Source organism: Polypterus senegalus, chromosome 4 (genome assembly GCF_016835505.1).
Source record: "Polypterus senegalus isolate Bchr_013 chromosome 4, ASM1683550v1, whole genome shotgun sequence".
NCBI classification, from domain to species: Eukaryota; Metazoa; Chordata; class Cladistia; order Polypteriformes; family Polypteridae; genus Polypterus; species Polypterus senegalus.
Genome location: NC_053157.1, coordinates 220,054,499 through 220,126,587, shown reverse-complemented (window position 1 = coordinate 220,126,587; position 72,089 = coordinate 220,054,499). Strand labels below are relative to the sequence as shown.

At 37.2% G+C, this 72,089-nt stretch overlaps 1 protein-coding gene across 1 annotated transcript; it reads left to right on the top strand.

The window, feature by feature from the left end:
• The first annotated feature begins 39,561 nt into the window (after positions 1-39,561).
• Positions 39,562-66,813, top strand: rpia (ribose 5-phosphate isomerase A (ribose 5-phosphate epimerase)). Its single transcript, XM_039751984.1, has 9 exons — positions 39,562-39,783; positions 41,143-41,203; positions 41,714-41,769; positions 42,132-42,191; positions 48,831-48,895; positions 50,337-50,405; positions 56,021-56,162; positions 58,100-58,199; positions 63,484-66,813. Exons 1-9 carry the CDS (start codon positions 39,619-39,621, stop codon positions 63,579-63,581), a joined length of 816 nt encoding a protein of 271 aa, XP_039607918.1. The 5' UTR covers positions 39,562-39,618; the 3' UTR covers positions 63,582-66,813.
• The last annotated feature ends 5,276 nt before the right edge of the window (positions 66,814-72,089 follow it).

Here is a 72,089-nt window from a genome sequence, read left to right as displayed (position 1 = left end):
ACAAATTCTGTATTTTTATAATTATTACTTACCCCTAAAAAATGGCTACTGGTTTTATGCTTTGATAAAGAAAATTACACACTAGTAAAAATAATTTGTTTAATAAAAACATACAGGCTGTTTTTGAAATGTTTTATTAATTTTGTATTAAGGTGTTAAAAAGCCACATGGGCAGTGCTGTAGCACTCACATTAAATATGGTTTTGTTTGTAAATGTATGTTCATAAACAAGCACCTCTGACAAGCCTGTAGGTCTCACGTGCTCATGTGGTATAGCGGGGAACCTCAGAGGAATAAAAGTTGAGAACAACGCATTAGAGCAAGGGCGTGATGACTGTGACATTGCACTAAAATGCTAGAGGTGATACACTGGATGTTGAAGCTTAGAAAATCAAGAATGGTCTGAAAACCTGAAGATGCCTTCTTTGTGTAATTCGCTTGCCTGTCTTCTCTGTTTTGTGTAACATCTTTTATGCTGTTTTCATAATTCTGTAATCCTTGTGTATATCATTAAATTGCGTTACTTGCTTTCTTATAAGGACTATTGGTCACTTTGATTTAAGTCTAATAAATGGGAGCCCCCATATTCAGAGAAAGGTCTACATAATGAAGTGGAACCTTTAATTAAATGTATAATTAATTGTAGATATTTAATAAATTAATTGAAATCAATCCATTCCTTTTCACCACATTATTACAGTAAGCTCAATTTACTGTTTCCACACAATTAACTAATTAATCACTGACAGCTAACTACTGTGCCACCATGCTGTAATAAGTGCCAGTGCTTGGTTATTTTGCGCCCTAGGCCAAGATTATTAGTGCCCCAAATGACTGTTCGGTAGCTAATCTGTGTGGCTGTTTCTGCCCCACTTATGATCTGTGTCCTAGGCGAATGTCTAATGCACCTTACTGGTGGCGCTGGCCCTGCCTGTAATATGTAAATATTTTAGATAATAGTAAATGAGCAGCATGGTAGTATAGAGGTTATCACTTGTACATCACAGATCCAACCTCCTAGATTTGAATCCTGTTCCTGGTCTTAGTCTGTGTAGAGTTTCTCCTCTTGTTCACCAGAATTTTACTCTGAGTGTATTCTCACATCCCCAAAGGCATGCTGTTTAGATTAATTTGACAACTGCGCATTGTTCCCAGGGTGGGAGTGTATAAGTGTGTGTGAATAGACCCTCTGGCCTGACATCTGTAGTTGCTTGGATATGACCATTAATTGGATTAAATGAGTATGAGAATGATGTAATAATACTTCTTCTTTTGGCTGCACCCATTAGGAGTTGCCACATCAGATCATCTTTTTCCATCTCTTCCTGTCTCCTGCATCTTGTTCTGTCACACCCCACCCCATTCATGTCCTCTCTCACCACATCCATAATCCTTCAATTAGGCCTCCCTGTTTTTCTCTTATCTGGCAGTTCTATCCTTAGCATCCTTTTCTCAATATACCCAGCATCTCTCCTCTGTACACGTACAAACCAACAAACCTGAGCTGACCCTCTAATGTGCTTGTTCCTAATCTTATCCATCCTCATCACACCCAGTACAAATCTTAGCATCTTTAACTGTACCACCTCCAACTGTCTCCTGCGTTCTGGTCAGTGCCACCGTCTCCAACCCATATAACATTGCTGCTCTCACTACCATCCTGTAGAACGATGTAATAATACTAATTAATAATAAAAACAGTAAAAGAAAACAAGCACAATGTTGAGTTACATTTTTAAAAAATCTTTGATGTTCAGTTCCTCACTGTTTTAGCTGGTATACTATTCACATAGACTGATGCAGTGCATGCTGGGTTTTAAAGGTAGAATCTATAGTGTGTGGGCATTTAGAGAAAGCATGTTTGGGTACCCTAAGTAGAAAGTACCTGGCAAATGTTTAAACTGAGAAAAAACTTGAAATAAACACAATCCTTCATAAGACTCTATGGTGGGGAAATTTAGACAAGAAATAACAGCTTAGGTTCGATTTTTTAGTTTAAAGAAATACTTAATATGCTTTATGGTTACCTCCATTTACATACATACAGCGTAATCTTTGATTCAACAGTCCCACATAGTTATGGATAAAGTGGTTTGAGCACTCTGGCAACAGATGCTTTCATTGATGCTTATTTTATTTTATTTTTCTTCCCTTTTTCAGGCTTTTTACTCAACCCAGCATTGCCAACATTCAAATTAGCCACGTGTGGTTTTGAACATTCTAAGGAGACAAGCAGCTTTTAAAGGTATGTAGGCGCCCTCTGCTGCCCTATATGTGGAACGGACCTGGGAAGAAAAACTAACAGTATTCTGAGATCAGTGGGGTCCGTGAAAAGCATTCAGTGTTCTGTTTTAATTAGGTGCAATATTTTATTTTGGCTATTGATTATGTGTTATAACACATCTTGTTGTGCCATTATAGGAGCCATTAAAAAAAAAAACTCTTACTATTTTAAATATGGTATTTGTCTGTATAGTGAAGCACTTTGTATAGTATTTGAGGCATACGGTAATTATTTTCATTGAAAGTCCACTTCCTTAATGAATGTAATCACTGCAGTTTTTAGATAATGGAATAAAGGATTGATTGAGGTAGTTTTCAAGCAATAAATAAATAGATACTAAATTTAGGCCTGGATAAAAAAGGACTGATTCTTTCCTTGCACCCACTGCTATAGGCATGACCCTGATTTGCATTAAGTGGGTATGAGATTAAGCAGATACACTTGCAACCACCTCAGTATACTTAATCTCCAGTCCAGTTAAAGACTGACTTATTTTTTTTTTTTTAATGGGTTTTGCATACCCAAACTAGACTGGACATCTATTTGTTCGTTCTGTCAACACAGTTTAAATATGTAGGGATAAACATCAGAAATAAATATAAAGATCTTCTTTTTCAACCTAATCTTGATAACTGCATGGAAAAAATCAGACAAGAAGCATTTATCTGTTGCTCTTCTGCCTGATAATCACCATTTTCAACCTTCTCAAAATTACTCAGTATTTAATTTTTGGAAAACACTTGGATAACTGAATATAGATAATATATTTTTCATATTATGAACAATTACACAAGAAATTTAACTTACCAGCAACACCATTTTTTCACTATTTTAAAATTTGTAATTTTGTTAAAAGAATTTTCCCAATTTTCCAGACCTTCTACCCAGTTCTGTACCAAAGGAAAAACTGATCAGTCTTGGGAACTTAACAATATATAAAAACATGGCAAAGAAACTTTCCTTCCGTGATCCTAGGGCGGTAGGAAAAGGACCTTTCAGTTAACATCTCAGAAAAGGAGTGGAGGTCAGTCATACCTCTATATGAGCCAAACACTCAATTATTCAACTTAAAATCTTTCATTGATCACACTTGTCATGTTTAAAATTGTCCAAAATGTCCTCAGTGCAAGATCCAACTTTAAAGTATTGTCATCTAGCTCCAGTATTACTAGGCTACATGTTTGAGGAGTGCATTAAATTGACATAATTTTGGACAAAAATCTTTAATTACTTATCAGACAGCCTTGGTGTCACAAGCACTCATAATCCATTAACAGCTGTGTTTGGTGGATTCACAGAGGGGCTTAAAGTGGAGAAGGACAAATTGAGTGTAATAGCCGATACCATACTACTAGCACATAGACTTACCTTGCTTGACTGGAAGAATCCCGACCCACCTTTTATAAGCCAATGGGGTAGCTGATGTTCTATTTTATTTGGAATTGGAAAAAAATATATAGTACACTGCATAATCAGGCCGGTTTTTTAAATGATTTTTAAGCACAGGGAGAAAATTAACATTTGAAAAATCGGTAATGTAATAAATCAGCAAGAAAAGCAACATTGTAACAATGCACAGAACGAACCAACACACAATTGTCCGTGACTGAAAATTGGCAGATCGCCATCGCGCCTTCTCCTGCCAGATGGAGGGATGGGGTGCACGGCGCGGAGTGTGGAACGGGAGGAGAGGAGAAGGACGTCCATTCAGCTCCCTCCATCATGCTAGTCTGCTGATTTCTCGTTCAGTATGCACTGCCTGCTCATGTGCCTGTGACTGACGTAGACGTTTCATTGCTCTGTGCGGTTTTGGCTGCTTTTCTATATATAATCCACCAAGACACCCGACCACGGTAGTAGCGAGGTGGGAGGGGGGTGTGTACAAAGGGTAGGGACGTAACCAGTGGGAGCGTATGAGTCACACTTAGTGGGAATTCCACAGTTTGCAGCCTGAATGGGGTTCAACGGCTTACCCACGCCTAGACACACGCTCAATCTCATGCATAATTATTTATTGAATACTAAACACGCGGTAGTGCGTCGTAACCGAAAACTCGGTTTTTAAAGACTGATTACTTCATTCTGTTTTAACCTCAGTTGTAAAGGGTTGTTTTAAGTATCCCATGGGATACCCCTCGCAAACCATTTTACACGCTGCATATGGCAATTCATCTCTGCGAGAAACATGCCTCTATGAACAGTCAAGGTGGCTCGGAGGTACATGAGGCCTCCACGACAGACGAATATAAATGACGCAGTTCATTCTGTGTCGTCGCGCTTGAGTTGGTGGGCGTGGCTCTGCAAGTTGTCGTCGTAGTCGTCGAGTTGGTGGGCATGGTTCCTCCCTGCGTGCACCATAGGTGTCTTACTTGTCGGCGGCTTAGTGAATCCACGCCCCTTCCGGCGTGCTTTCCATGGGTGTCTTGCCTTAGTGAATTATATATATAGATCTTACTTTCTTGAAATAAAAAAATGAAAGTGAGATTATAGAGCACAGCATACATTATTAGTATAGTTAAACTAAAAATAGAGGCAACAGAACAATATAGAGTGCTAAAACATGAGCAAAATGTGAAAGGATAACACAGATTCCAATCATTTTAGTTTCAGTGCGTCACCAGGCTACCTATAAATAGTTTATAATGCCCCAGGACTAGAAATGAACAAAATGATTTGCACAAATTTGATTTTGCAAAAAAAATGTACAAAATAAATTGTGTTTCTTTTCCAGCAAAAGGGGTATAATATGGTAAACTATTTAAATTTTTTCAGATATTAATACATTTTTCCTGGATTTTGTGAATCAGAGAATTGTGACGGTGCAGGTTAGCTCCATGCCCCCACTCCTTTTTCAGAGCCTTTTGCCTTTTCTTCTGTCTCCTAAACTCTATTGCTTCTTTTTTTTCTTATTTGTTCATTTGTCTTTTTTTCCCCATCCTCCTCTGTCCCAGGCAGACTACTTTTATACCGGGTCTCATAATTTGGTGCAAGTGTGAGATGCTGCTGCTCCCTCCAAGACACTTACGAGGCACCTGACTGATGCTTGCACTTGCACGTGCCTTCACAATCAGCCAGACACCCCCATCCATCCCCAGAGTGAAGTGTATTCATGCACTCACCCACTCTGGATTAGAGGCTGTACCTCACAAGGTTCAATTATTTATTTAAAAACTCACCTGACGCCACAGATCACTGATCACACACCTCCCTCCACAAGGTCCCAGTTGCATATAAAGGCTCCACCCTTCTTGCAACCCACTACAACTGGTGGCCCAGGTCAATGCTGTGGCCCTACACTGCACTAAAACCATTAAATAATGATAAAAGCATGAAAAGAAACCCCTTCCTAAAAGAAAACCCCAGCCCCCTTTCATAAAAACAGGACATTAAAGCATTTTAGAAGAAAAGAAGCTTAAGACATTAAAAACAATCAGTAAATAAATGTACAGTACATTAAAATGTCCTCCTCAGGCTTAAATCTGTGAGATCTTCCAACAGTCAAGCACCTAATCCACTTGCGGTTTCCTTTTCCAATCTTCAGTCCTCACTGCCACGGGTCATGTCACCCCTGACAGGCAGGTTGGCTCCATGCTCTTACTTCTTTTTTGGGACTATCCTGCTTTTTCTCCCATCTTCTAACCTCCTCTGTCCTATGCAGGCTGCTTTTAAACTTCCTCTTCTAATTGGGTTTGAGTGTGAGATAATTCTGCTCCCTCTGAGGCTCTAATCCTTACTTGCACGTGCCTTCACAATCAGCCAAGCATCCTCATCCATCCTCATCATGCACTGACCCGCGCCTGATTAAGGCCTGCACCTTATGGGGCACAATTATGTATTTAAAATTCACCCGACGCCATGGACCACTCATCACAAGAATCCAATTTTATTATTTTATTTTTTGGTATATTTTGATCTAATTATATTAATTTCTATTAAGGCACCACTGCTACAATGCAATGACCCAGTTTCCAATGTGGGTGGTTTCAGTGTGACATCATCAGTATGACCTTCTATAAGTGGGTGAGACATCTCTTTCTGTATTCAAGATTGAGCATTAGTTCATCAACCAAATTCTCGGTCCATAATTTATAAAGGCTTGGTTCAAATTTAGGATTTTGACTTATTTTAAGTATTGAAAATTGAGTGGCCATGTGAAAGAATGACAGGGAAATCTAAAAAGAAATGGAAGGAAGTGATAGTGAAGTGATTGGGTGTAATAAGGAGCTGGCCAGAAATGTGAGTTGATGAAAACGAAACATACATCTCCGAAGTGGTGATCCCAGATAGGGTAAAAGCCAGAGGGAAAGAAGAAATGTAGAATTATATTGTAGAATGTTTTAATTTTTTCTAGTTTAACTTTGTTGCCTTCTGCCTGCTAATATTTCCTCTCTCTGTTTTCAAATGTTTGCTGCTGCTTTCACAGAGGTCAAGAGATAAAGTAAAAAAGAAAAGGCCTTAGAGTTTAACATAAAGTTTAATGTCACAAGATATTGTCTGTAATGCTTTTAACATTTTAAAGCACATGAATAAACTTGCCTCTCCATACATGGTTAATTAAAAATAGTGTTGTACTAGGAATTAGTCACAGAATCTAAATTATTCCATTAGGTGACCTGGCTAATAAAGTAAGCATGCAGTTTTGGTTATTTGTTCTCACTAGTAGCAGATCCTACTAGCCATTGTGATGTCTTCAATTTTATTTTATTTTTGCCTGATGACATTTGACATAGTGTCTTTGTCAATTTTTTAAAAGATTTATCTAAATCTATTATAATTATGTTTCTCATTGCCTTTCTGTCATCTTAAAATGTGAAGACAATGAGAAAGCATTATTATAACTGTAAAGCCATCTGTTTTCATTTTTGTCCACCCAGCATGATTTCCTTCAGGAGCTGTAAAAGTAAAGGAGAAAAGTGGCAGTTAGAAATTCAAACTATGCAATAATGCAAATTAGGCATGTACTATATATAATGACATAATAATGAAGAATGATATCTGTTTCTTAAAATGGTGTGTCTCCCAACCAGATTCTACTACAGAAATGGAAGCAGTCAGGCTATAGGAGTCTCTTCAGTGCTGGCTTTCCTGCAGGAAAAGTGGAGCTACAGAACCGCAGAATGGTGTATCACAACATGAGAAAAGGTAAAATATATGTAATCCAAAAGGACGCTCAAAACAGGCCAAAAGTCAGTGATAAAATGCAAATAGTGGAATAGCAAAACAGGTCCACAAACAGGAAAGCTGTCAAATCTTTGGAGGTCAGAACAAGAACAACAACATTAGATAAAAAATATTTTTTATCTAAAAAATAAAATCAAGATCAAAAGGCATGAAAATTGAATATATTCCAAAATACACAAGGCAAGCTCTACATAGTGCATGTTAGAAAGGCGAACATACTTTGTTTACTCATTTTTTTAACCTTTTGTGTATACGCAATATATTTTTGCACTTACTGAATTATTGTGACAATGTCATTTTGCGAAGAGCTTCAGTTATTTTTGATGAAATTTTTACATGGCCATGACCTTATTATTTATTAAATACTTTATCATTATCTCCTATAGTATATAAGTTGCCAATATAAGTAGCCTAAGTTAAAGGAAAAGGAGAAACAAACACCATCAGTGAGGTTTGGTGAAACAGGCTCAGTTGGTCAAATTTATTATAAAAACAGTGTCATTGCATTGTACACTAAACATATTAGTGCTTCTTGTTTCATATGCAGATGAAAATGTTATTAGCTTGCGTTTCCTCCAAAAACTCAGTGTTCCCTAAACATTAAAAATTAATCTTTGAATTTTAGGTATAGATAGAGAACCTATTGGATCAGATATGGTAGAGTACAGTCATATGAAAAAGTTTGGGAACCCCTCTTAATTCTTTGGATTTTTATTTATCATTGGCTGAGCTTTCAAAGTATCAACTTCCTTTTAATATCTGACATGCCTTATGGACACAGTAGTATTTCAGCAGTGACATTAAGTTTATTGGATTAACAGAAAATATGCAATATGCATCATAACAAAATTAGACAGGTGCATAAATTTGGGCAACCCAACAGAGATATGACATCAATACTTAGTTGAGCCTCCTTTTGCTCCTTTGAGCCTCTAGACACCTCCTGTAGCTGTCGATGAGTGTTTGGATTCTGGATGGAGGTATTTTTGACCATTCTTACATACAAAATCTCTCCAGTTCAGTTAAATTTGATGGCTGTCGAGCATGGACAGCCTGCTTCAAATCATCCCATAGATATTCAAGTCAGGGGACTGTGATGGCCATTCCAGGACATTGTACTTCTCCCTCTGCATGAATGCCTTTGTAGATTTCGAACTGTGTTTTGGGTCATTGTCTCGCTGGAATATCCAACCCCTGTGTAACTTCAACTTTGTGACTGATGCTTGGACATTATCCTGAAGAATTTGTTGATATTGGGTTGAATTCATCTGATCGTTGACTTTAACAAGGGCCCCAGTCCCTGAACTAGCCACACAGCCCCACAGCATGATGGAACCTCCACCAAATTTGACAGTAGGTAGCAGGTGTTTTTCTTGGAATGTGGAGTTCTTCTTCCGCCATGTAAAGCGCTTTTTGTTCTGACCAAATAACTCAATTTTTGTCTCATCAGTCCAAAGCACTTTGTTTCAAAATGAATCTGGCTTGTCTAAATGAGCATTTGCATAAAACAAGCAACTGTTTGTGGCGTGAGTGCAGAAAGGGCTTCTTTCTCATCACCCTGCCATACAGATGTCCTTTGTGCAAATTGTGCTGAATTGTAGAACGATGTACAGATACACCATCTGCAGCAAGATGTTCTTGCAGGTCTTTGGAGGTGATCTGTGGGTTGTTTGTAACTATTCTCACAATCCTGCCAATATGCCGCTCCTGTATTTTTCTTGGCTTGCCAGACCTGGGTTTAACAGCAACTGTGCCTGTGGCCATCCATTTCCTGATTCCATTCCTTAGAGTTGAAACTGACAGTTTAAACCTCTGAGAGAGCTTTTTGTAGCCTTCCCCTAAACCAGGACACTGAACAATTTGTGTTTTCAGATCTTTTGAGATTTGCTTTGAGGAGCCCATGCTGTCTGTCACTCTTCAGAGGAGAGTCAAAGGGAAGCACAACTTGCAATTGACCACCTTAAATACCTTTTCTCATGATTTGACACTGCCTCGCAGTTAGGAGACCCGGGTTCGCTTCCCGGGTCCTCCCTGCGTGGAGTTTGCATGTTCTCCCTGTGTCTGCGTGGGTTTCCTCCTGGCGCTCCGGTTTCCTCCCACAATCCAAAGACATGCAGGTTAGGTGGATTGGCGATTCTAAATTGGCCCTAGAGTGTGCTTGGTGGGTGGGTGTGTTTGTGTGTGTCCTGCAGTGGGTTGGCACCCTGCCCGGGATTGGTTCCTGCCTTGTGCCCTGTGTTGGCTGGGTTTGGCTCCAGCAGACCCCCGTGACCCTGTGTTCGGATTCAGCAGGTTGGAAAATGGATGGATGGATGGATGAATGGACACACCTTTATATGAAGTTCGAGGCTTAACAAGCTAATACAACCAATTTGGTGTTGCAGGTAATCAGCATTGAGCAGTTAAATGCATTCAAGTGAGCAAAATTACAGGGGGACCCAAATTTTTGCACAGACAGTTTTTTACATTTGATTTAATTTCTTACAACTAAATACAGTACTGCTTCACTGAAAATCTTTGTTCAGAAAACACCCCAGTACTCAGATGTTCCTAGGAAATGAAAGACATACCACTGTTATCTTTTTTGTTGAAAGTAGCGTCAATTATTATGCAGGCTGAGAGGGGTTCCCAAACTCTTTTTCATATGACTGTAAATTACATGAAAAGGTACAGCCTCCAACCATTTCTTGTAATTCATTAGTAGTATTGCATCAAGAATATGCACAGTTCTCAGATGTTTTTAATAAAAGGTTTATGCACTGTCCAACCTACAAAACACGGATATGTATCAGTATATACTAGAAAACCTAGAAAATGGTTTTGCCTATCCAATAGTTTTTGTGAAAAAAGAATGAATCCCTGTTTTATGACTAGGCTTCTGCTACTTTCTTTTCAGGTCAGCTTCCTGGTCCTGGTTAGGGACACAATTGGCACTCCAGCCAACATAAAAAAAAACCTCACACTGTTCCAGTGTGGTGCTAAGGTGTTACCTGTTGCATGGCTGCACTTGGGTGGTTTGTCATGTGGTGGGTGTGCAACACACTTTATCAGTGCGTGCTCTCAACCTCTCTCTCTCTCTTCCTGGTCACAAACCACTACTAAATTTTTATTTTCCATTCAAAATGATGCCACCATCTGAAACCCTCTTTTTATTCTCCCTATGCCAAACATATTTTTAGCATTTAAATATTCTTGTGTGGCCTATATGCATGATTATGTTATTTCACATAGTGTGGTCGCATATTTGGTTCAGTTTAATTCAGATTGTTTGGCTATAGCTCTGTTCACAGAGTTGAGACCCCGGAGTGCTGTAATAAGTTCACAGGTAAATGCAATTCTAAAGTTTATAAATTACTAATTCCATAATACATAAAGGTACAGATTTGTTTAAACACACAGTAAAATAAAGCATTTATAAACTGATTAACATAAATGCAGCCAACAATATCTATCCATCAGCAATATTTTGTTTAACTATGGCCAGTTGACAATGGAGGCTTGGAAAGCAAAACACTTCAGTAAGCAACTTTTTCAGAGAAAGCAAACCTCTGAGGGGTCCAAGATCAGTTATGACAGACAAAGTTAGATAAAGTCACAGTTCTAGAGACCAACTGTCTTCCCATCATCTCCTGGACATTCTACAGTATAAGTACTTTATGTGCTGGGCCATCTAATATGATGACAGAATCTTTCCATACAGGTTCATGGCAGACATTTTTTAGAAAATGTAAGCTGTGTTCTCACAAAGCATCTGCACTCTGTTTCTGAAAGGAAAGACAGAGAACTCTAATGCATCTGTTCTTTATCCTATTGGGGCATGTGCCTTTTTCTGTCCACTACACACACGTCATCTGGGCTGCTCTGATCTAGCCGACTTCCCACCCCCAGCTACCCAAATCTCACTATCATATAAGAAGGTGGGTTCCAACATCTATATATATGTCTGTCTGTCTGTCTGTATGTCTGTCTATCCGTCTGTCTGCTTTTCAGAAGAGAACTACTTAAAAGATGTAGATCAGTTTTTTTTCTAAAATTTGCTTGAACATTCTGGTTGATTTTGCGACCTCTCTCATCACACTAAGTATCATAGTTCACTTGTGGTACCAATTTACTTGCATTAATCCGAGAGGGAGGCTGCCGGCTGAGGGAAGGGGCAGGGGCCACCCTCATCCCTCACACGCCAGCCTTTGTTCGAGTCACTGTACCTCTCGCCATGTGTTAGAGGGTACCTTACCTCCATTTAGCTGTCGGTACCTGTTTGTTCAACAGACATTATCATTTACAGATTGTTAAGGAGTTACGTTTGATGTTTTTGAGAGATAGATCAGAGCTATGTGTGTTTTAGAGTATAGCTCCTGATTGTCAGAGGTATCACGGCCATGTGCTTTTATCCCCACACAGGGGATGCTCTCCTGTTAGAGCTGAACACAATCAGATATAGTGCCAATGTCTATTCATTTTTAAAGCTGGTCCTGTTTCACTACTACATGGACGTAGGCGTGGAGGACAGCTTGTAGTATTATAAACCTGGAGCTTTGTGAATATTCACTATGAATTTGAATTATTTTTAATCATCAATATATATATTTACATATTCAAGAATTTTTTTTAAATTATTATTTATACTCTTAGTTATTGCTATGGTAATGCAGTCATTTTGAAAATCATTCTTTGTGCCTATTGGTGCTTCACTCTTTGAACATTTCTCAATAGTACATAGGTAGACTCTATTTAATTTAAGTATGAGGGACTGTGGTAACATTGTTGTTGATTATTTTCATAAAGGAAAAGACTCTAAATATCAAAAAGTATTCAAAGTAATTATTTAGCTATATCTTCTGGGAATAAATATTTGCCTCCACAACTTTTTAACTTTTTGGTGTTGTCCTATAAGAAAGTTCAGATTAAATAATTATTGAACACTCCACGATTATGATTTTGTGGTTCAAAACTCTGTTACCTGTACAAATGAACAACAAATGAGTGACAAGTTCTAATTATTTATAGACACCTGCTTAATCCAATTTAGTATTTGGTGTAAGAAAAGAATCAACCCATTAAAAAAAATAATAATAATAATAATAATAATAATAATAATACATTTTATTTATAAATATAAAATTTGAGTCATTCAATCATATTTCTGAAAATATAGTAGAATAATTTCTTACTAGTATGAGTAGCAGCAGCAAAGTTGATCCTGCTACCTAATAAACAAGCAAAACAGAGTATTATTTTAGAATGTGTGACCATTTTCACCATGAATTAAACCATCTGCAGTCTTTTTCTCCAACATATCAATAGTCTAAAAAAGTCTAAATGTGCAGAAAAATGTACTCAAAATAGCTAAAATCGTAGAAGTCTGTATTGTGTATCCAGAGCTTTTTAGAATGAACCCAAGTACTGTGTGGCACACAACACCAAAATACCTAATACGATCATAGAAATCCAGTCCCTGAAATGTAGTGCCCTATGTGAGGGAAGACATCACACTTTTTATAACAATGCAGCTTTTCTGGAATGTTTGTAGTTATGTGTTACTTTTGCTCTATTCATCCTCATTTCTTGCTGGGCATTAGATACATTATGGCTTCAAAGAAAGTGAGAGTCTGAGGCTTTCATGGAAAGTTGCTCTGGTGTGCTACCATTCTGTGGTGATATGTAAAACCAAGAACTTTGTGCTTTTACACTTTAACACTCTACAATGCTCAAATCATAATTTCGCCTTTTCAGCTCCTGTTGCCTTAGACTTAAGATAGACTGAATGTCTTTTCACCTTGATATGACTATGCTACAAGGAATTTAGCAGAGGATGAAAGAGTATTAGGGATGATAAGATAAATTATTTAGTCAAATAAACAAGTGGGGTCATAACTGGAAGAATCAAACAAACATATGCCAAGTCAAAATTACTGAACAAATATGAAAGTCGGTTTTCAAGAAGTTAATTTTATAACACTGGAGCTCAGAATAAAACAGAAAAATATCCACAATCATGGACTGCGGTGGGCTGGCGCCCTGCCTGGTGTTTGTTTCCTGCCTTGCGCCCTGTGTTGGCTGAGATTGGCTCCAGCAAAACCTCTGTGACCCTGAAGGTAGGATATAGCGGGTTGGATGATGGATGGATGGACAATCATGGATGCGTTGGTGCACTTCACCAGCTGGTTGAGAAGATGAAATAATGGTAATGGGAGCAGAAAATGGTGTTGCCCGTGGGAAACCAAATTGACATTGTGGCAATTTCAAAACACCATAATACATTAAAACAACAAATTATAATGTGTTATACATCAAAAATGAAGGTAAATTGAATTCTCTTGGAGTCAAAATAATAATAAAAAATTAAAACCACAATAAAGAAAAAAATTATTCAGGCCAAAAAAAATAAAAAACCTTAGTGTTCTGCAATCGGTGTAAGGTGCAGAATGAAAATAGGATCAGTAACCAGGATTTGGAACATAAGTCAAGGACAGGCAATCTCTAAATCAGGAAGTTAAAACATCCATCCATCCATTTTCCAACCCGTTGAATCCGAACACAGGTTCACGGGAGTCTGCTGGAGCCAATCCCAGCCAACACAGGGTGCAAGGCAGGAACCAATCCTGGGCAGGGCGCCAACCCACCGTAGGACACACACACCCACACTAGGGACAATTTGGAATTGCCAGTCCACCTAACCTGCATGTCTTTGGACTGTGGGAGGAAACCGGAGTACACGGAGGAAACCCATGCAGACACGGAGAGAACATGCAAACTCCACGCAGGGAGGACCCGGGAAGCAAACCCGGGTCTCCTAACTGCAAGGCAGCAGCGCTACCTCTGTGCCACCGTGCCGCCCCAAGTTAAAACATACTGTTGTCAAAGCCAAATGGGTAAACAAGAATTAAGTCAAAGTAAAAAGTTGATTGTATTCTGCCACAAAAACACCAAAATAGAAAATCAGAAGGTCTTTTGCCACAAATCTTCAATCTTAATTAAGGCAGAATGGTGGCTGTGAGGTTAAGGATGTGCACTGGTATCTGGAAGATTGCCAGTTCAAAGCCCATTACTGCCACACGAGATACTACACCACTGGGCCCTTCAACAAGACCCTAAACCTGAAAATTGCTCCGGGGCACTGTACAATGAATGATCCTGCAATCTGACCCTCAAAGGTCATGCAAAAAGACAGATTTCCAGTATACTAAACATCTTGGATGAGAAGACAAGTATGACATGGGTTTATATGCAATACCATTGTGTTAAAGTTGCGATTATGACTGACTCCCAGGGACTCTGCGTCTGTTGCTCAAAATGACAACATCCACTAAACAAAATGGCATTGTGGAAGTATAATAATAAATAATGGTAAAACACATTCCTATGCAGGAAATAAAGATAAATCCTAAGTCTCTAAGATCACATACCTAAGAAAGAACTCCAAGAGAAAACAGATAAACAATTATTTACCTTAGAAAAAAATAATAAAAGGAAAACAAAATTACAATACTAATACAAATAATTAGTATACTAATCTTCCCATGGCATGCTTAACCTTATCTGTCCGTCCACACTGCTGAGTGCCGCCTTCCCTGAGATTTCTGGAATTTTATTCATTGTTATCCTTTATGAGTTTTTCATTAGTGCAAAATATGTTGCCATATCTGCTGGCAGTTCCTAGGGATGTAGGCAAAGCTCCTTGTCACATCCACTTTGTATCACAGGAATACTCACTAATGATATTTGTCATATAATTCAAAAAAACTCACTTACCATTGGACTCCGGCACATTGGATACTAAGCAATCTGCAAACAAAAAGAAGGGCTTGTTAGACCTTAACTCTTTATCTTTGATGTAAATTTGAAAAACACAAAATGAAAAAAATGTAAATATATAGAAATGTACAACCTAATAATATCATATGTCAATATTGTAATTTTCTTGGCTTACAGTTTTTTTAATATTTCCTTTGTGCTCCTTAAAAAGCTGTCACAGTGTTTCCCTTCCAACTCCCCCAACACGTTTTTTAAAATAATACCTGCAGCAAGCCAACAATGGTGTAATCTTATTTATGCCCTCTTGAAGACATTGTCTATCACACCTTGACAATCCGATCAATCTTGCAACAATTCCTGACACTTTCTTGAAAACTCTGAGTTTACAGAACATGCACTTCCAAAATGTTCATCACATTTACCATACTCCTTGTAATTTTTTCCCTGCAAACGAACCTTTACCTGACACCCACTATATTTCAATCCAATGCAACTGGCACCTTAGTACACATTTTTCCAAATCAATCAGGATGCCCCCAAGATCTGCGTTCTAAGCTTCTGTTTCCAATTTTCTAGCTGATATTTTTTCTTTCAATATCCCCTTTCACCTTGAAATGCACTGTCTGTAGGACTTCATCTCCATACCTTTTATTCACCCAAAACCTACATTAATCACACTGGTGTTAATAGCTACAAAGACTATATTAGCATCTCATTGGACTTAATCTCCCTCATGCTATAAATGTCTCATTTTCTTTTAACCTTCTCAATCCTGAACTCTCAATGGTCAGAACCAATGTTTCGTTTACATCCAGCATCTCTAAATTTAAAGACCTAATACATACAGTTGAATATAAGATGTCTGTGGTCCTTTACAATGCTTGAGGAATTGATAGACCGCAGGTTACAATCCCTCTCTCCCTTTCCTCTGCAAATCACATAACATTTCTCCAAATTGTTATAAGACCCTGACTTTAGTTTCCTCATAGGATTTATAGGGTTTTTACTGGGTCAGGGGAAGTTAGTGAGCAAGGGTCTTTTTCTCTCTTCTAATTTCTCATTTTAGTTCTTTGTGTTATTAATGTTATGCTTTGTTTTTCAGAACGTCAGAAAAAGAACAACTAATTCCTTTTTGTTTTAGCACTGTTAGTAATGTTGCAGTGTGTTGCTTATCTTTTAGTCTTTTGAAATTAATACATGCACCAATAGACCTTTATGGGACACCACAAATGTGGCAATTTCTCTACTGTAGGTGGGCTGTCACTTTTTTGAGATTACTACAGGGTTCATATACTTCTTTTCCTCTTGGCTCTCAACTATGTCATGCGATGAGCTGTAACATGAATCAGGGCAGACATCAACTGGTCATACCAAGATCGCCTTGGTGACCTGGACTTTGCCAACGACATCACCCTGCTTGAGGAAGATGAAGGACCTGGATAGAGAAGCATGCAAAATCGGCCTCAGTATAAGTGCAGAGAGGTCAAAGATCATGCATGTGTGCTCCACCACCCAAATTCAGGGAATCATAGTCAGTTCAAGGTGGCTGGAGGAAGTGAAGTGGTTCATATAACTTGACAGTGTGATCTCCCAAAATAGAGATGCAGAAGCGGATGTCAAATGCCGCATCGGGAAGGCAGCAGCCAAGATCTGGTCCTTACCATCCATATTGTTGAAGATCAAGCTCCATTTGTTCACCTCCATTGTGGACCCTCCAGCCACCTATGCCAGTGTGACCTGGAAGGCATCAGAGAATATCAACAAGAAGCTTGATGTCTTTCAACCAAGGTTGCCGCTGCTGGATCCTGGGGATCTGATATTTCAACCTCATCACCAACAAAGAGGTGCTTCGAAGGAGTGGCTCATGCAAACTCCATAACATCATCACATGCCAAAGATTCCAACTGGCTGGCCACATTAATCTCATGGAGAACATTCAGATCCTTAGGGTGGCAATGAGATGCACACCTCCTGGAGCCAAACGACCACAAGGATGCGTTTGAATTGAATGGAAAAAAAATTTCGATCAAGACCAGAAGGCACTGAACACCACTTGGGATGATGCCAAAGCACTTGCCCAAGATAGGAACCGCTGGAGAACCAATGCTGCCCGATATGCCACATAGAATGGGAGGATCTAAGTCTAAGTAAGGTGGTTTGTCAAGGAGAAGTACTCTAGGGAACTATCATGAGAGCCAGCCCTAATCTAGCTCCCTTTTTGGAAATAGCAGAGACTTTGTAAGTGGTAAAGTGATCCAGTTGATCTTTGTAAATGGCAAGCACTAAGAGAATACCTACTGTTTGCGTACCTGGCAAAGTTGATGATTAAGAGAGTAAAAAGAGTACTATTATCTATGTGATTTTCAATTTTATGGGGCATCCACTGACTACTTATGACCACCCAGCATTTTAGATTCGAGAGCTGAGTTGAACAAGGGACCACTTGCACCAAAGTAGTGCAGTAAGAAATCTCTCTGTTATAAAAAAAATCCTGGGAGGTAGATTAGGAAGACGAGATGTGATCTTCTTGGATGATAATGTGACATCCTGCAAAAGACACTTTAACACCATGCGAAGGCAATTTGAGGTCCCACGAGAGACACTTTAACATCACGTGAGACAACATTTAAAACAAGTTCACAGACATCTAACCAAGTAGTTGTTGGAATGCAGACAGACATCATGTGCTCCCAGCTCTTAAAACAATGACAAGCGACAAGCAGAACACGCAGCTCACAAGCCAGCAGATGATTCAACCACTTCTCCTTAGCATGCATTCAGCTCCACCCCCCAATTTCACAGCGCGAGGGGCTGAGACGCAAAGTGGCAAAAGGACAGCTGCTGTAGAGGTTTTGAAATGATCGACGCAAAGCACGACAAGCAGAAAATGCAGCTCGCCAGCAGCAACAAGCCAGCAAATTATCCGACTGCAACTCCTTAGCGTGCGTTCAGCCCCCCCTTCACAACGTGAGCGGCAGAGACATGAGGTGGCAAAAGGACAGCTGATGTACAGGCTTTTAAATGATTGACGTGCAGCGCGACAAAAAGAACACACTGCTCACCAGCAGCAGAAAGACAGCAGATGATCCGACGGCATCTCCTTAGTGTGCGTTCAGCCACCCCCCCTTTACAACACGAGCAGCGTTATACATCTTGCGAGAAAGATTTAACCAAGCCCGGGGCCAGAAATAAAGGACAAATATTGTTTTTACAAAAGTAAAAAGTGAAAATAATGCATATGTAAAAATTCCCCCGAAAAAAATAATAAATAAATAATCTCTTTAAATTGTATATCTGGTAAACCAAACCTGGGGGTGGACGAGTGAAGCGAGCAGGGGGCTCCACCCCCTAGTTAAGCAAAAGAATTAGGTAAGATTAGATTGATTGTTGGGTGTTCTTAGGTTGGTGAAACACCTTAGTTTTGCTTTGCTCTTTTCCTTATGTGCTATTGCAATTCCCTTTCGTCATCTTGTTTTTCCATTAGCACTAAAGGATTTATTTTTAAATATATGTGAGGTAATGTCATTGTACATTTTTCAATCACTGATGCCATTTTGGCAATGATGTCCTTCTTCCAAGTTACAAGATGACATCATATTAGATGCTGCTATTTTAAGTGTCATCACTAAAACTCCTGTCAGGTATTCCTCTAGATTTAGTCTCATCTCATATTGAGTATGATTAAATGTAATGAGAGTTTGCCAGCACTTTACTTCTTGACTTTCACAAATATTGGGATGTATCCAGCTTTATTAACCAAAAAACATCAGCAAGGAAGCAACATGTAAGAATATACTCCATATTATGTATTTCTGGACAGCATTTGGTGCAGTGGTTGCCCATTCCTTTTTGCTGTAAATTTTGCTCAAAAGGATATCCTCTCATAATCCAAACAAGTACAAGCTTAGTTATTTGCCAGCTCTCATCTGGTACCTGTATCAGTCAATTAATTTTTATTGTATGCGTTAACATGCAAAAGTTTCTGTTACTGTAAATAGCTAAGATGACCTGATTTCCAAAAGGTAAAAAGTTCAAGATGACAATTTGTTAAGGAAGATTGCTTTTTATTGCTATCTTTTACAATTTCAAGATAAAAAAAAAATCCTCTTTTTATCTTCATCTTTTTACACGTGCAAAAGTTTGCTGACAACACAGGGCAGGAGGAGGAGTATAGGAACCTAATCAAGGACTTTGTTAAATTGTGCGACTCAAACCACCTACAACTGAACACCAGCATAACCAAGGAGCTGGTGGCGGATTTTAGGAGGCCCAGGCCCCTCATGGACCCCGTGATCATCAGTGGTGACTGTGTGTAGAGAGTGCAAACCTATAAATACCAGGGATTGCACCTGGAAGATGAAATGGACTGGACTGCCAATACTGAAACTCTGTGCAAGAGAGGACAGAGCCGACTATACTTCCTTAGAAGGCTGGCATCCTTCAACATCTGCAATAAGATGCTGCAGATGTTCTATCAGACAGTTGTGGTGAGCGCCCTCTTCTACGCGGTGGTGTGCTATAGAGGCAGCATAAAGAAGAGGGATGCCTCACGCCTGGACAAACTGGTGAGGAAGGCAGGCTCTATTGTAGGCACAAATATGGACAGTTTGACATCTGTGGCAGAGTGACAGGCTCCTGTCAATCATGGAGAATCCACTGCATCCACTGAACAGGATCATCTGCAGACAGAGGAGCAGCTTCAGCGACAGACTGCTATCACTGTCTTGCTACACTTACAGACTGAGGAGATCGTTCCTCTCCCACACTATGCGACTCTTTAGTTCCACCTGGGATGGCGTGGGGGGTAGGGGGTATGTAAATGTTAACATTATACAAAGTTATTGTCTGTTATACCTTCATTTTTTAACTTGCACTGCAGTTTTATCAGTATTTAAGTATCTATCATATAGTGCCTTCCAGATCTATCTATCTGTCTGTCTGTCTGAACCCATTCTTCCTTCTACCAGTTAAATATTCCCTCTGCCTCTGACTGCAACACAATCACCAAGTCTGATCGATCCACCCGCTTTGTTTAACAGTTACAGAGGTGTTTTGAACCTTTTTTTCTCCAAGCATACATTTGCACATTACGATCAAACAGTTATCTTTTGACTTCATCATTCCACAGGATTTGTTTCCAAAATGCGTCAGGCTTGTGTAGATGTTTATTTGCAAACTTCTGATACTGAATTATGTGGTGAGGTCGCAGGAAAGGGTTTCTTCTGATAACTCATTCATGAAGGTCATAAAGCAGTGCACCACCCACCCGCACTGTGCTAAATCTTCCTGAAGGGTTTTTGTAATCAAAGAGAAGTTTTAATTTGCCTTTCTAGCAATTCTATGAGCAGTTCTCTTAGAAAGTTTTTTTTTCGTCGTATCCCAGACCTCAGCTGGCATCTCTTAATTACTATATGATCTGAAGACATTCATCCTGAAAATGCTTTGCTGCACTTTTATAGCCTTTTCCTGATATTGTGATTACTTTAAGTCAATTTAATTTCATTATTTTTCAGACAGCTAGGCAGCTGCTTAGAAGAGCCTATGGCTAATGATTGTTGGGACATGGTTTGAGGAGTTTAGAGTATTTCTACAGCTTTGAAATTTGCATCACCTGGCCTGTCCTGACAGTGGCTGTGAACAGGCCAAAATTCTAACAAGCTAATTAAGATCTGAGATCATGGTAAATGTTATCTAAGACCTCAGATCTCTTTGGGTGTCCAAACTTTTGCATGGTGCGCCGTCTCTTTTATCACTTCAGCAATACTCTAATATTGCTTAAAATGTTAGAAAGAACATCTTGTTTGTGACTTGATGCACTTTGGAGATCAGTTAATCTTCTACTCATTTAACTATTCACAGTAACAGAAATTTTGACCAAAGGTACCCAAACTTTTACTTTTCACCATATGAATAAGTGCGAGTGAAATGTGTCTTTCCCTGACATATATTGTATAGCCAATTCTGTCAGCAGCGATGTAGAAGGATAACTAATTTTGAAAAGTAGGTAGATTTGTCTGTTTTTTTTTTTTTTTTAATAAAAGTGTATTATTTAATAGAGTGAGAAAGAAGGAAAAACATACACAGGAACCATCACACTGCCAAGTACACATCCCCATCCAGTCATTGATTCATCCTTTTTTGAACCCACAGATTCCAATTCACATTCACAGGGAGGTAGTCTATTAGAAGCATCAGATACCTGCAGGAAGTAAACCTGGATGAAGTGCAGGAGTCAGACATACCTATACCCTCCATATACCCTGCACATTTTTAAGGGACCAGAGCAACTGGAAGAAACCCTCATTTACACAGATAATGTGAACACTATACATGTAAAACAATTTGCATTTGGTCTCTAAAGCTGTAAGGTAGCAATAACCACCGTGGCATTCCCTCTCTGACTGTAATAATAAAAAAATGCATATGAAAAGATATAATCAGAGGAATCATGACCACACACTTTTCCATGACGTTGCAAACCAAAAACCAAAGAAACTTTAGTAGAGCTTCCCTACATCACATGTCCTTGTATCTTAAAGGGTGAGGTATTGCCTTTCTCAATGGCAGACATAATGTAGCCGCTTCTGCATTTCAACCCCATTGTAAAAGGTTCAACATCTCTCACTTACAGTTCACTTGGAGTGAAATAATCTGTGGGACATCTCTTTTCCAAACTTCGTATCTGCCATTGTCCTTCTTCTGCAGCCTTTGAATCACAAATGTTGAATTTGGCCTGCCTTCCCGGATTTCATAGCCATTTTCACAAGGGTGTATTTGCTTAGTGCATTGGTTACACAGTGGTGTGTCTTCTGAAATTTTTTGGATTATTAAGCAGTCTTTCTCAGGATTTGATAAGCTGAATTCCTTTGTCATTCCCACACAACCTAATGAAAAATTAGAGAACAATATGAATAACATTAACTTCCGAATTATTACGCTGGACCTACTGTCCAGTATTGTGGCAGAAACTTTGTTATGAGACTGCTGCTCTTCATTTGGAACACAGGCTCTGGAGTGGAGGTAAAGAGAGGAAAATAAACATCCCTAAATATTAAGGTAATTTTCTGCAAAACCTGTCATCCTGTGCAATTTGCTTAAAAGCTAAAGAGGAATTCCATCATTCAGTACAATGAGGATTTAAAACACAGAGCTGACTCACAATGTTATTCATGTTAACTATAACTAAAACACAATATGTCATTAACAGAAAAATAATCATTATTACAGTTTTTGCCCGTTGCTTGAACACTATAGACCCATGCTTAGACTAAAGTAACACAGCTTGAAGCTTTTGTTACCATACCTCAAACACATGTACCCATACCTTACACAAAAGCGCTGCTTTGCACTCTAGTTGCAATTATGCAACACACTTACTCCTTTATGGAACACACATGGTCCTGCATACTACACTCCATTTCATACATAAGACACTTCGTTCAAAAATGAAATCTCAGGGTGCCATTTGGAAAACACATGTATCCAAAATACAAAACACATCGGGTAATTGCAACCACTCAAATACACACCTGAAGGCACTTACTTGCAAAACTGAACACTAATTAGCCAACTACAAAAAGCCCTCAGTTCAGCCATTTCAAGAACTTTGCAAGCATGGATGGAGGGAGAGCAAGAGGAAGAGGAGGAGGAGGAGGAGGTCGAAGAGGCCATGCACGGACCCATATTTCTGATGATATAAGAGCAACTTTGGTGGACCATGTCATCAACCATGGCCTGACTATGAGGGAAGCTGGGCAGAGAGTCCACCAACATCTAAGCCGCTTCACAGTGGCATCTGTAATAAGAACATTCCGACTAGAAAACAGGTATGTCTTCACCTCTCTACCTTCTACTCTACTCGGATGGTTTTTATAGCACTGTTCTACAGTATATCAAATTACCATATCAAGTGTAAAGGGTATTACAAATGGCAAAACCATGAAGTGCAGCATGTCGCTAAAGATTAATTTTCTATATTCAATCTTGGATTTCTTCCCTGCTAATCTTGGTGCAGGCACTGAAGAACATGGTGAGATGTTTTACTAGGACATTGCAATTATAAAAAAGTGATATTGGGGTTCATGAATCCCATCAGTGCTGGACAGCTGTTGTTGGACACTGAAACGAGAAGCATTAGCTGCTGAGTAAAAACAAAAATCAGTAGCAAACCATCTTTAACCCTATAGAACTAATGCAGTGTGTCAGCATTATTAAGTGATTAACACACACTAAATTCAATAAACGTTACCTCCCTGTTTCTCCAGATTCCTACCTGATACAGCCAATTAATTATGTTGATGTTTAGCTTGAAGCTGTCTATCATAATCACCAAAAATATTTTAGGAAGCAAAACATTGGAAAATGTTCATTTTTTTCGTGTTAATTCATATTAGTCTAGAATTAGATCTGATCTCATGCCTGATAATGCTTGTGTGTATTGTAAAGTTTTTTGTGATGGATATATCAGCAAATAGTGCTATATAAAGACTAACTGATTGATTGGTTAATGGCATATACACAGCCAAAAAATAGATTTGATATTAGTTTAATAATGACTAAACTAATAGTTTAATACAGTGCTGTGGATTCGGTAGATAAATCCTTTGACTCCGACTCCTTAGTTTCTGGTACGTGTGACTCCGACTCCAGCTCCCCGACTCCGACTCCTCTGTATTTAATATGCTAATATATTTTCCATGTTGATTAAAGGAAGGCAACATACACGTCATTTAACCACAGAACTACTGGCTAGGAAGCTGACTCTCTACAGTATTGGCCGGTTTAAACAAAAGACAAGAACCCCTAAACGCACATCAGGCCATAGCACACACCTACACCTACTGTACATCATTACACTTGTTTCCACTCAAATGAACTTGTTAAATACATTATATCTGAAATAAAGTGAAAACAGTTTTTGTAATGTACCCTAATCCAGATTACAATATGTGAATATCAGGTTGTATAATCACACTAGTAGTAACACAACTATGCACTGGGCTTTATTCTTACATCAGATAAGTACTTAATTATGACTATTGTTTGTGAAGTGTAGCATTGGAACTTGCTGTATTTTTTCTTTATTACAATTTAAATTTATTAGGAGTCTGACTCCGACCCCGACTCCAGGTACCCAAAAATGTCTCTGACTCCGACTCCTCAGACCTGGTTTCATTACAGTGACCATTCATACACATGCAGGATCAGTCAAAGTAGTAGAATTTTTTGTTTGTTTCTTTGAAAATATACTTTCAAAATAAATACTATTACTGGAAATTAGAATATGTTCTCAAATCCCCTTAATCTGATTCAGGGTTACGGGAGGAGCTGCACTCTGTCCCCAGAAGGTGAAGTCACAAATCAAAATTTGCACTACCATCTCAAACAGATACATTAAATAAAGGCAATTTAAATTGGCAGATTAATTTAAAGCACACATCTTTGTGGATGTTTAAAGAAAAACTGAGCTCCTAGAGGAGAAAAAAAAACACAAAAATGCAGAGTGAATAAGTTCTAACTATATAAGCGACACAATGTAACTTCCCTTATCTTTCTTAATCCAGTTCATGATCACAGTGAGTTGGAATTTATCCCAGGAACACTGAGCATAAAGCATGCAGCAGTCCAGTGCAAGGCATACACACACAGATACACAGAATGACCAGTTAATCATCACATATAGTACATCTCTAGGGATGTGATCAGCAAACTGGAGTAGCTGGGTGAAAGTCCATGCAAACACAGAGAAAACATGCAGACTCCACAAGGACAACTCCCAGGCATAAAATTTGAACCCAGGACGTTGTGCTGCCCAGATTTCAAGTGATTTTGTCAAATGAATACAAGCATATCAAATTTATTCATGCATCATAAGTGGCATTTTGGGAGATAAAGCATCAAATAATCTAAAATTGTGCTGTTCACCATTCAAGCTGCATAAGGAAAATAAAAATGTTACCTTCTCCTTTTAAAATTGAAAGATCCTCTACAGATGTAACTGGAAGAACAAAAAGACCACAGACAGATCAACAAAATCTGATACAGGTTTCCGGCATGATACTTTAGGCAATGCAGGTGTGTCTTCCACTTTTTATAAAACCCTGTCACGTGCATGTTATGGTATTATGCAATGTTTCACCATCTAGAAATAAAAGAACTAAAAACTGAAGTTTCAGCTTTTGTTGTCTGTAAAAGTTGAAATGAAAAGTTTATGTCAGGCCTGTTTTCTCATTTACTACAATCTTGTAAAAAAAAAACGATATTTAAGTGACCTATAAATTAATCATTATACTAACATTTCTGAAGTTTGAGAAGGTTATAAATGTTTCCATGTCAAACACGTCCAAAGGTAATTTGCCTTCACTTGCTATCAGTTGGACCCACAAGAATGGTTTACCAAAAAGGAAAGAGAATATATATTGTAAGAGGCAAGTAACAAAGGCAGAATGAGTCTCAAAAAAACTTTGGTGCCAACCTGGCCAACTCTGTTTAATCCAAACAAAAAAAAAAATGATGGTAAAAATACAGGCAGCTGCCTCATAACTGCACTCTGGCAGCACTTAAAAAAAGGCATGTCAAGCTTTAGAGGAGCTCCAGCCTGTGTGCAATGCTACCTTCTGGGGATGTCCACTTTTATATTGTATGGACCTGAAGGAGAGGAGCATGTCAGGTTTTTGGCTGTGCGGTGTTGCAGAGCTTCATCGTTCGGAAACGGATGGGCTGCAATGAGATTAATATATTTAGAATGTTGCAACACTGCAAGGGTTTTACCAGAGAATTGTGACGTGCAGTGCTTGAGCGCTCATTAGCACTGTAATTTATTTCTATTGTACTCCTTTGGCTATTTGTGAAGCTGTTTGAGCATTAGAGAGGTATTATATAAATAAAATACACAATCATTATTATTAATAATAATAATATCATTACTGCACTGTGTCAGGAGTTCAGGTTTGACTGCTAATCTGGTTAATGCCTGTATGAAATCTGCATGTTCTTCCCATGAGTATGTGGCCTAAGTAGGTGTAACTTCAAATATTGTTTTATAGCATAATATTTGAAGTGTGTCATTAAGCACTCTCAATTGCCAAAATCTCTTTATTCCTACATGTGCTGTTAAATGACGTCCTTCCAGTTTAGGTTCACAGGGAGCTCCCCACATATGTCCTGTATTTAATTTAAATTTGTAGAAATGTAGTATATACATGGAAAAAAATGTTCATTTCAGTAAGCCATGTATGTGTTTTATATAAGCATTTCAAACATTAAACTCATTACATGGGCTGCCTAAATGTGCAGCCTGCAAACGTGATTGTTTTTTGTATCAAGTTAAAGTAAAACACTATTGAGGGTTGCAACTTTATTGTCTGGCTATGGCTACGACAAAAAAAAAAAGAAGTTTGTACATTTAACTGATCAAAACATGAAAAGCAATGCTTGAGTAAGTGATGTAAACGAAAATCATTAACATATTTAATAATAGTAATAATAGCTAATAATAATAATAATAGTTATCAAATTTCAGGGATGCTGGAACCTATCTCAAGAAGCATAAAGTACCAGGCAGGTGGACAGGTTGGGAACAAGCATGTTGCTTCAACCACCACATGACGAACCACCTAGATTGGGACCCGAGTGCGGCAGGTGACACCTCCACACCACAGGTAGACATAAATGCTGAAAATTCCCATTTAAAAATTCAAAAGAAAAAAGTTTACAGTAAAACTGGGTTTCACATTGATCATCAACAGAAGCCAAAGTCAGTCACTAGGAAAAGCAGGAATTGGTCTACAGCAGGAATGTTTTACTCATTGCCAATTATAGGTAGCATATTAAAGTAAGGAGCTCCAGTAAACTAATAATGTTAGCCCCTGATTTAAAAAAAAGAGTTATAATATAAAAATACTTAATGATAATTAACTATAAAAATGGTCTGATTAGATTTCTTTTAAATCAAAAAACTTCAAATTTCAATCACTGCGTGTAAATCCTGTAAATTCACTGGATGTGCAAATGTTTTAAATCCAAATTCATTTTTACATGTTTTTCTTAACATTTTGAAACCTATGTATGACAAAAAACATATTCCAATTTATTTTGCCATAATATATTTATGAAGGCTTTAAATAAGGTTATAGTTGCATACTGTAATTACAGATATGTATGACTTCAGATTAAATAGTAGCAAGTAATGTACAACATAGAAGTGAAAGTGTTGAAGAATTTATACATAACACATCAAGATAGATATACCTGCCCCCAGTTTCCCACAAACCATCAAAGCTGTTTTGCTTATGCATTACTTTTAACAGTTTAAGAATACAGTTTGCCCACAAGCCACTTTAATGAATAAAGTTCTAGTGTACAGTATACAATGTACAAAAAACTACCATTCCTGATCTTTTCAAACTGTAGAATCTCTTGGGTGACACTTACACTTTAGGGTGGCTATAACACAAAACAAAATCTTCATAATATTCCTTTTTTGATCCTGTAACAGAAAGATTAAATAAATAAATGTCAAATGTGAGCCAACATCTCATTAAAGGAAAATCTGAAAACTTAGGTTATATAAATGTGGTATTGAGTCCAAAGAAAATGTGTTCAAACAAAAATATATTTTTTGTAAAGAAATATTTTCCATTAGACATTTTTACTTCACTTTGTGGTGTAGATATGGTCTACATTAAAGTACAGTATATGAATGAAGGAGTGTGGCAACAGTGATGGGGTGATCTTAGAAGAGTCATACAAACACTGATTTTCTAAGTATCTCAATACTGAGAACCAATGTGACTAAAAAGGTACGTTTTATTCTAAAAATAAAACACACTCTAGTGGAGGTTAATATTAAAAATAAATCCAAAATACAATAAAATAAGGTGAACAGTCAGCATATTTGCTTCCCACTTGTGTAGCTAACAAATCTGTAAAACCATCAGGGGTGCCACTGAGTCCCAAACCTCAGACTCAGTAATACCCAACATGATTTTGGGTTTAAATAAAAGATATTTATTAAACCAAAGCATATTGCCAACAATCATCTGTACAAAGATCAATAAGCAATCCATAATACAAAACAAGTTCTTTCTCCTTTTGTCTTCCAAGAGTGTTGCCTACTGCCTCCTGACTCTGACTCCCCAATGTGAGACGGCGGGCTTCTTTTCAAGCAAAACTCGTGCCTGCTTCCGGTGTCACCACATTGGCAGTTGGCAGCACTTCCTGATTGTGTGGAAACCAATATTGCCCCTGCCCAACAACACCCTCTGGCGGCATTCAAGGCCAGACACGGCTTCGCTTCTGGACCCCAATTCCCATGAAACCCTGTTTGGGATCAGTCTTGAGGAACACTGCCACATTCCATTTGGTGGTATGAACTGTTCCTGGACTACACATTGAGCCAGTCCATTCATTTTAGAGCAATCCTAGCTCGGACGAAGATTATAGGGCATGTCTCAATTCCAGTGCTCATTCCATTAAGGCATCTAATCTGGGCAAGAGGTTATCCTCCATCCCGGCTAGGATGCCTGTCCTTACTCTCTGGCACTTACAAATGAGTGATGAAAAGAGCATTTAGCCCTCAGTAAATGCATTGCCAAATAACCTTTTTTTTCTTTCTTTTATTTCTGACCTTTCCAGCACCGGGCCAGGCATAGCATAATAAACCTGCCAGTTTCTCTTAGCTGGGGAACTCCTATTAAGTGATGTCCCCTACTGTCCTAGCATCATTTTTTTTGATTTTCCATTGTTAAATATTACTAATGGAAACTCTACTACAAAGATATGGCCTCGAAAGTTGCAATAGTCACTAAACTTCAGCCAAGGTGTCTAACAAGTTATTTCCTGTCTTGGATGGCCTGTAGAAAGCTGCAATCCTGGCCCTGATCAGTTCTAACTTTTCAAATGGATTTATGATAATAAAAGATAAGAAAGACATTACTCGTGTAAATGTGGGAAAGTGCACTTAGACCTTGCACTGTCCCCCTGATGGTTAAGTCTATTTTTACTGTAATCTTGCTTGACTCACCACATGTGCTTACGCCCAAACTTTTATGCTCTAAAGCAACAACACTTGTCAGAGTACAAACAGAGCTGATATGTAATGTAGTGCTTACTTTCTCTTGTTGTGCAAATTAGCTTCATTCAAAAAACATTCAACATCCTGCTCACAATGATTTTCAGTGCAGCATCACACCATTATGCAAAACTGTCTGAATTTACTTGAAAAACAAAAAGCAATATTACATATGACCTGTTTTTTCCGGCTTGTCCCTCCACATACGCACGTGCTCTCCTCTACTGTACTGCACTTCCTCACAAACTCACCATAAGAGTTTCAGACCGACAATACTTTCTTTTTCACACAGGTTTATCAACATTATTTGGGTGCTTTCATTTCCTGAATAAGAATACTAAATACTTTACCAGATGAGTCATAATGGTGCAGTCTGTCAGGTGAGGTGATGCGCGGTTGTTCGGTCTGTTCAGTCAGTCAGTGCGCCATTTTCTCTGCTGCACTGCACTCTAGTGTTCAGGAGGTCTTAATACAGCTGCTTTAATGATCAAAAATAACAACAACACTTATTTATATAGCACATTTTCATACAAATGATGTAGCTTATCTACTGTAAACGATTCAGCTGAGGTTGAAATACATTAGATATTTTTCATTTAATGTATTTTTGATCAATACAGAAATGTGAGTAGGATTTGTTTAAAATTTCAAACTGAATTAAAGTTGTGGTTTCATGTCCACACCTTAGCAGATTTGCTATATGGTGTGGTACATAAACAATGCAGATATTATTTTCAGGTAATGGAAAACAGTAAAATTAAGTGATATCTAAACCATTGCTAAAATGTGATCAATTGTAGGTGTTAGTTATGCCATTGTACAATGTGATTAATAAATATTGTAGATAAACAGAAATTAAATACACTCTATTACAGTAGATAGTGTAAGAAGATGCTATATAGTGCCTGAGCCAACACAGATTGGACATGGGAGGCACATGTAAAATAAACCAAATATTTATTTTTTTTCTTCACCTGTTGGGCACGTCATCCCCGTGAACCCCACAGGCAATACACAGTACCAAACACACACCAGTTACACCAAGCACTTTTCTCTTTTCTCCTTGGCACCACCACTCCTCCCAGGCAAACTTGTCCACCTCCACCCGACTGTGGCTGCTGAGTGGTGGCCGCTGGCTCCTTTTATAGTTCATGTGATGGATAGGCTGCCCACATGGGCTCCGGAGTCCCGAACACAGCACCCCCTGGCGATGCCTGCAGGACCCAACAGGGCTGCAACTAACTCTAATTCCCATGGAGGCACTGGGGCACTGCTCCAGCACAGGGGGGTGGCCATCTAACACCCAGGGAGAGGTATTGCACTGTCCAGGGCTGCTCCCCTGAATAATAGTGTGCAGGGGCATCCCAGCTGGGCACGGACCCCGGCCGCCTGCCACGATAGATAGATAGATAGATAGATAACTGTTGTGAGAGACTGAGAGATGAAACTACTAAAAGTCATTTTATTTGATGGAATACAATATAGGCCCTCATATGTATCACTTCACCAAGATGACTGCCTTATTAAGAGTACAATAAAATGGAAAGAAATGGGAAATACACAATGGACCTACTGGAAAGAGTAGAACAAAATTTAAATTTACTGGGGATGAGGGTAATACTAACTCCTAATCGATTTGTCTTAAACTTAAATTTTTTTAAGGACTTCACCCTCATGGTTTGCTTTATAGAGCAATCAGGAATACAATAAAAAAAACAATAAATGATGCCAGAAAACACCATATTGATTCTACATTATTTCATAATTTTTATTATAATGTCATTACATTTTTTTCTTATGATGGTTATCATATATAATATCCTGTTTGATCTATCTTACTATGTATGCATATACTGTACAGTATGCTGTCAACAAACCTGAAACTGGCATATATAGGTATTGTGATAGCAATATGTACACATAAGGTAAATAAATAAATAAATATTTCAATTTAATGTATTCTTATAACGCACACTTCTTCTTATAAAACCCATGTAGTCTACTCTAACAACAATTCAATTTTCTATCCCTTGTCAAATGTGGTAATCTTGTCCTTGATTGTCAGGGCCAGAGCCTATTGTGGCAACTCTCAGGAACTAGTTCTGGATGCATCATTTGTACATTACAAAACACGTTTACACACACAGCCAATTTTGAACTCAAAAGATTTTGGAAGGAAACCCACACAGATATTGGACGAATATGCTAACTTTCTGGATTGGCTCCAGCAGACCCCCGTGATCCTGTGTTCAGATTCAGCGGATTGGAAAATGGATGGATGGATGCTAACTTTCTATAGTGTCAAGGCCGGCATTGAATCTCAGCAATTCTAACCACCCCTCTGCCAATAATTATAATAATAATAAGAATAATTCATTATGATTCTAGTAGGCTTTAGTACATAACAGAAATAATAACAATAACAACCTAATCATTATATCCTGGTAGACTTTATCACACTTATAATGTTGCTGCTTGAGTTGTGCTACTAACTAACTACTAAACAGGAGTGTGCCTGCAGGTTGTTTATCTTACTCAAATAGCAATCTAACTAACAATAAAATACCAAACATACATGTATGTGTGATGTTTCCTTTGGGAGCGGTGTTGGATTTACGTTTTTTTTTTTTTAAGCTTTATGATTTTTATTTAAAAAAACAGTTAATTTATTTGAACAGTGCAAATCACTTCAACACTTGTCTTTTGATAACGCAGAAGTATGAAACAGTATAATTTTTTTATTTAAAGAAATTGTTAAAATATAAATTTGCAGTAACATTTCACTGCAAATGACAAACAATAAATAACAAATACACAGAAAATGTAATCTTAACAAATGTACAATCAGTTATTTTAAAACCACTAAGGCAAGTAGAGGGGGTTGTTGAGGCCAATGAAAAGGAAGTAAAGGGCATAAACGTAGCAAAACCATTATAGTGATTGTGTTTTACGTGTTTCTACAAATGGCTTCTATTTAATAAGTACCTTTAAAAGGCAATGTTAGCAAATGGCCTTAAGTTTTCTGGATGTCCTTTATCTTTTGGTTTGAAGTCAAAGTGGGTTTAAACTGCAGAAGCTGCATTTGGCTTTGTAATAATATAAATTTGAAATGCCATTCCTTTTTTATTATTCACTAAAGTGCAGTGTCTTTTTTCCAAAACATTCTAGCTGTAACAAAGGGTGGCAACTGTTTAATCATTGCTCAGATAAAGGCTATCTAATAAAACAACATTTTGTAGCTTTAGAAAGTTTGCAAAGCATAGTCACAAGTTTATTGGTCCTCATTAGTCCATGCAGATATTGTCAATGATGCCTAAAAGTTATGTACTGTCAGCGCACTGGCAGATTAACTTTTCAGAAAAAACTGGGAGATGTGCATGAAAAACAAAAAAATAAAAAGATATAAATCAAAACAAGAGACGATAATTGTGGTTGAGAGAATAAAAGGGTCAAAACTAAAACTACAAATGAGAAAAGAGTACAAAGATAAGCTTTGAATCCTTCAGATATTTGGTATCCACAGTTCGGATAAGGATTTGCACTCATAGCCGTCCTTTTATCCAATTGTGTTGATTACGCATGGGTCTCAACCTCAAAAGCCATGCTGCTAGCAATACTGGAAGAGCACAGAATAACACAAACAAACACTGGCTTCCTTTAAGGACCAAATCATGATGGATTACGTACTTTTATAGTCTTCATTACGTATTTACTATTTATCCCCTCACCCCTCATTTTTGAAATTAACATTTAAATCCTACCGCTTGATTACATTTTGCCAATTCAGGGTGCTCTAATTTATTGTTCTAATTATTTTACCAACCAAAAATAAATGTATGCATCAGTAACTTTTTTATTATGAAGACAGAAATAATCACACTATATGTACACATTTTTTATACTAATAAGTGTCTTAAAGCACATGCTAAAAATGTCATTTTACAATGGATCCATTGATGGTGATGACATATGTACGTCAAGGCACATCAGGGTGTCAAGAAGAGAAGGAGAACAGGAAAGGCTTAGTAACAGCTAATCAAAATGATTGATACAATTGTTAAAAAAAATTAAATGTATAGTCTGAGCAGCAGCTGTAACAATAGTATGCCATGCAGAAGTAAAGGGTGAGAAGACCTGAATCTTGTGATCACAGTGTACACTGGAGTATAGGCATTAATAAGTGGCATAAGGTAACCATTTATAATATGTCAAAAAAAGGATTTTAAGATCAGTTTGAAAGTTAACTAGAAGCCTGTGAATCGATTTAAAAGCTGGAGTGATACCGTCCTATTTCTTAATTCTATTTAACAACCTTGATGTGTTGTTTAGAATTAACTGCAGCAAATGAACATTTCAAACAGCCTGACAATAATCTATAATGTATCTGTATGTCGGTCTGCATAAAATGACTTCCAGAAAATCCTCTCGTGAACGGTAGTGGCATGTGTTCAAATGAGATGGAGCTGTTGAACTGAAGACCCACAACTCACTTCTTTCTTTGGTTATTAAGCCACAACTCCATATCTGTAGTTTTTCAACTACTGCATTATTTCTGTTTGTTGGGCACCCCATACATGCACAAATATGAGGCCTACTTTTCTTCTGGTAATGTTTTTACTTTTCTTTCCTAATTGTTCACCTCTCTTAGCCTACACTCTGTAATTTTGTTATAACGTAAAGCAGCATGGTATACAAAGAATGAGCTATTACTGAGCAGAACTCCTGATCAATGAATTAAGTAGGTGATCAATTTGAAAGGTTGTTTTTGTTTGAGCATGCTCCCTAGCTGTTCACAAATGGTTTATACAGGGTGACACAGAAAAACTGGAACTTTTGAAATGCGTAGTGGCAGGCGTGTACTGTTGGCAGCACTGCGGAACAGGGACCTTGAGATGTAAAAAATCTCGCCATTTATTATTGCAAGGCAATCAATGGCAGCTGTGCGAGAATTGTTCGGTAACTGTGTCATCTCAAGATTCGGTGACATTCCCTGGCCCTCAAGATCACCGGATTTGTCCGTTTGTGATTTTTTTCTCGTGGGGCTACCTTAAGAGTCGGGTCTACACAACTCTGCGAAGGACACTGAATGAATTGAAACAAAGAATTCAAGACGAAATTTGTGGTATCCCAGCTGAGATGTTGCAGCGATCAATGGGGAACCTCAACAGCAGATTGGAAGAATGTATACGTACAGGAGGACGCCATCTACAGGACGTAATTTTCAGACATTGATAATTTGGATTACTGTCTCTTAAAAGGCAAGTTGTAGTGGTTCAATTGCTGTCAATAATTTTTTTTGTTGGATTTCTTCTATTTTTATTGGGTTGTTCAAAAGTTCCCATTTTTCTGTGTCACCCTGTATAAAATATTTTCTCCAAAATATGTGTTTGGGGCGTTGTGAGCATACAACTGGATATCTGATACAGTGGTACCTCTAGTCACGACCGTAATTCGTTCCAAAACTCAACCCAAATGTAATTTCCCCACAAGATTGTATGTAAATACAATTAATCCATTCCAGACCACGAACTGTATGTAAATATATATTACAAAAATAGTTAATTATACCATAGAATGCAAAGTTTAATAGTAAACTAAATGTAAAAACATTGCGTAACACTGAGAAACCCTTGAACAACAGAGAAAACTAACATTGTAAGAGTTTGTGCTAGACGCTTACGAACCGCTCACTGTAAATACTTTTTTTATGAGTTTTAAGCACTGGGAAAAAAAATTAAATGCCACTTCCATTGTGAAACTTTTCAAACCATTCTCTACTGGCTTTAAATGCCTCACCTTTGCCACTCGAAGAAGGATTTTTTTTTTCAGCAAATCACTATGAATCTCCCTGGCTTTCTCACATATGATCACCTCGTTTACGCTATCCCCTTCAATGTGCTTCTCGCTCAACCACACTAGCAACAGTTTTCCCACCTCTTCCAGCACTTGAGGCCTCTGCTTGGTTAGCATTGTTATTCCTTTTTCAGCATCAGCTGCTTTGTTAGGCCCTGTATACGCAAACAAAAGAAAATGGAAAATGGAGAATGGGAAATAATTTGGCGCTTACGAAAGTGCATAGGGAAACTGGCCGCCAGTGTTTTTGTTTGCCACCAGAGTGTGTGGTCATGAACAGATGCAAAATTTTGGCAAACTTTTTGGTTGTAACCCGATTTGTACGTGTTCCGAAATGTTCGTGACCAGAGGTTCTACTGTATATGGATTATATGACACAATTAAACAGAGATATTTTCCTTTGATACTTTTGGCCATTTGTTCAGTGCCTGTTGTTGTCTCTGTTTTCCATAAAAAGTTAAACATTTTCCTTGGCCATCATTACAAAATACCACAAGATAAATAAATACACTTTTTGGCATTAGTATTCCTTTAAATTAGTTTATTAACAGAACACTTAATGCTAAATAGATTAACTACTTCAGTTACAGAATAATCAAGAAAAATCTGTAAATAATGAGTAGATGCTTTAACTCAAACAACAGAAAAATAAGGCAAAAAAGACAAGAAAAAACAAATCAACAAACGCAATAATTATGAGGTAAAAAAGCACTATGAAAAGGTCAAAATTCAAGAAATACTGTGCCATAATTACAATTATAAAGTACAGAAAAATACAATAATTAAACAGTCCAAACACTAACAAAAAGCCAAGATTCAAATGTAGTTATAATAACCTAGCTTTTATGTAACTTTTGCACTAGAAATGGGATACCAAGAGCAATAGATAGAAATTCAAAGCTGCAATTAACCTGAGCTTGCAAAACCTTAATTTAGTGCATAGGGGCAATGCTGTTAGTGGCACACCAGCATAATTGGGAGGTACCATCCCATTGGGCTCAAAGTAAAGATGTAAGATTAACATGAAAACTTAACACAATTAAAAGACAAAACATAAAAGAAAAGAAAGTGATCAATTCAAATAATATCTTTTGCAGAACATTTTACAAAGAAAGTAAACAACTATAGACAGAATTAAAGGCAGGAATGAAGCGCTGGTAAAATCATGATAGATAATAGATTCTTTGATAAACAAATATTTAAAAAAACTACAACATGCATGCACGTGTAACAAAATTATGGTATAGCCAGGCCCTCTAATGATGAATGTCATCTTAGCAGCTAAGAAATTCAAAATGGCGTATTGATAACACTACTACTTCATGGAGATCAAGTGGCAAATATAAAAATCTAATTAAACAGAACAAAATGTTACATATTAGATTCCTGAATCATGATAAAGAATATTTAAAGTGAGAACTACTGTATATGCAACAGTTTGATTTACAGTATATAGGCAGTACATAATAGATACTGTTCTGTGAATTCTGCAATCAATAACACTATTAGAACTTATGAGATATTCACACTTATATATTTATATAGTTTGTACAGTTAGTGTTTAATAATTCATTTGCTTTGAGTTTCATAGTTGCATAGCTGTTTACTAGCATGGGTGCCTGTTGCAGTACAAGTGGAATCCATAAATAAATTCCACAAGATTAAAACTTTTGGCCCCAAACCACAAATTCACCAAGTACAACCCCTTTTGGGAGAAAATTTACAAACCTGTGCCAAGTCCCTTAAAAAGCCTCCTAAGGACATTTCCCTAATAAAACTCAGGTATGGTCACTAAATAAACTTCCCCTAGAAGTAAAATTTCAGAACAAGACAAGGTCGTCCTCTGTATAGGTGGGGAATCTGTGCGAAATTTGTATACTGTACTGTATGTTCAATGGTATGGATTTGCATATAGGACAAACACATAGAAATAAATATTAGATTTACAGATGAGTATGTGAGGTTGATTGGTAATACTTAATTGACAAGATTCAATCAAAGACATTAAAGTTTTGGCCTCCTCAGTTTTGTTTTAATCATTAACTTATTATTTTTTACCATGTGAGGCTGTCACATTTTCAGATCACACAATGATAATGCCAGTTTTTTTTTTTTTACAATATTTTTTTTTCTAGGAGCAAGCCATGTGCTCAGCTATTGTCCAAACTTTCTTTCAAAGAAAACTAAGTTCTCTTGGAATTTATTTTAAAGGCAGTTTTTAACTGTTTGTTTTATCTTTATTACTTCAGCTTTATCCAGTTTTGTTTTATTTTGGTAGTTTTGCTTCTTCTTCTTCTTTCAGCTGCTCCTGTTAGGGGTCGCCAGAGCGGATCATCTTCTCCCATATCTTTCTGTCCTCCACATATTCCTCTGATACACCCATCACCTGCATGCCCTCCCTCACCACATCCATAAACCTCCTCTTAGGCCTTCCTCTTTTCTTCTTACCTGGCCGACACAACCCTAAGCATCCTTTTCCCAATATACTCAGCATCTCTCCTCTGCACATGTCTAAACCAACGCAATCTCACCTCTCTGACTTTGTCTCCAAACCATCCAACTTGAGATGACCCTCTAATATCCTCATTTCTAATCCTATCCATCCTCGTCACACCCAGTGCAAATCTTACCATCTTTAACTCTGCAACCTCCAGCTCTGTCTCCTGATTTCTGGTCAGGCCACCGTCTCCAACCCAGTAGTTTTGCTAAAAAAAGAGAAAAAGAAAACAACAACTCACTCTCACTTTAACCTTATTCAGTCCATTTTTTATGGATGGATCAAACCAGTTGTTGCATAAATTAATCATTTATTAACCAGTATGGATGTATGATAGAATGTTTTATAGGTTCTGCTTTGTGCCCAGTGCTGTTGGTATAACCTCTGATCCTGTGCAGTCCTAAATTGTATTAGAGAAAGCAAGTTAGAGAATGGAAAGAAGGAGAAATTTTAGAGTTTGTGTGGCCCCTGGATTAAGTGAACTAATAATGGATTCTTGAATGAATGTTATTTGTTGTTTTGTGACATTTCCTTTAGCAGAGGTGTAGTAATAGTAATTCTATACCATGGTTTTATTGCACCACCTAGGGGATATTATAAAGAAGTGCATAATGCTGTGATTAGATCATGATGTTCATTTATTAACTGGAAATTGTGGCTTGATCTCATGTGGCTATATGCATATAGAACATTTCTTATATTGCTAATCATATTAATATTGTTGCATGGTACACATCCTAATTCTTAGTATCGCATGGCTTCAGAAAGAAGGGCCACATGAATAAGAACTAATAACCCTTAACTGGCTATTTGTTGGTTTCAACTGTAGAGCATTCTCAAATAGGTACACCTTTATTTATCAGTTATCCATAGTAAGTGCATGTGGATCTTAATCCAGGTTCTTTAATAAAGGTCAAAAAGTAGCTTCTTTGAAAGAGTCATGGTTAATGTGCTTTAGCAAACGTAGGTCAAAGGATAAGATCTGCACTTTCTAAGTCAGTTATTCCTTCACAAACATGGTATATATGCAGTTGCCTATGTTCTAAAGTTAAGCACTCTCTCTCTCTCTCCCTATATATATATATATATATATATATATATATATATATATATATATATATATATAATCTTGCCTTCATTGGCGTTTTACGTTGAAACCATCTAGTGCATGGAGCATAGAGCATGAAAACTTACCAAATATGTCCAATTTTCAAGCCAAGCCAGTTGTCAAATATTGATCCGCATCCTACAATTACACACACAATTTAAAATAGTTTATACATATCATTTTTAATGAAAAAAAAAACCACCAATATTATGAGATACAGCCATTGTAATAGAAGCCCTTCAAGCTGGACGTTCTAAAACTACAAACATTAAAATAGCTCCGTGTTCCTGTAATTATTTTTTTAAGGAAGAATGAAGGTTCTTTAACATTGATAACTGACAACGGTTAAGTCCGATAATGGTAGCATTTCAGTTTTCAAGAGTTTAAACATATTAATGAAAGCACATGCTGTAGCGACTGCGGTACTGTAGCAACTGAAGTTAACTAAACCTGCGCATTCTTTTTTTTTTTTTTTTGGGGAGACAGAATTTAACTAAATCTGCGCAATTTTAAAAGCTAATTGCCTACACGAGATCTCCCGATAGGAAGTTTTCAGTGACAGGTCCTCGTTGACAGAAGGTGAGAAGGTGCTGGTGACACGTTTTAGGTATCAAGTCACTTCAGAAATTTTATAAGAGAAATTCCGTAAAAGAATGGGCTGGCATGTTCGTGTATTTAAGGTAGCTTTCCAATGGTGTATTCTGGGATATGTAGTTTCTAGGCTCCAAATGGTCAGTTCTAGAGATGGATCGAATTGCACTGTAAAAACTACATTTCCCAGAAGTATAGGGCCGTTGTTTGGAATCCGTCATGCTTTTTTGCGGGTGATTCTGGCGCCTCGAGAGGCTGTCTTTGTGAAGGGATGGGCAATGAGACTACTTGGGGGTGTATACCTTCCTCTTCTGGCTAGTGTTGTGGCAGTGTCTAGAAAGGGGAGACACGTGCTTCGCAGACTTGGCACGAGTGTCGGAATAGTTATGGAACAGCAAGCAAAGAAGAAAGCAGGTTACTCCGCCGTGGATAACCACGTCCAGGTGAGGAAATAAGAGGCAGAGTGGGCCAAGCCAGACGGAGAAAGTGAAGGGGCTGGGCTGCCGTGGTGCGTACGAACCAAGGGGAAAGGTTGATTCCGTGAAGAATTGAGCTGACCACTCATGCAGTTCGTACTGCTTTGATCCGGCTTGAATCACGGATACTGCTTTGTACTTTCCAACACTCGTATCATTGTTTTATATGTAATATTTTATCACGAGGGAACAGACTTTCAGTACCTGAGACAGAGTGGGGTTAGGTTGATTAGGGTTCAGCTAACACCACAAAGCGACCACAATTGAAAGGGAAACAACGGTCTGGTAATTGCGAGCAGCATGCAGACTTCTGTATCCATTTGGATAGGAAACGCGCAGATTTGGTTAAAATAAGGTTAGATATGTCGGTGGTTTCAATGAAAATTAAGTCGGTGTGATTTCCTACAATCTAAATTGCTCTCCTCACTGAAATTACTTGATCTTTTTTTAGTTTCTGAACCAATGTGGTATTTCAGAATGCAGGATTCAATGTTGCACCATTTCTGTTGACTGTATTGCTTCTTTAGCAGTCTTTTGAAATACAAGCAAGTTGTGTTGACAAAATGGACTGATAAGCAGATGACCTCTGATGTTTTACTTAGAGATGTTGAGGTATATATTAAACATAAAGATCAATGCAGTTTCTTCCTTCAGTTCCTTAGTTTTTGAGCATTGCTGCATTTTCAATTTCTATTTGATACCCAGAAATTAAAAGATGAATGTCATTATATGTTTTGCTAATTAAATGTCTTTTTATTGAATACCGTCTTTCATATAGAAAACCAAAGAAGGCATTTGACAGAGCAAATTATAATAATATAGAATAGCAGACCACACACTTTTTACATTGATGTTAACCTTGAAGCGTCTGCCCTAGTAAAAAGTAACTGAATGTATTTGAGAAGTATATATTTATGTGAGATAATACTAGAATTTGTACAGCTGGGACTGAAGATTTAAGTAAGGGAACAGACATATACATGTAGATATATTCGATTTAAGATGGAAGGCTGAATATATGAGTTTCGTATGCTTTGAATGTGACCTTTAATGGAGTCTCCCAAACTGATCTACACATAAATAGATAGCAATTACAAAATTGGACTTTGGAAACTACTGGATGGGAATCATCGGTTCTGCTTACTGAAGCTGGATTTTTCCCTCTCATTGTGTTTATCAGTGTGACTAGCAAAACATTAGGGAATGAAGTGAAATTGTGCATGCTATGCGTTTTCCTGTATGACAGTTGTCATGTTGGCTATGATAGTATTTCTGTAACATTTTCTTTGAGATTGTTTTGTTTCTCTTGCTTTCTCTCTTTCATAGAATAACCAAGCTGTAGGGATTGGCAGCGGATCCACTATCGTCTATGCAGTGGAGCGTCTTGGTGAGTAGATCTCACAATAAACCCTACACCAAACCTCAGATATTTATTAAATAGCATTTTTTAAAGTGACTTTCAGATCCTAATGGTAATTTGTTATGTTTCTTTATTTGCAGCAGTAGTATATTAAGTAATTGGTGGCGATTATTTATTATCACTGAATCAAGGTGTGAACCAGCAAGTCTTGCGATGTACGGTCATGACTTCTAGTACTTAGGCCATACTGTAAGGAGTTGCTATGCATTACCCTTACACATCATGATCAACCATATTAATATTTTACACACTTTTTTGTTTTATTCTTTTTTGCAATGTTGTATCTTTAAAGATATGTATGTACCATTTTGAATTGTGTGAGAGGTTTGTAATTGCTGCATTGTTTGTTGTTAATTATAGGTAAACACTTAGTGTATACATGTATTTCTTTTTTAAATTATTTAATATGTCAAGGTCCACAGCTGGATTTTGTATTTGAAAAATACACTAACGTACATTTCTAAATGACTCTCACAGCTGAACGTGTTCACCAGGAGAAGTTGAATATTGTTTGCATTCCCACATCTTTCCAGGTTTGTTTGAAATATTTACATTTTTAAATATGTTTAGCTTTAACATATTTATTTATTTATATTAAATATTGTTGAAAAATCTTAGTCATTTGTGTGGGTCTCTTCAGCCACCATGCAGCAGTCTCTTTCTTATAATTAAGTCAATGTACAAGCTGATTTACTTGTTCCAAATCTGTTAGCATCACAACACACAATACTTTGTAGATAATTATTGATTTGCAAGGCAGGGTTGGGGGAAATGTAGTCCTGAAATATGTTTACTTACTTCACTATTAAACTGTATTGTATAATGTGACTGAATTGGCTTTAAAAAAAGTTTGGGATATGGATTACTCTGATTTTTCTTGTCTTCTTTTTTTTAGGCTCGTCAGCTAATTTTACAACATGGCCTTACTCTGACTGACCTTGATCGACACCCTGAGGTAGTTTACACATTTAGATTTTAGTTATAAGTGATTTAGTGACGTTCACTGGCTTGTAAGGCTAAGTTGTGAGTGTAAAAGTTTAGTTAAAATTTAAGGTAGGTATAAAACAAATTAAAAGTGATTGTTATATTATGCCAGAATTACAGACTGTTCCTATGTGTTACTGCTTTAGTCATGGTAATCAAGAGAAAAAGAAAAAAAAAAGAATTTTTGGTACATTTTTAAAAGTAGTCTACCAAAATAAGTGAGTTGTCTTCAAAAGTGGGTTGACCTGAAAGTTGAAAGTTTTTTAACATAAATTAAGGCATATAAAGATGTTACAGTTAAGAATATTAAATATGAATACACAATACAAGTCCCTTAGGGAGTAGAAGCAAATGTAGGGGACCTAAAAGCATTTTCCTTAGTATATATTAATAGAAGACGCCATCCTTTGGAGCAAGGATCTTTTAAACTTTTTTTTTTTTTGGTCGCAAGCCAATCTTGCCCATTTTATTGTCTTCAAGATCCATTCCTTTCGATTGCCCCGCTGATCGTCAGTGCTGTGGGTGCTTTCCACTTTGGAGAATCATGGGAAATCGTCAGACCAGAGCAAGATCACCCTTGGGTAACCATGGGTGATTTAGGGTGGGCTAATCAATGACAATCATAAGAGCAATGTTGATTGCTCAAGCAATCTGTGGCGACCCACCGCAACCCAATTCGCAGCCTCCCACCCCAGAACTCATTACCATTTAAATATAGCATTGCAACCCAACAGTGGAAACACACAACGTAGTTTAAGAAAACCTGGTTTCAGGTAATATGCAGATAATAAGAAGGCAAAACAAAAAGTGCAAAGAAAGCGACAGCATTTGGTGCAGTGTGCTTTGAACATTGACAGATGTCACTAGTGCAGAGTACAGGAATGCCTTATAGATATTTTCAACAGACTACAATATTAATGAACTTTAATAAATTTCATGTTCTATTCATAGTGAAAGATAAGAGTTATTGCAGTTACCATAAAGGTCTCTGTAATCATACAGCACTATATAGTTCTGATCATTGTGCTTTCAGTGATGATAAACTAAGTGAAAATAGCCACACTGTTGCATAAGCAAAGAGAATAGCTGGCTTACCACAGGTTAGATGGTGATTCAAATTGTCCAATTGTGTGAGTGAATGTGTGTTTTTGTCCTGTGATGAATTATCACCCCATTCTCTTTTTTCCTACCTAGTGCTCCATGGTAATAGCCTAATGAGATGGGCATTGGTTTCTCAAGACAGCCAGTTAAAAAAAACAAAAAAAAAACTGATAACTGATGGCTATTATAGGCATTTTTACCTGGTAATGATTTTAGACAGATGTTAAGTTTTAACTTGCACAGTTTCTCTACATCATCATAGAATAGGAATGTGGACCATTAATCTGACTCCAGTTTATTGCTTTTTGTCAAAAAGACCAGTTTTATATGGTATAACTTGTATGTAACTTTAATATTTCAGTTAGCTTGCCTTACTGTTGCTTGCAGTGTTTTAGTTTATATACCCATAGAAAGCAATATGACTATGGCTATCAGTTCTCTTTTACATGTAACCTCAGAGGCTAAGTTTTGTTTGACTAGTGTGTGCTCATTGTAAAACCTCACAAGCTAAGTAGCTTTCTTTATTTGTGTTAAATAAGTAATATTTCATATGCAACTTTGGAGATTAAGCACCATTCCTTAGCATGTGTTTCAGAATAAAATGTTGGTGGCTAAGCAGCTTAACTTAAAGTATGTTACACTAATTCAAAAGTTGAGTACTTAATACTCTCCAATTATGAATATGCAGTCTGTAAACTTCAGAGACAGAGTTCTAGCATTTTTCCTTGGTAGAAGGGGCTATACCTTATCAGCATTAATTTCAGTGATAGCAGGCAGATAAACAGTACCATGATTGATGGTTTATTAATAGCAAACTCAAAGTTATACACAGTAACAAAAGAGAATAAAGTTACAAAAATGCCAAAATAATGGATACTAGAAATAGCAGAATTGCTTCTGGAAGAAAGAAATGCGTATCTTCCTCCAATACATCCAGACATATCCTTTTATAAGTCGGAGTTCTAAGTTTATCGAAGTGGGACAATGTGTGGCTATAAAATCTTCAAAAAAGTTTTCACTAATTCCCTTTTTCCGGAGAAATACAAAGGGTGTGTAAACAGATCAGTTTCACACATCATAAAACCCACAGGTTTACCCTGAGAGAGCAGACCAGGGATATTCTTTAGTAAAATACATTATTAAAGAAACATTTTTCAGAGATTAGAAAATGTTAGAAAAATACATTTCTGAAAGTTACTCTAAAAGATTCACCATACCATTAGCATTGATTTAAAACCAAGCATGCCTATGAAGGTATTACACTTACTGTAGAAATTCTTAAATTAATTCCAGTGTTCGAAGAAGATATAAAACTGGTTGACTGTCCGTTTGTTGAAGTGATGAAAAATTTACAGGTGTGATGTTGGGGAAAAAGCTCTTCTCTTTAAGTAGAACTGTTCTCGGAGGATAAGTGTAATGCTTTCTTTCCAGGAGGCAAACAGCAGTTTATTGTTGATACAAATGTAATTTCCTTGTGCCACAACTTCCAATTTCCTTCAATACAGAGAACATAAGAAATTTGACAAACGAGAGGAGACCATTCAGTCCATCAAGCCTGTTTGGGTACAACTCTGACTATGGGACCAAACCTCTTTGATATCTTTAGCCGTGACTACTAGTAAGGAAGGCCTGGTTCAGCCATCTCAAGATATAGCATGTTGCCTGTGCATTACAGTGTATCGTTGAAGGAAATCTTCTGACCTTTTCACATTTGTCGTAAATGTTTCTGTCTGGACAGTTCTCATGTGGCCACATTTTTAGTGATGGGAGTACCCTCAAATAGTAGCGGCAAAATTAAATCTACCATTGGGGTCTGGGGTGGGAGGGGTAACTAATATGTAGTATACAATACTTAATTCTATAAAATGTGTATTCTTAAAATGTTGAAAAAATGTTTTCTTTCCATATTTAATTTATTGCAGTAATTTTTTTACTTAAAAATAAGCATATATGAAACCAACCTGATTTTAAGAGTAGTTAATTGTGTATGGCTTATAAATTAATAGCAATCCTGCATGTAAAATTCAAAGCTTTGTTAAAATTGTAAATATGGAAAATAAACACATGCCAGAAATAATATAAAAATCAAAAGAGCAGAGGGTATACCTATACCGGGTGTTCCAGATCTAATTATGCCATTTTAATTACGCTATAACTTATTAAGTTTACTACTCCGAGCCTGTATCCAACTGAATGGAGGACAAGTGGGACATTACATGGAAAATCGGTGAAATAATTCAATGTAAGTCCATTTTCGTTTATTGTAAGATATTTTGAAAAATTCTTTTGTCTTTTATTGTTTTCCTGCATTGCATTAAAAGTTTCTTAATTAGATCTGGACCACCGTATACTTTATACTGAGTTGTATTAAAATTTGGTTTTACATTACTTATGCTGTCTTGAAGTTAAATGGCAAAGACCTGGAACATGAATGTGCCAATTATCCTATCCACAAATTCTTACCTTTTTTGGGAAATGCCTCCATGGATCAGGAATTGATAGTTTCTGAGAACAGATTGGTAATACAGCAGTGAGCCAGTAATGGGAAAGGTATGGCAACAAAATATCAAAATTTTATTGACATTGAATTGTTTAATATTCCTTAATCATATACTGCTAAGAGAATGACTTTGGTGGAATCACAATACTAAATTGCAAGAGTATCATAGTACTCGGGTATACCAGTTCCTCTCCACATAATGGACTTAAGTTATAACCTTCCACTAGCTTTGTAACCTGTTTTTCTAGATGTATTTAACTGAAATAACCTTGCAGCCTTTTGCTTTTGAGAACTATGTGAATTCACATATTTTAAATTATTGTTGTTGAACCTTTTGGTAGTGTCAGCTTATATTCTTCCTAAGTATTATTTAATTAGTTTTCAGATGTGACTGAAATTGAACCTAGTTAACAGATTATAGATATGTACCACCAATGTTCCCTCAGTTGACATACAAAACAATTTTGAGCACTGAAATTACTGTTAGTGTGAAAAAAACAAGTTATATTGATTAATTTGCTTTAAGCAAACAAACTTATTACATGGCTTAAACATGGCTCATCGTCTGCCTTAGTGAAACTCTAACATTTTTTGCATCACAAAAAAATAATACTTCAAAGATCAGTCTTTTTTTACTGTTTTCTCTACATTGCTGTTCTGAGTTTTTTCATGTTGCTATATTACATTCAGTCATTTGAAGAAACGATGATGTGTGATGAGGTGTGGAAAAAAACTGTCGAAATGTAAGTGAAAGTAAAATTAAACACTGTCTCATACTACACATAATCATAAAATGCAGTACTGATATTAGTTTTTCCCCAATTACTTAAATACCTGTACATTTCACGGAAAGTGCCCTCATTCCCTCAAAAGTGTAAACACAATATCATAACATGTCACTCATCTGTGCAAATCCTAGACTTCCAGCCCACAAAGCAAACCGTCAACTCAAAATCATTCACTCTATCCCTTTTAAAGCAAACATTTCACTCAGATGACACACACAATGGCCAAAAGACACAACATGGATCTGTTCAGAACACTGTTCTAAAAACATGATACAAACAGGAAATGTACATTTCAAACTTACCAAGGCTTCCATTAGTAGTACTCAACATACAGTAATGAAAATGTAAAGATACACTATGTGCAAGACCAGGTTTCAGATTTTAATTCTTCTTAAATGCAGTGCTCCAGATCCAACAGTATGTAAACGCATGCACAACAAAAAAAAAAAGTACTGTACATGCTAAAAACTAAAATAAAAAAGGTACCGTAAATAACAAGTCCATAAATGACAGAAAACGTGAGGAAATGTACATGAAGCTGACGAATAATGTCTGGTAAATACTGTACGTTACAGGCATTATTCTCCAGGCCGGGTCAGGTCACAAAGCCTCATCCACGTTGCACAAGATGTTTGCTCTTCTAAGGCAAAGATCTTCTAAGATCCAAGTACAGTATAATTTTTTGTGTAGGATCTATTCAGTACTGGCAATATAAACATTTTTCTGCAGCATCAGGAATACTGTCCTTGTAATTATGTAAGTCTGTGAAATATTATAAAGGTAAAGTACTTTACCTTTTCACAGTTCTGAAGGTACAGAATATGCAAGCAAATGTTTAGTGACTGAGATTCTGACACACTTGTTGCCCAGCTACTCTCATTATCAAACTGTGAATAAGCACATGGACAACCATGGTAGCACAAATATCATTCATCGGATATTACAGTTCTATCCTCTTCCAGCTCCCTGCCTATTATCCATTGTGGGTTCATCCAGAAACAGCCACAGTAAACACACACACACACAGCTTCATTTATAAGCAGCCAGTAGTTTAGCATCAGATTGGTTGTATGGTGATAAGTTTGCTTAATCTATGGGATTTGTGTTTGAAGATCTGCCCAACTGGTGCAACCAATCTGTTATATGACAAAATCGACAGGAACACAGTTTGTAATTCTGGGAATAGTGTGATAATTTTCAGGACTGAATTAAAGCAGACAGTTCAAGATATGGTGTTTAAGTAAATGGGGAAAAACTGTAAAATGACCATATAAAACATTAAGTGAAAGAAACCGTGATATTAACAGATGCTGACATCAGCTTCAAATTTCTTAATGTTGTTTGTGCTTGCAGTGCTGTACTACTGTGGCTGGCTAATTATTAGACAGGATTGCATTTATATAACATGTATCTCTGTTTATAAGACTCAACATTTCTGCGCAACAAGTGCATTATACTGAAACTGTTTTAAGTATAGGATATATTGGTAGCTAGTTACCCCTATCCCACAGCCTGGTTAACAGGCTACAAAAAAGGACATAACAGCGCTAGAAAAAGCCCAGAAAAGAGTGAGTAGGCTGATTCCAGGGCTACAGGGCTTTTCAGTTTAAGGAAAAGAAGATTAAGAGGAGACCTGTTTGAAGTGTTTAAAATTAGAAGAATTAATCTTTTGGAAGAATTAAGTGGATAGGACTGGCGAGTTTTGTTAGGCTGAGTAGCCTATTCTACTCTAGATTGTTCTAATGTTCTAACGTAGAAAAAGTTAAAGGAAAGCACAAACAACTAGTTTGGCACCACTCAGGTCTCTGCAGATGAATAATAATCCAAAGCCAAACTATTATTGCAATAAAGGCCTGAGATCAGAGTATGCCTGACATAAGACAAGGCTTTGTTTTTACTCCAGTTTTAGTAATGGGACAAATAATGCTGAAGTCTTGACAATTCTTCCTTCATTTACATAATCTGAACTTAATTAACAAAAAGTTTAGCTTTTAAACTAAAGTACATACATAAATGTTAAAATAAAAAATGGCACCGATGTTTGTGTCTCTGAGAGTAAAGTGATCATTACCAAAAACAGCATCTTTTAATGTCATAGGTGTTTGTGTGCTGGAGACAGAATTGCAAGCTTCAGTCTGCCCTGCTGTTCACCCCACTAACACTGTCACTGAATTTGATACAAGGCTGAGGTCTGAGTGGAGTAATTTGTTTTTTTACACAGCTGGATGTGGCCATTGATGGAGCAGATGAAGTCGACTCTGAGCTGAACCTAATCAAGGGTGGAGGGTGAGTAAGCAATATGTTTTGTTTAACAGGCATTCAGCTACTTTTAGAGTCTGCCTGTGACAAAGCAGTAAATTTGCATTATTGCTTTTTTTTCCACTAATCCTGCATGAAGTAACTTTGTGGGATCTGAAAGGGCATAAATGGATATTTTGTCACACTACACATGATGAAAGAAACTTTGTTGTGTAAAAACAATAAAGCATTCTGTGTTGTAAATGTGAATGTACAGTGTGAAATGGTCCTCACATTTTCCTTTGACAAAGGACTGAAAGTTATTACTAGAAAGGGGAGAAGGAAGATACAAAAGATTGTAACAAATGAGAGCCCTCCAATTGTTCATGTAAAAATGTCAAGACAGTGAAAAAGGAATAAAAAAAAAGTTATAATTACTATGATATTACTTTGATTACTTAATAACTATGTTGATTACACAAGTTGATTCTCTAGCATGGTAAGTGACTTAAGGATGGAACAAGCAGTTAGTGATGGGGATTTTACCAGCTTGACAGTCCATCATCTTTGCCTCAAGACCACACTGCATGGCCACAGAGCATCATACAGACCCACATTTAAGGGTATAATTAAGTTTTTGTTTTTTTTCTCCCTCAAGCTCTTGAAAGATTGCTCCTTTGGGCAATTTACATTGGAACAGAATCAGATAATTAATGATTTTTAATTAAACCTGACACTTCATAGAAATTATAAATAGTCATTCAGATAGAAGAAACAAATAGAATGAAGTTAACCCTAATGAGCAGGAAATGAAAAGGTATAATATGGGACTGTATTTAATGGGTTGCTTTGTGAGTTGGTACAGGCTGTATTGCAGCATTTGACTACAGCACAACATTTTCTCTTGAAAGCTTCTGAATCATAAAGAAATGGCTGTTACACTCCCCCAGTGAATACCTTGCCGGCAGTTTAGCTTGCAAGTATTATTGAAGGGGAACAAAAACTTGCCCTTTGGTTACATAAGGGGGTAGCGGTATGCACATACCTCTGATTGTGTGCCCAATACTCTCACAAAAGAAGAAACTAAACTTCTAGCAGAAGGTTCTTAGAACCTTAAAATCTGTTTTGCCTATGTTGGTATATACTTATAAATAATAAATAGGCTTATGATGTTTTGTTAAACCACTTGCTATGAAGATACTGCTGGTGTTAAGGGTTGGTTTATTTAGATGTATTAACTTCTGTCTTAGCAGGAATGGTAATTAGCGCCTTGTTTTTTAGATATGCTCTTGTATGCAATGCTCAGCTTGTCTTTGCATGATAAGATTTTTTTGCTTGAATTTGTCTCTAAACTCTAAAATCATAACCTGAAAGGGGGGAAGATGGGATAACCTAGCTTGTGCTTATTTTATATTGAATAGTTTAGTGGCTTTTTTTGGACTGTGCTTGACTTCTGATTGATTTATATTACTCTGTATTGTATTTCCAGTGGCTGCCTGACTCAAGAGAAGATTGTAGCAGGATGTGCTAAACAGTTCTTTGTTATTGCTGACTATAGGTAAGTGAGATTTGTTTGTGAAACTTTATACTTTCTCAATTACTTTCAAAAGTACCCTTTATTTATTGCCTCCAATGAATTCCTCTGCCCAATTGTCTGCTAGTTTCGATACACAGAGAGGGACACATGGGTGAAGGGGGAAAAAATGTGCACAATTCTTTACTTCAGAATGTTGGATGAATTTGTTTGTAAAGCATGCCACTACCATTTTCCTTTGGTATTGTGCCATCCACATTTCCTTCTTCTACAAATTCTGAGTATCGTATTGAAGCAACAGTTGCGTATAGTATTCTTTTAGGGATGGAAAGCAACAATAGAAAACTGATACAGTGATTGTGTGGCTACATTGTGGCTTCGGTCAGTGACTGAATTCATTTGTTGGCTACTAAATTATATTTCTGTAACTCATGGTAGGGTATTTCATTTGTCATTTCATTTATTACAATCCTTTCTCTTTTACTCCTAAGTTAATTGCTTTTATATTATTTTTAATTTTTCATCCTAACATTATTTGCAATATTAATAAGTCTTTTTTATTAGTTTTGTTATGGCAGTAGATATGCAACTGCAAACATTCTGAATCAGGTCTTTTAAAAAACCGAAGGAAAGAATTAAACACACTTTCAGTTGCTTTTAAATGAATGATTTTTAGATTCATTTAATGTAACTTATAAAATAATACATTGTCTATTGTATTATATAAAGGAAAGGGAAACCCAAAATAACATCCAACTTTTAAGCACTTATCCACAAATATTTGTAACTTAGCCCTGATTTTTGTGAACAAAGCAGATAAACTCTGTTCCTCAACCTCCAGTACCAGAGAGAGAGAGAGAGTGAAAGCATAAAAGGGAATGTGATTTAGCTGACTAAGGATATGGAAATACATAACTCAAAAATTTGACATTTTTCCTCTTTCCCTATACTTGCATCTTGCCTGAGGAAGAGGCCTGAGTTGCCTCGAAAGCTTGCCTATTATAGTCTTTTTAGTTAGCCAATAAAAGGTGTCATTTTGCTTGACTTTCCCATACTTAAAGATTAGTAAAAGGGTGATATGATATTAATACTTTGGTTTTGTTTGCCGCCTCCTCACAGAGTGCCAGGGATTGGGTTGAGGCTTCATTTATACGAAAGGCTGTTGTTAACACTAGAATTATCAGAGCCTACGAAAAAACTCATAGATCCGGCCCACCTTAAATCCATTCACACCTCTCCGTCAGGGTCTTTTGTCCTGTAAATGTGCCAATAAAGACAAGAAGCAAACAGCCTGGTATCCCATACCCCCACCGCTGCAGAACGTACACAATTTTCTCCCAGCTCATACCTTGATTGATTACCTGGGAGTGAAGTGCTGGAGTTGTAGAGTGAAAATAATAGATTGTTATTTGGAACAGATGCATTTCATGTGTTCCGCTTCTACAGTAACCTGTGTAAACACATTGTTAAAACAGAAACGTTTTTCATATTTTAGTAGTAAATTACAAAATGTTGGCATAGACTTTATAATGTGTGAAGCCTGAAGTCCAAAGATCAAATAAACACTTTCACAAAAGGTTCAAGGACGATACAACAGCTTCCGTAGCGTAGCGATAAGATTTGCGGACTTGTAATCAAGAGTCCCCGGTTCGATCCCGACCACCTCCTATATTTGCCGTTTTCAGTAGTGAGCTGCTGTTATTGTTAATATTATACAGTACACACATACATTTGGTTTGCGTCTGTAACAGACCGTGTACATTTATAGGACTTGTAAAAGTTACCTTTTTTTTTCTCACTTTTATTCTCTTAGTCACAATCACGGTGCATACTACCGCCCTAACCCCGCCCACTCTGGGATCTAACGTTGTTACTTTTTATTTGAAACTGGGAGTAACTGTAGATGTGAGTGGTGTTTTGAGACAATGGAACTAAACATTCTCTGATTCAAATGAGTCAGTGTCAGGTGCCCTTTCAATGTAATAGGAACCACAGCACAGAGAGAAGTGTGCACATTGCAACAGGTACACATGTTGTAAATGTAGGAAGAAAAGCAAAAGAAATGTAACTAATTATTTCTCAAATGTTGTAAGTCACCATGGATAAAGGCATCAGTCAAATAATAAGAATTAATAATATTATTATTGTAACTTTTATCCTGGACCAGGTGATCAACCAACCTCCTCTTGAGCCTGGACACACAAGGGTGCAGTTTGTGCCAGGCAGGTGATTTTGTTAATGTAGAAACTTACTTGGGTAAGCCTCCAACCTTCTAGTAGCTGGACCACATCCACCACCTGCCTGGCTCCTATTATGATCACTTCAAAGGTTGTTATGATAAAAATGGGGCAGATGAAACATCCCATTGCAATTCCTACTTCCAGCTGTGGCCAGTCTGGTATATCCATATCCTGGAAGTAGTTCATGACTGTGGTCTTTATGCTATCATGGATGGTAAAAGAAGTTCTGTGCGAACCAGAGAAGTTAGTGTGGCACTAACCCATATGCATTGTCAAGGTCAAACGGTATAATGTGACAGTTTTTTTTCTGCCTTTTGGTGGCCTGGATCTGTTCCCAAATCATTGAGACATGTTCCTTGCACCCTGGGTAGCCAGGGATTCTAAGCTTCTGGCAGCTGGTGTCAATATATCCAGGCTCTATCGGGTATGTAGTCATCCTGCTTGCTATCACAGAGAAAAAAATTCAGATCAGTATCTGCTTTTTCAAGTGACTTGGCTTTTGTAGAATGTCATTGCAAAACACAGTTTTACAGAAAACCGTGTTGCTTTGAATTGAAACAGTTAATCAGTAGGAAGTAATGTGAAATTTGAGTGTATATTATCATTATTAGATGTTTATAATTTTATTTTTTTTTTAATTTTATTGATTTTATTTTATATCCATACAATTAGATACATTTTTACAAAAAATAGGATTGAAAACAAATCAACCCCCACCCCTGAGAAAGAGAGCATGACCAACAGAGTAAAACTTAAAGCTAGTAAAAATAAATAAATTGATGAGTTTAATAAGTGGATAAAGATAAATGGAGAAGAAAAAGAAATGAGAAGAGAATCTGCTTCTTCAGTGCTTTAAGAGCTTATTCCAAAATATTATTGATGATATCCTGCCAGGTTTTGAAAAAGTTCTGCACAGATCCATCCATCTATTATCCAACCTGCTATATCCTAACTACAGGGTCACGTGGGTCTGCTGGAGCCAATCCCTGCAAACACAGGGCGCAAGGCAGGAAACAAACCCCGGGTAGGGTGCCAGCCCACCACAGGGCATCTGCACAGATCATCTAAGTGAGAATTACATTTGTTTTCCAATTTCAAATAACATAAAACATCACTTACCCACTGACTTATAAGAGGAGAGTTAGGATTCTTCCAGTTTAGCAAAATAAGTCTATGTGCCAATAGCGTAGTAAAGGCAATCAGTTTGTTTGTCCTTCTCCACTTTAAGCCCATCTGGAAGAACACCAAACACAACAGTTAGTGGGTTAGGAGTAATTGTGACCCCAAGGCTGTCTGAAAGGCACTTAAAAATTTTTGTCCAGAATAATGTTCATTTGATGCAGGCTTAAAACATGTGACCCAGTGAGGCTGGAACTTGATTGCAGTGTTCGCAGGTTGGATCTTGCCCTGGAAAAATTTTGGACAGTTTTAAGCAAGGCAGATGTGCTTGATATATAATTTTTGAGTTGAATAATTGAATGCTTTGCGCATATGGAACGCGAATGAATTCTCTGCATTGCTACCTTCCACTCCTTTTCTGATATGTTGAGTGAGAGATCCTTTTCTCATTCTCCTCTTGGGTCTTTGAAAGGGAGGGTCTGTAAAATAGTTTTATATATTGCACAAATGCTGTCTGAGTCCTCGAAACTGAGCAATATTTTTTCCAGCATAGAGGAAGGTGGGAGATGAGGAAAATTGAGCAGGTTCTGTTTAACAAAGTTTCTAATTTGAAGATAGTAAAAGAAATGTAATGCTAGGAAGTTACATTTGAAATGTAATTGTTCATAGGATGCAAAGATGTTGTCTATATAAAGATAATCCCAAATGTTTTCCAGATATTAAAAACTGCATATGTTTGCAAGGGTTGAAAAAGGTGGTTCTCATGCAGAGGGGCCACAGATAAAAGATTCTCCATCTTAAAATGCTTCCTATATTGGTTCAATTGGGCCAATTTAGAATCGCCAATCCACCTAACCTGCATGTCTTTGGACTGTGGGAGGAAACGGGAGCGTCCTGAGGAAACCCACGCAGACACGGGGAGAACATGCAAACTCCACGCAGGGAGGACCCGGGAAGTGAACCCAGGTCTCCTAACTGCGAGGCAGCAGCGTCGCCGTGCCGCCCATATTGGAATGTTTTGAAATAAAAAGAGAAGCTTAGGAAAGATATTCATCTTAACAAGGTTAATTCTTTCAGCTAGAGTGAGATGAAGGGTTGACCATCTATGCAAGTCTTACTTAATTTTTTCCATACAGACGGTTTAATTTTGTTGATAAATAGCTTTATTTTTACTTGTGATATTTACCCCTAGGTATTTAAACTGATCTGCAATGATAAAAAGGAAGGTGTCCCATTTAATATTGTATGCTTGAGAATTCACTGGAAGGAGCACACTTTTATTCAAATTAATTCTGAGACCAGAAATCTTTTGAAATTCCGTAATTCTATGGTCAGCACACAATAAAGTGTACAGAAAGTGAATAGGTCAGAAATGCTTTTTGAATCCACTGTAGACCTATTAAACAATTGACATTCTGATTCTTGCTACGTTCTGTTCCACACCTTCCCCAAGATGATATGACGGCAAATTCATGTGAGATGACTGACTGTTCAAAGGCAAGGATGAAGTGCTGTTAATGTAATATATTCACCTTCAAAGTCAAACACCCCAGAGATGATATCATCATTGGATGCAGAAAAAGCATTTGATATGATTGAATGGAACTACCTTTTCACTACATTAGAGAAATTTGGGTTTGGCCCGAACATTTGTGCATGGATCCAACTACTGTATACCAATCCAGAAGCTTCAGTTTGTATTAACAACATTTATTCAGACTACTTTAAACTAGAACGTGGTGCCAAACAAGGTTGCCCCCTGTCACCACTACTTTTTGCAATCGCCATTTAACCACTGGCAGTTCATTGTCGTAATGCTTATCAGATAAAGGGGATTATCAGAGAAGGATTAGAACAGAAAATTTCTCTATATGCAGGTGATATGGTACAGTATATATCAGACCCACAAAATACTGTGCTTGCAGATGTTTACAATTTTCACTTGTTTATGTAGTTCACTCAAGTATTTTTTTTCATGTTTTTCATCAATTGTGTGATCAGTCTTGTGTTTTATTTATTTATTTTGGTTATAGCTATAGGCAGACAAAGCTGCTTTACTTCAACTTATTACAAACAGCAGTAACATGTATAGGCTGCACATTTAGGCTGATAGTTTCAGTAAATTTTAAATTTACATCAAAAAGCATATGGGTGGTAGTAGTCAAAAGCATACCAACGATGTTTCTTTAAATTCCTAGTGCTGAGTTGTCTGGCAATATCTTATTCTTTATCATCAAATCCTGATATAGTTTTAAAGTTGGTCTTCATTTCTTGTTACAGAAAAGAGTCAAAGGTTCTGGGAGAGAAGTGGAAAAAAGGAATACCAATTGAAGTAATCCCAATGGCTTATGTGCCTGTTACCAGAGCAATAACTCGACAATTTGGGGGTACTGCTGATCTTCGAATGGCAGTTAGTAAAGCGGTATGTATAAACACTTACGAGCTGGTGGCTCTGGATTTACTGGGGGTTAAATTTATTCTTGTAAGGAGCTTCATGTTGCAAATCACCATTGAATGTATTTTGTCAAGGGTTTATTATAGTAAAGTGCCAAGTCTGGCATGCAAGTGAATACACTAAAAGCATTGTCTTATTTCTTATTCTATCCTTTATAACTCAACACAGCCATCTTGACTGTACTGTCACATCTGCTGCACTCACTTTACTGCCTATATCTACCTGTATACCTTACTGGTGGTCTTACCACAGTCTTAAAAACCTTACCGTTAACCGTCACCTTAATTCTTTACTCTGTGGATTATCTCTACATCTAGGTTTCCATCTTGGGATGCCACTGATCCTACCTATACAGATTTTGATTGGATCACTTTTAATTGTGTCAGTTGTACTTCAGATGCACAGTATCTGCAAACAAATATTTAATGCAAAATAAATTACAATTGCTGTTTGGAAATATTTCTCTCTATTATAAAATAAAAAATTCTTAGGAGGGAGACTAGGGAGAAGAGACGTGATCTTCTCGGAAGACAATTTGATGTCCCGCGAGACAAGGCAGTGAGACAACATTTAAAACAAGGTCACGGACATCTAACCTAGCAGTTGTTGGAATGCTATTTGCAGACGGATATCATGTGCTGCCAGCTCTTAAAGCAACGACAAGCGAGAAGCAGAACACACAGCTCGCCAGCAGCAGCAAGCCAGCAGATGATCCGACTGCACAATAAAGTGTACAGAAAGTGAATAGGTCAGAAATGCTTTTTGAATCCACTGTAGACCCATTAAACAATTAACATTCTGATTCTTGCTACTTTCTGTTCCACGCCTTCTCCAAGATGATATGGCAGCAAATTCATGTGAGATGACTTGCTGTTCAAAAGGAAGGATGAAATATAAAACAGGTATTCAATATTCTTCCCAGATTTAAGTTTCAAATATCTGATAGATCCATGTTTCAATTGTTGGGTGACTTTTCTTTTCACTTGGTACAGGCTATCACAAAGTGGCAGAGGATTGTTATTCTTTTGTAAAAAGAACACATTCTCTTGACCTTTGTTTTAAAAAATGGGGGCCACCACAAACTGGGTCTGCCATTCTTGGAGTCATTTTAAGTTTGAAACATGTGTATATAACTCTGTGTTTGGAAAAAATTCTTAAATTTTCTTTTAGGGATTATGAATTATCTGATTATTATTATCTGTTTCTGTCTGTCATGCACAACGCTATCCAAAGTTACATAATGCCGGGATGTTGTATGGCTAATAAATATGGCATTATTAATGTATATTTAATTGAATAGTTTTAATGTAAGAGAACACACCTTGTAAGTCCTTAGATGAGTTATCAGTGGTTATGTAATTTTGCTTTATTAGGACCTATAATGTCACTGGCTTCAAATGCCAGAATTTTACTGACATTGGGACATGCATATCAACCTGTAACATATTTACACTTGCCCAGGTGTCCAGAAAATATAACTGTCCGGCATATATTTTTATTAGCCTTACCATCTACCTGCACCACGTTAGGAGTTAATTCTGTGCTCTGGTATCCATGTGCTGGCTGACATTTTTTTAAAGTACAGTACCATTACTGAACACAAGAGGGCAATCTTGCTCCACTTTTTGTGTGTTTGCCAGGGAGTACTGTAAAGATTTAAAAAAGGAGAAACAAGGCAACTTTTTGCCGATATTGTATTTTTTAACTTTAAATTGAAACTTACTCCATACAGCAAAAATGTAAATAAATTTGTGATTTTAGTTCTCAGTTGGCTTGACTGTTTCCTGTTATGCCAGTTGTGATGTAGAACAAAGCCAAAAGCTGTTTAATTTTAACTCCACTTAGGTTTGGATTTAATCTTTTCTGTCCATCAAGTGATGTTTCCATTTTTTTTATCCCTGCAGGGGCCAGTAGTAACTGATAATGGAAACTTTCTAATAGACTGGAAGTTTGATCGCATCCACAACTGGACAGAGGTGAACACAGCCATCAAACTGATCCCAGGTTTGTCTTGAAGCACTTGAATGAGCAATACATGGTTGCTGTACCTCCCATGTACAGTACAGGCCAAAGGTTTGGACACACCTCCTCATTCAATGTGTTTTCTTTATTTTCATGACCATTTACAGCACTCCATCACTCTCCTTCTTGGTCAAATAGCCCTTACACAGCCTGGAGGTGTGTTTGGGGACATTGTCCTGTTGAAAAATAAATGGTCGTCCAACTAACCTGACTTCTGCACAACACAACTGCTGGTCCCAACCCCATTGATAAAGCAAGAAATTCCACTAAAAAACCCTGATAAGGTACACCTGTGAAGTGAAAGCCATTTCAGGTGACTACCTGTTGAAGCTTATCGAGAGAATGCCAAGAGTGTGCAAAGCAGTAATCAGAGCAAAGGGTGGCTATTTTGAAGAAACTAGAATATAAAACATGTTTTCAGTTATTTCACCTTTTTTTGTTAAGTAGATAACTCCACATGTGTTCATTCATAGTTTTCATGCCTTCAGTGAAAATCTACCAATGTAAATGGTCATGAAAATAAAGAAAACGCATTGAATGAGGAGGTGTGTCCAAACTTTTGGTCTGTACTGTATATGTTATTGGTATGATGTGTTGAAATGCTTGTGGTGCAACATTTAGTCAAGTTATGTAATTTTAATAGCGCAAATGTAATAACCTATGATTTAACATTATACAATGCTCCATTTTACTTTATTATCAGCTATTGTGAGATCTGTCCAGACTAAAAAGAGCAATACAGAAACTCACAATTGCAAAAGGTTGGGAGTTTGAATTTCTTTTAATTTTTTTTTTTATCCAGGCCAGAAACAGAATTCCTGTCAGTTTCCAAGTGAAAACTAAGTATCTAGGCTATTTCCTTTACACTAGCTGCTTTTGTGACAGGAAGTAAGAAAATGTGGGAATAAAAGCCTTCTTGTAATTTGCTAAAAGAGTAGAGGATTAGGGGTACCTTTTAGGAACAAGATTTATTTGTCTAAAAAACATATGCAAAAAAAGATGACATCCTAAGGTAGTTGATTCACATACTAATTTTAATAACCTTGCACAGCTTGTGACATAATAAAGGTCACAAAATGAATTGAAAGCGGCCATTGAAGTGTCTTAATGTTTTAGACTTGTTAGATAATCAAAAACAAATTTAAAATTCAACATTAGAAAGGAAAGTTTTGGTGCAATAAACCAAGTTCAGGACTTTGGAAAGCAAACGGGAAATTTGGTTTGTTTTATTGCATATTAAAAGTGCAAGACTGCTCACCAGTATTGTAATCATAAGAGACTGTCTGTGCTATGTGTGCTTGTGCATACTAAAAAACAAAATCTGCAGAAAGTTTAACTCTTTTAGGGCTAATTTTCTTTTTGTTTCTTATCTCCCAGGGCTGAATATTTTTCCAAAAACTAACATTTTTTAAAAAAGAACACAAAGCAATTGTTTAACATACCAAATCAACAAAAAATATTTACTTTTGACAAATGTTACTGTCTTGCATGTTGTATGAGCCTGCATACTCTATGATTTCACATACATATCACATACATTTTACACAGCAAAGTCCTGCAAAGTCTAATCTCGCTCAAAGCAGCCAATTTCAGTCATTGCCACATTGCACTCATGCCGTCTTGTGAAGTCCAGTAGCCAGATCGGCTCTCAACAGATTAATGTCTGTGTATTTATCCCACGCGAACCTTGCCGTAGATGCATTGGCTGCGCGAAGGCGCTCAACTGGCAGCAGATCCTCTGGCGCGGCATCGGCTTGTGTTTGATCAGCTGATGCCGGCTTCTCACTCTCTTGCTCGATCTCCTGATCACTGTCAATAAAATCCAATTCTGAAAAATCAGAGTCCGACTCCGCGATAATGCGCAAAACATTGTCTGCCGAGTGTTTTTTTTTTCTGCACTCGCGTCGCTCCCTCATCACATGTGGATGCCATCTTGCCATTGTTTACATTTCGCAACTCACGCACACGCAAGGATTAGTTACAGAGTCAACGAGTGTAGCATTCCTCCAAGCACAGAGGGAATGCCTGTGACGTGACAGTGAGATTTGTCGCCATTAACAGCTGATTATCACCCTCTATCCCTGGATGTCGACTTTAGTCGACATGCTCCCTCAACCCCTCCTGTCAACAAAAGTCGACATCCGCCCTAAAAGAGTTAAACTACCTAGTCCATAATGGTCCCCTGCCTGTCTGGAATGGTTCTCTGTTTATCAGTGCCCTCAGAAGCAGGCAGTAATATCACATGTACAAAACTATTATTCCCCCAAACATACATATCCCACAATAGCTTTTTTTAGTGCTCCCCATTATACTCTCTGACTTATTTTTAGAATACATTGCTCTTTACAAGTTTTAGTTAGCAAACCAACTTCAGAAACAACTCCGGTTAAAGACTAAACACAGAATAGCCTGCATACCTGACTGAATGACTGTGATGACCTAAAATGCACAAGAGGTAGTTAGGCAGTACTGCGGTGAGTTGGCACCCTGCCCGGGATTGGTTCCTGCCTTGTGCCCTGTGTTGGCTGGGATTGGCTCCAGCAGACCCCCATGACCCTGTGTTCGGATTCAGCAGGTTGGAAGATGGATGGATGGATAGTTAAGCAGTACTTCTTTCTCTTAAAGACTATTGCTGCCCCTTAGTGCTTTAATCATGAACTGCTGTAGAATTTTCAATAAATCCATCACATAAGGAGAGCAGTTAACAATTTTCAGGTGGTCATTTGCTTCAAGCAGATTTTGATTACATCTGTGTTTGTAATTTAAGGAGCATAAACTCAATTCTGTTCATTTCACTCTCTTTTGTATAGTTCTTGCAGTGAGCACCTTATTTCAAGTAAAAGTATTAAGTCACACTAGGTAACTTGTCTAGAGTTATGGACAGTCAGTTGTGACAAATGACGTTTGTACTTTATAGGCTAGTACCTTTGCCAATAGGCCTTGGTTTTAGACTGACGGCAAGAATGTGCATGGTGTTGATCAGAACTGTTAAGCTATGTTACTTTTCTGGTAATAGCTTAACTTGGCATTGGGGGGAAGCATGTGGGCAATGCTGGGCCTCTATAAAATACTTTTACTATTTTTCTTACAGAATAGTGTGTTGTAGGAAATGTTCAACAGTATAAACTACTGGTCAAATGTTTTATAACACCTCAGTTTTTCCAGTTTATCTTCAGATTTAATGAGTTGAAATACATTGAATGACCTAAAATGTCGAAAAGCAAAGCAGTAAACTGCCAAATACTAAATTTAAAGTTTATGTTAGCAAAAACTGAAAAAAAGGAAATTTGAGAATATTACAAATGGGCCTTCTTCAGGGAACCACTAATAGGTTACAACCTACAGATGTTCTGCAGCAATTAAAGTAAATTAAGCCTTGTAAGTTGAAGCACACAGTTTGCACACTGTTAATTACTTACAAACCCTCTGTCTCTCTTAAAGCAGAGTTGGAACACACTGTGTTACTACACCCTAGAAAGTTTAAATTCCAGTGATAATGGCACTAAACAGCAATTAACAAATGAAGTGAGACGGAACATTATTACCCTTAGAAGTATAAGCCTTTCATTTAGATAAATTGCAAAAAAAAAAAAGCAGAAGAGTCTGTATACGGTGTTCTACACCATTCAATACCAATTGGAAACTGGAGGAAACTTTCATAGACAGAGATCTGGCAGACCCAAAGTCACAACCAAATCAGAAGACAAATTTCTGAGGGGCCTCACAGCACAACAGCTTCAAGCACAGCTTAACAGTGGTGGAAAAAATCAAGTCTCAGTTTCTACTGTGAAGAAATTACTTTGTGATGCAGGTTGGGCAGGGAGTGTAACAGAAAGAAAGTCTTTCCTTAAAAGACAAAATAGGGTCTTGAAATTCCATCTGTGGACTACTGCAGACTAGAAGAAAGTCTTATAGACCAATGAATCAAAATTTGAAATCTTCAGTTCATTACACAGGATATTTGTACGCAATTGTGTTAGTGAAAGGATGGTTCCTCAGTGTGTGACACCAACTGTCAAACATGGAGGAGGAAGTGTGATGGTCTGGGGTCCTTCTCCTAGTGGTAGTGTTGGTGACATGCACAGGGTGACTGCCATTTTTAATTTAAAGGGTTACCACAGTTTGGCTGTAACATCGGCAAAAGGTAGCTACTTTGATTAATCAAAATTTGATTAAGATTTTGTACACTTAATTATTCCTTAACTTATTTTTTTTTTTTTGCCATTGTTTTATTTGTTCTATGCCAATGTAATGTTGTTCAAGTGGTACTTCAGAGGGTGTAGTAACGCAGTCTGGTCCAACTCTGCTTTAAGACAGATAGAGGGTTATTAAGTAAGCAACAGAAGTTTGGACACCTGTGCAAATTGTGTGCTTTATATTGCAGGGCTAATTTACTTTAATTGCTGCAGAACATCTGTGGGTTGTAACTTATCAGTTCCCATTTGTAATAGTCTGAAATTTCCTTTTTTTCCAGTTTTTGCAAACCTAAACTTCAAACTTAAACCTTTGGCAGTTTACTCCTTACCATTTCACCATTTTATGTCATTCATTGCATTTCAGCTGATTAAATTTGAAGAAAAACTGAGGTGATATAAAATTTTTGACCGGTAGTGTACATGCAACACCATTGGAGTTCTTTAGAGTGAATGCCTATCAGATTATATTGTAAATGTAAAAGTATCAAGCTCGATAGTATTTGATCCAGGGTAAGGTAAATGGGTCAATTTCTTTGCTTTGTTTCATTACAATTAACAGTCACTGTGGAGGTGGCAATCCTTTCACATTCCATTTTTGGGTAGGTTTAATTGCATAAATTTAGAAGTTAAAAAATTAAATATGCCTCTCGAACCCACTCTGGGCACTTCTGCTGCCATATGTTGACCACTTAATACGTCCATAAAAAATGGAAAGACATGCCTTTTATGGCTTGATTTAGGTCCTTGGTTACCCTCCGCTCTTAATTTGGTTTGAAAGTGACAAAAATCTTCCTGAGCCTTTTCATTAGATCTACTTGTTCAGGACAAAGATTTGTTGCTCTCGAGGCGTCATTTATTTTGTTTTCTTTCAGAAATTGAATTTTAAAAACCACATGTGACCTGTAAACGGAAGTTAATTGTGTCTGTAATATATCTCTGTTGTTTTTAGCAATATGTCTATAGGGGTTTTGTCAAGAGAGACATAATAAAAATGACAGCAGTGTGTTATAGTGAATAAATTAGAATTTACCATCTTTAAGGCTGAAATCTAGCTTTCGTTTCTCTTGCAGGAGTGGTGGAGACAGGCCTATTTATTGCCATGGCAGAGAGAGTGTATTTCGGCATGCAAGATGGAACTGTTGGAGTGCGTGACAGGCCACAGCTCTAAAAATACATTGGACATAATCAGACAGTGAATTCTGCAGCTATTCTTCTTACAGTCCATTTACAACTGAATCATTTTAAGTTTACCTTTGTTTTAAAGTGCCTAAACATCCGTCCCATTGTACAATAGTGGAATACCGGCCAAGTGCCAGCTCCTGTTTGGGGAGGCTGTATGTTACATTTCACGTGGCTTCCAATGCTGCTGTCTGTGCAGCTTGGTTGTTTAGTTGCAGCTGAGGAAGATCACTGTCAGCAGGAATTGATCCAACTCTGGGAACCTGAGGAAAAGCAAAGGGAAAAAATTGACAATTTTAACTTTTTTCAGTATGTGTTTTAGCTTTTAACCTGTTTTCAGTTAACAGTGCCCCACTATAAGGTAACTCTATTTAATTTGTCCTTGAAATCAGAAGAGAAATGAGATTATGTATAATAAAGTGTTATACAGTAGTGCATATGAGGAAGAAGTAAGAAAGAAATGTGAACTCAGTAGCTAGTGAAAACAAATGCCAATGCTAGTTAAGCACCAGCAGTAACATTTTATAAGTTGACACCTTATTTTACACGTGTGAAACAATTTTGAAACTGAATTAGAAGGAAAAATACCCTGAAATAATAAAAGAAGACCATTTATTTTGCCATGCTGGAGGTTCAAAGAACACCCATCCAGGGTCTTTATTTGTCCCACTCTGTTTTTTCAGGTTTCTACTTCATTAATGCAAGTTAAAGTTCACCTCTTTCTGCTTTGCTTCTAGACTAATATGTCATTGCATTGCATTGTGTACCTCCACTCGGGTACCGTGTGACTCTGGAATAAAGGTTGCTGGTCCTCTATACTCTCTTGCTATCCTCTATACTACTGCCCTCCAGCAGTTCCATGAGAAATTTAATTCAAGGATATATTGTTTCCACAATACTTTTAATTTCAACTTAATTTTTTAGCTAAAAGTCAATTTTTGTGATACATGAAACTCTGCCTTTAATTGGATGATCTTCATTGTCCTGCATGCTGCATCAGAACAGTTCTAACAGTGTTTATTTTATTTTTAAAAATCACTACATGTTTTTAGAGAAGGGTGGAATATAAACTTTTTTTTTTCCTGTCTCATTTCTTTTGTAATTATTTAGAAGTGGTATTTACTTTTGAATACACAGTTTACCATATTTTTAACCATTTTACATTTTAATTGTATGCTAGTTAAGAAACAAATATAGACATAAATTGAAGAAGGGAAGTGGAATTGGAACAAAGTCCTGTTCTGGAAAGTCTATAACAGACTTAAACATATAAATTTCAAAGAAGAGTTTTAGTGTTATTAAAGGATTTTTTTTTTCCCGTGTTACATATCCCAAGTAGTTTGTAGTGGTGGCCGAGAAAAATTTTTTATCTAATGTTTTAAAACAGAATGTAGGGGAAAAAAGTTTTATGAGTGTGTAGAAACTAATATTCTATAGAAATGATGTAAAAGAAAAAAAAATCCATGGAAAAAAGGTTCTCATGTTATTAATGTCTTTATATTCCAAGTCAGTTATCCAATCGTATGCTCAAAACATGCAAAACGCACGCTTTCTTGCTAAAATAATTTTAAATATATACTGGAAATATTGGCACACATCATAAACCGGATACAGTAAAACCTCACTAGAAGGCACGTTTTGAGTGTTTGACTGGGTAACACACGTGTATAATGAGACACGAGTTAACGTGAGGTCAAACAACACAGCCTTTGTACTTTTTCACACATCATTTGCCATTGTACAGTGCTGGTCACTATTGGCTCTGCATGCAGCGTGAAAGCATGAGATTAAAATATTTCTCAACCACCACCACAAACTACATAAGGCAAGTAACATATATATTAAAATAAAGCTATTTTTGGGTGAATTAATCCTTTTTTTTTTTTGGATAAACAGTAAATTAAGAAATGGAATAGGCTGAAAGTTTCCAGCTTTATAAGGAAAAGGTTGGCTGCCCCAGATGTTGTCAAGTTTCACCATTGGCAGTAATGTTCATTGGCTGCAGGTTGTGTAGGGTTTTATTACCCTATTAACCTTGTGAGAATTTGATAATGTTCTATTCAACTTCACGCCCCATTACAAGATGCTACCTTTCTGAAATTACCCCACTCTGAGTAGTCTGATTCTTTAAGAAATCCAATAAATCTTAATTACATTTAAGCATGGTGTCCTAAATCAAAGTAAGCACAGTCATTTGTTTAAGTATTTTTAAGTAGATGTCCAGTGTCATGAGCAGAACTCACTATAACTGTGGTGGCCACTCCAATTGTGTTCTTCACCACAAAAACTGAGATAATAAGACCAAAAAAAAATCTAGTTGGGGGTGTTTGAAATTATATAAGGAATAAACATAAGAAGATGGTAAATGGGGGGGAAAAAACAACTTAATAAACCAAAAATAAATCCTACTGCCACCAAATAGTGCTTCAATTTTCTTTGCTTATCTGACTTTCACTCTGCTTTTGCCGTCATACCTGTTGACTGTTTTTCTCTTCTTACCTCCCAACTCCAAACTCATTTGGGCTATGGCTAAAAGGCAGCCGTATAGATCACTTTGAGGGTGCGCCTAAACAATTACCTCTGGATTTCTAGCTAGAGCTTTCACTGTAGACCCTAGGTTTCCCTTCATTCCTGAACACCAATATACACTTAAAAGCTCCTCTTTATGGCTGCAACCCATACCACAAATTTTGAAAAAATCCGTCCATGGTCTCTTTATCTTTGTCTCTCTCTCTCTCTTTCTCTCTCCCTTCCCCACCACCCCACTGGTAAAGGTAGCCTTAATTATTCATTATTTGTATCTAAAATCCTAGAAGAATATTTCATACTTTGGCCTTTTCTAAATCACTGTCTAATCTGTATGTGTGCCTATGTCTGCAGCCTTCCCAGGTCACAACGTACCTCTACTGTATACCGTATACTTAACCAGTCTCAGTTTTTTTTTTTTTTTTTTTTTTTACCTTTTTACTTGAGATTGACTGAACATGGCCATTTTGGACAAGAGAGGTGTGGTCTTTTTTGATCAGTGTTAAAACGTTGTTGCCTCTTACCTGTCTCTTCATTTTTTTTAGCTAAATCTTTGGAACTCTGACCAGAGTAGTTGCAGGCATCATTGAAGTTTGCACAGATGAATTTTGGTGATCTAGAGTTGTTTTGAAGTGAATGTTCTTTTTCTTCTTGTACTTCTGTCTTTCAATAAAAAGTCTTTCCATATATAATAACTTCACTGAATTTTGAATGTCTTTTTGTGTTGATGCCTTACATAAAACTTCGTACATTTATTATCATTTAAATGATGTGACACCATGGTGCAGCAGTTAATAAATTGCTCCCTCTGTTTACTGTCTCTGTGGAGCTTGTATATCAAATCCATAGCTGTGTGGGCTTTTGTACTCCAGTTTTTGTCTCGCACTTCAGATCTCATTAAACGCTTTCCCTAAGTTGACCAGGTGTTGGCTTATTTGATGCATTGCATTTTCCTCGTGACAGATTAATTGTCACATTTCTAAGAGGTTTTTGTTTTTCTTCCACAAGAAGTGTGAGGCACTTAGAGGATGTCTGCATGAACATTTTTCTGATAAAAACTGAATAAATAACCTGGACACACAGCTTGTCATTTTTATATGATCATCATGTGGCCTGCAAATAGAAAGGGCTTCAGTAGCATTTTTGTTACCTTTTCATGTAATTTTTAGTCAATCCCTATTCTTCCAATTTAAAATCACGAGATTTGTTTTTTATTACTTGTTCTTAACAGTAGAGGGCAGGTCTGCTCAGAGGTTGTGCAAAAAGGATGCACCACAGTACTCCCTGATGCTTTGTAGTCTGTTCTGTTTTATTATTTTTGTAGTTTGCTAATCAGGTCTGCCCCTTGCATTTCTTTAGGTGCTGTTTTAATGCTGCAGAACCATCTGTATGTTTCTGTATTACAATGGAATTAATTTATCTACACATGCAATCACCATTACTTACTAAGCAGCTACATAAAACAGCAGAGCCACCATCTCAGCTTCTTCACTATTTTTGCACCTGTAATGCAGAGACACACCATGAGCAGCTACCTTTTTTTTTTTTTTGCTCACAGTGATAGTGATGTTATCTCTGTTACAGATACATAGCAATTTTTAAAAGCTACATTTTGCTTTACAGGGTCACATGGAGTATTAACATATCCTGTCAGTCCCCTGTGCCAGGAAAAAATAAACACTGAATGGTTGGCCAGTCAACTGCATGGCAGTTGGATCATCTTAAATGTCACAAGTCAGCCAAATTTGCTTATCTTTGAAATGAAGAAGGAACCGTCAAAGCTACAGGGAGAATTTATAAATTCTCCAAATAGTGATTGAGATGGGAAGATTGGGCCCTATAACACAATATCAATGTGCTACAATAGAACACATCCAAGTCTTATTTAAAACTGTGCTTGTACTAACACTCAAAGGCATGTTGCCAATGTTCATTAGAACACTAGGCAATGCTTTATTCAGGACTGCATGGAAGTTGTAAGCTGAATGGAGGTTTATGAATGCGTATCTTGTCATTGCCATATTTAACTGTAGTCTCGATTTAGCTGAAAAACTGTTTCATTTTGTATGTTTATGCTATGACAATCCTTAGTCACTTTAAATAGGTTGGAATTATAGGGCTGAATTTCCTTTGCTATACATTGGTGCTGATGGAGCTATATGTCTCTTTGACCTCTAACTGGCATAGAAAGGCATGCATTTCTCATGTTGTCATTTAGAATTGTGTTCGGGCTTTAGATTAAATGAAGCACTTTCAGCAGTACTGTCCACAGCCTGCCCAAACCTAAATCTCCTTCCGTGTATCTCTACTTTCACTAAAGATTGACAACTGGGCCATTTCAAAACATGTCCTCTTTCTACCTGAAGTTAGAGAGTGATACCACAATTGTTCTGGTTTTGATGGCACAAACCTCAACCTTTTCTGCTTTTCTTTTCTTCTTTCTGTTGCCTCCATTGCTTAATTGTGCAGTAAGGTACAATTTAACTGAGATTTCAACCTTGAACCCAAGTTGTAGCACCCTGTCTAGTCTCATTGCGGATGTGCCCGAGTCTATCTCTCCATTTACATCCTAGTTTACTGAATTCTCTTTGGCTATTACATGGATGGTACTGTAGAAAAGAAACATTTCTTAATAGGTGCAGTTGCCATGTTTGTTGATTTATTTATTTCTTGAATACCTTTGTCAAATCATAGCCAAAATATACTTGTTGATATTTTTTTTAATAGTATGAGCTTTGGCAAGAAAACTCCATAAGTAGTGGTGGCTGAGCTGGCAGCTGCATGCTTTACAGTATGTTTAGTGATTTAGCCACTAGAGGGCAATATTATCTTTCTTTCTCTTTAATCCTGATCAAGTATTAATGATTGTATTACAATGAGTTAGTAAGAAGGAAATTATTTATTGCGTATTTTTTATTTATTTTTTTTACAACTTACAGATTCCACTTTATTTACAGTCAAAATCCACCACTTGAGATGTAATACCCTTATTCCATTGCTTCCTCCATTCGTGGAAACATTTCCTGTGCTCATCCTTTGTTTTCGTGTCTAGCACCCCTGGCAGTTTTTTTCCTGAATTTCTAACGAGATGGCAAATTGTCTGCCGTTCAGTCTCAACTTTAATTTCGAAAACAGAAAAAGTCATATGGAGGAGATCTGGCAAATTTGGCACTTGTAAAGCAACAACTACATTGTTTTTGGTTAAAGACACATTGATTGATAACACAGTGCATGTGCAGCTGTCATGGTGCAAAATGCAGTTTTGCGTGCATGGCTGCTGCTACAGATGTTTTTTTTCCTGATGCTTTCCAACAGACGCCTCAGCAGTTTAGTGTAAAATTGCTGACTAACAGTCTTTTCACTTAAAAACTCTATCAATAAGTCAGTTAATTTAAAAAAAAAAAACAATCATTGTTATCTTAACGTTCAATATAACCTGATATGCTTTTGTCGGCTTGTAGAAAAAAAAATCACCAAAGTCACCTTTGCGATTGTAGAATAAATGCCATATACATACACCTTAGCACAATGCCACTTTGCAAACTGTTCAGCACTACTTTAGGCATGTGATAACTAGTGGCATAGTTGATAACTTCGCCCTACTCCTGTGCTACTGACTGATTCCAGGAATCTGTAACCCTCACCGTGTGTGTGTGTACATACTGTATGTATACTAATATTTTTACTATAGAACAAAGGATTTCCTTTAGCCTCACCTACAACATGATGTAGCTTAGATAAATGATAACTTAAGCATGTTTGGGCCCGACCATTTAGAAGAAGCTTGGATTGCATGAGATGTTCCTGAGGCCATCAGGGAGCTAAGTAAGCCTGTGGCCTGTGTGCAGATCCCAATGCCAGTGATGGTTACAATGGGCTGTAACAATCGATTACGTCCTTTGGATGAGACATACAACTGAGGTCATAACTGGCTACATTCATATTTGGACGTCTTTATATAAAAAAAAAAAAGATAAGGTGTTTCCTGAATCTGCGGTGGGTTGGCACCCTGCCCAGGATTGGTTCCTGCCTTGTGCACTGTGTTGGCTGGGATTGGCTCCAGCAGACCCCCGTGACCCTATTTGGATTCAGCGGGTTAGAAAATGGATGGATGGATGTTTCCTGAATTCCTGGCTAAATTTCTCACCACAGCCTTCATTCTGAATACCCCCAATCCCCCCCTACGACACCAATCATCTCCTGTCTCTTATTGGCTAACTATCTCTCTTAAATCTTCACCGCCTAGTAGCTAATGAGTGGAGTGTGTATTGGCACAAAATTGGCTGTCATTGCTTCATTCAAGTTGGTGTTACATGTTTGTGGCAGTTGAAGTGGTTCAGGACTGTCTATATAAGACACTGAGTAGGTTAGAAAAGCACTATAAAAATGTAATTCATTATTTTATATTATTATTATTAATAATCAAGTTGTATCATTTATGTTTCTAACTTTCCTAGTAACTTTCCACACAGTCTATAGGATGAGTTACAACCTTGTTAGCTGTCTTTCTTACCAATGTCTATATAAGCTTAGGAGTTGCAAAAGCAGAACGGAGCTCACTTACTGTACTCCAATATATTTATTGAAATAAATATATACGGAACCCTTTTTAAAGTGATTTTGAAACAATTATTCAAAAGTAAATCCATTACAGTTAGTTACAAATTCAGCATGACAGCATTACAGTTTATTCAGAGGCCCTCTTCATACCCATCTAGAGTACAGACAACAAAATGCATTTTAATGTGAAAAAATTACTTGAGGTTGCTGAAGTATGCTAAATGCTAGAAATGGTGCAATGTTCTTAATTAACTGAGGACAACTTGTAATACATTCCCACCATCTAGAGAACTTTTAAACTGTCAATCGTAATGTGAATTTAATTTCTTTTAGAATTTCAAGTAAAACAGGAATTCCCATTGCGTTACGGTAAGCGTTCTTACAAGTTGAACAAAGACAGTGGACAAGCAGTAAAGTGTTCATTATATAGTAATGTGCCAAATGGATGGCCGAATGCAGTTGTTAGATTATTAGCGATTATTAAGTTAAGTAAGAGAATTTTTTTTCCCTCAAGTAATGTATGGTGCCTCAGTCCTTTGCATTCGGCCACATTATTCCAGCATCCTGGGTTTGAGCCCCATGCCTAGTTATTGTCTCTATACAATTTCCACATTCTCCTTGTGCCTATGTGGATGTTCCCTCATGTTGCTCCTGCTTTTCTCTCCCACATTTCCAAAGACATTTGTGTTTTGCTAATTGACAATTCTAAATTGGCTCCACTTGAGTGTTAGGGTGTGTTTGAGCAGGCCCTGCCATGGAATGTAATGCTTCCAGGATAGAATCTTGCTTAACATTTGTGAATGTTGTGTTCTAAATGATCACTTACAGTATTTTAATAAAGGTAATCGTTTATGAATACCCTGTAAGCATATCTGATTAATCGAGAATCAGGAACAAAAAAAAAAAAAAAAATAGGAATTTCACCCAGGGATACCAATTTTCACTTTTGTATATACAGCATGTGCTCTTTCAGTTGTATGTTTCGTTGGTATGTTATCTTGGGTGGACGTTTGTGTACAACAGAGAATTTGTTACTGTTATGCATACACACACTGCCATGTTAATATGTACAAATCACTTCACATGTTTGGGTGTGTGCACATTCTATTACTGGACACAAAAACCAAATGAGGGGCATTATGAGTATTAAATATAAAGATTTTCCACAGAAATGGGATGTTTGTCTTAATTATTTTCAGCCTTTTTTATTTTCAGACAGCCTTCTCCAAAATGATTAAAATATACAGAGTATAACAGAGCAGTGCTCTTGGATATTTATATACTCGACCCACAGGTAGGTCAAACTCTCAAATGGCAATTCTTAGTCTCTCTCTCATACAAGTACAGTGCCTGCAAAAAGGTGTTCACCCTCAGTTTTTATATACTGGCAAAGTGGTTCAACTGGATAGAG

Excerpts from the sequence above, each read along its gene's own strand:
- rpia (XM_039751984.1), top strand. The coding sequence starts at position 39,619 with ATGAGACTACTTGGGGGTGTATACCTTCCTCTTCTGGCTAGTGTTGTG. Across the intron at positions 39,784-41,142 it reads CCGTGGATAACCACGTCCAG|AATAACCAAGCTGTAGGGAT; the intron begins GTGAGGAAATAA and ends TCTCTTTCATAG. Across the intron at positions 58,200-63,483 it reads AGCCATCAAACTGATCCCAG|GAGTGGTGGAGACAGGCCTA; the intron begins GTTTGTCTTGAA and ends TTTCTCTTGCAG.